The 72,089-nt window shown below is 45.2% G+C and overlaps 1 protein-coding gene across 1 annotated transcript; it reads left to right on the forward strand.

Annotated features, from left to right (window-relative positions):
* Positions 9,847 to 24,315, forward strand: LOC110432654. The gene is made up of 3 exons (XM_021453430.1): positions 9,847 to 9,972; positions 22,999 to 23,173; positions 23,408 to 24,315. Exons 1-3 carry the CDS (start codon positions 9,847 to 9,849, stop codon positions 24,313 to 24,315), a joined length of 1,209 nt encoding a protein of 402 aa, XP_021309105.1.

Consider the following 72,089-nt stretch of genomic DNA (forward strand, 5'->3'; position numbering starts at 1 on the left):
TCTCTGAATATTATTCCCTAGCTCCACACAAAATTTGATGGCATTTGGATAACGTTTGAATAAAATACTATTAAACCCCTATTTGGTAATTTAATATTATGTCTAGAATAATTAGATAATAATTAGTTAAATCCTCATGATTAGGGTTGAGTGATTTTGGGATTGTGTGATGACCTAAGGTCATTAACCTTAATGGCCTTTGGCATTTAATTATTGTTTGGTCTTAATGCTTAATTCCTATCATTAATAGTTAATTAATAATTAATTAAGATAAGAGGATTAATAATTAGTTAATTTAGGATAATTATGAATTAAGAAAAATACTAATTTACTAATGCAACCTCTTGGGTAAAGACACTAAGATGTTAAACAACTTTAATTATTTTTTATTCTGTGTTGCACCGAGGAGGCCAGTTGTACTTGACTTGGTCCCTTTTTGCATATTTGTCATACGCATATCATGAGCATTCATCATTTTGCGTATAGTGCACGTGACCGAAGGAGCGACCGTTGAACCGAACCCCGAGATCGGTGCTCCGTTCGAGGAAGTAGGATCCGAGACTTGGGAAGTCTCCGAGGGACCCTCTCTGCCCTGCAACCAAGGCAAGCCCCGGATGCATTAACCCCTCCTTGAATGTTTTAAATCTTTTGTCACTTATAAATTGAAAATGCTGCATTAGGTAGTCGAGAATTGGGTTAACCTACTTGCTGCATTTACTACCTTGATATTTGTTATCTTGTCCTTGGCACCTGTTTTATTTTAAAAACTGCGTAGTGATGCTTAGCCCTGCTACTAGATAGGTTTTCAAACAAGAAAGTTTGAAGGGTTGTTGTGGAATGAACTTATGATCAATGAGGTTTCAACTTGAGACCGGTCGGTGGACTTGCTTTAAGAATGGAGTCTTAAAGTAGTGTCTCCAACTGTGTCGGTTAAGGACCGGTCCGTTGATGGCCTGCTGGGTTGAGAATTTATAGTACTAGCCACTTGCCCTCGGTAAGCCCGATCTTTAATCCCTCGACGCCAACAGCTACTCGCACACTGGGCGTGGAGCGATGGCGAGAGTAGTGTGTACCCACCTTACGGATCTGAGATGACCGGGAAACATCTAGATCGGCTGTAGGATGGTGGAGTACTATGCTCTCGGGTGCCGCGAACCTGGTCAAATTTGGGGAGAGCTTGCTTTGGGTTGACATATGCAAGATTTGGATCTACATATGTCGGGTGGTTAGGAACTCCAGCTGGATTGCTAAGCGATTCGAATCGTCGTTGCTCCCCGATTGGGAGACTCAATTCCTTCGACCCTCATCGTAGTTAATTATGCAACTAAGTGATAAAATGAGAAAGGGGAAATGTCTCATGAGGTTCAAATCCCAATTCCCGGACTCAGAGTGACATGAAGCTATGGCCATTGGATGTATAATACTTTAATTTAGGACTAGGAACTCACAGACTTGTCTGTGGGAGGCAACTAGATGGACTGTCTTCGAACTCCTCGGCCTCTTCAGGAGAGGAATTCGCGGGTAAAACCTGAAAGTAAGGATGCACTATTAGTAAGCTTTTTGGCAAAACATTTTGGCTCCTTGCTCAGCCACCCCTTGTCTACCCCAAGCCTACATCCCTAATTTCTTCTCTTTTTCTGCCAGGTAAGTCTTGTTGAGTACTCCCGTACTCAGGGTTTTATAACCCCTGTTGCAGGTGAAGTCCAGGAGCCGACTTGTTTCGGACCCTGTTGTGTGACCGTCGTCGAGGTTGACGACGAAGAAGAGTGAGCGTGACCCATGGGCAGGGTCTGTAAATTTGTAATTTGTGTTCTGAAATTTAAGTTGTTCCGCTGGACCTAGCTTGTAATAACACTCTACTATTTCGATGAACTCCTTTTGTAAATTAAGTTATGTAATACTTCCGCTGTTTTACTCTGAGTTATTATTTTGGTCTTATATCGTCTGTGGTACTGCAATGTCTTCGCAACGAGTGATCCTGGTGCTAAGGTGGCCACGTGCTATCCTGTAAGGGCGAGGAGAAGAAGTTCTCGTTAATTGACCATCACCAGTGGTCAGGACGAGTCTGCTTGATACGCCACAGGTAGCAGTGGAATGAGCATCCAGCAATGCTCATCGGACTTCTAAAGTGGGAGGATCCCCGGCATCACCGTCAGAGGTCCTTAGGACAATGACAGGTGTCGGTGGGCCCAAACACTTAGGGGGTTCTGCCACACCTATGAGCTCCAGATATCAAGCCTTATTAGAGTAGGATGAGAGAGAAGGCAATGTCACTATGCCTCATACCAAAAACACCACATACTTTGAGAGAAGGCATATACCATCACTGCCTTGGTAAGGATCCAGAAATACCACAAAAGAGAGATTTGAGAGAGTCATACAAGGAATCTCTAAGTTTTATTTAAAAATCTGCAAAAACTCCAGAGCTATAGTTAATCAAAAAACAAGAGATATGGCGCTTGACTAGACTGTTCTATCTTTTAACCACTCAAGACATAAGTGATGGTTGCAAGCCCCATGGTGAAAGGTAAAATGAGTAAGTTGAAATCTTAACAGTTTACCCTAACCCAGAGATGAGATCTTGTTTGAACGCATGTGTACCTTTAAGACATAAACCACTGTAGAAACTCTTGAGTCCATCCTTGCTCAGGGACGAGCAAGAGGTAAGCTTGGGGGAGTTGTTGACGGTCCTTAAGAACCAAATATAATCATCAAATAAATAAAGAAAAGGATCCAAATGCAACCAACACCCAGACTTAGGGTTTTATTTGACAGAATTCCACGAGTTTTGGTGTTTGTCTATTTCTACAGGGGGGTATCAGGAAATGTGGAGGAAAGGCCCACATGTCGGGTTTACATAGAGATATTAACGTGCCGCACAATTTTCTATCATCTAGAAGACTCTAGAAGCCACGAGAATGAACGGGAAGCCGAGCGGGCTCGGGGACAGGTCGCCCGCCCTCCCCCCTTGGGCGCCTGCCCTGGTGTTTCGGCCAATCATGTTCTACTTCGCGGATCATGCTCCACCGACCTAAAGGATCAAGGAAAACCGTGCGATTAATGTCAGTTTGATACGACGGCCCAGATTCACTTGAGGGGACTATATAAGCAGGCCCCCTAGCCCCTGGAGGAGACAACCCCTTGATCCCTATTCATTATTCATATACAGTGCAAAAGCTAGGGTTTGGAGATGAGTGCTCTTCTCTCCTCTCTAAACTAGAGTAGATCTACATAGTAGCGAGATGGAGAGCGAGGGAGGATTGGAGGAGAGGCCGGCCTGTCGGTTCTTCCTCCGGTTGTACTTCGCCATGATCAAGCTCTAATCAAGCTTGCTCATGGGATGACTCTGGTAATCTACTTCTATTCCATTATGCAATTACTATCCATGTATGTTCTAGTTCACAACTCTTTTTAGTACTTTTAATCTAGAGGACCCTATAGGTTAGAGTTGTAGTATAGGTGTAAGCGTGGTGCTTAGACCTAGATTACTTGTGGATATCCCCTGTCTAGCTGGATCGTGTGGTAGGCCGCGTAGGTGACAGTTACGTTGGTCCCCTGTAGTCCACCTCCCGTTAGCAGGACTGGTAGGGTTTATCGACCTATGGATAAGCATCCTTTGTGGTGTATTCTTTTCACGTGGGTCGTCCTAGACATAGACATACCCCTTTGAAGTAGAGAAACCATAGTTATCCTCTCTATTCTCCTACCATCGCCCATATACTAGATTGCTCTACTCTCTATTATCACCCATGATTATCTTACCTTTAATATTATTCTTATTCAATTCTACCATCTTTCCTATTTACACCTACCTATCTATCTAGGTTAAGTTAGAACGTAGATCAGTTCTCCCATTTCCCTGTGGATACGATAAAACCTTTAACCGGGCAAAAGCTACAACGGTATCCGTGCACTTGCGGATTTATCTGTGTGCGTATAAATACCATAGTACACTCTAGTGCCATGCTAGGGATGACAACATAGTATTCAAGTGGTGATAGCAAGTGTCAACAGTCACCTCTGACCAAACTCTTCGCAGCCGAACATCACCACGACCCGGCGGACACCGTCGTAGCCGTTCGCCCATCAACGATCGCAGGAAGGACACCCATCGCGACAACCGTGGTCGGGACATTGGCAATTACCACGAACAAAGACGTGAACATGGTCAGGAGGTAAACCAAGACCGGGACCTACGACAAAACCTCCCTCCTAGGGATGCCCGCGAGCGCATCAACAGGCGCATTACTGACAGAGCAGTACATGAAAACGTCCAACGCATCGAGTACGATGCATCCCACGGGCCCCCAGGCCTATGACAGTTCTCCTCACACTTCGGCAAGTCGTATGGCCTCACAATTTCAAGCTCGAGAAGTTCAAAAAGTACGACGGCAAGGAGAACCCTGAGAACTGGATCACTCTCTATGAGATCGCAGTCCGATTAGCAGCAGGAGACTATTTCCCAGTCGTGCTTGACCAAGTCATGCTTGACCAAGCTGGCCACCAATGGTTCCTCGGTCTACCCGAGGACTCTTTTGATTCTTGGGAGGAATTGCGCCAGGCATTCATCGATAACTTCATTGCTATCTGCGAGCAGCCTAGAAACAAATACGACCTTGAGAGGATAAGGGACAGGAAGAATGAGCCCCTGCGCGACTACATCCGACGCTTCTCGGATATGTGCCTCAAGATTCCGAAAATTTCCCACGACGAGGCCATATCGGCTTTCATCAAAGGCTTACATTTCCACAAAGTGTTAAGAAGCAAGCTACTGCGCAAGAGGCCGACCACGGTTGACGAACTTCTCACCACAACCAAAAACTACGCCGATGCCGACGACTCAGAGAAGCTCATCCGAGAAGACGACAGCCGTGGATGCTTCGACATCCGGAATCCCCACCGCGGCGACAACCGCGACCACAGAGAAGGGTGGGATAGACGTTGTGACAATCGCGACGACTTCAGAGGCAAGCGACCTCGTGACAGCGATCACGAGGTAAACACAGTCAAGCGTCCCAATGGACGGTGGGATTACCAGGAAGACTACAACAAGATGCTGAAAGGAACATGCCAACTCCATCCCAAATCCAACCATACGATGGAAGAATGTCATGTCCTCAAAAGCATCTACACACAGCGGGCTGCCTAGGGGGATGCCGCCAAGAAAACTAGGAAACATGACAAGCGTAGTCAAGAAGACGAAGATGACGACCAGGATAGGGACCCACGGCACCAATACGTCAACCCGACCGATGTAGTACACTCCATTTTTTGAGGGAAGGTCTCAATCGAGTCGAAATGAGAAACAAAACTCTTAAGGAGGGCTTGCCTCAATGTAGATAGCACTGATGGTCCAATCGCCGATCCTAAATTCCCTCCCTGGTCGCACCGAGAGATCTCCTTCAACAGGCAGGATCAATGGGCTGCCATCCCAGAGCCCAGACGCTTCCCGTTGATCCTAGACCCATGCATCAACAGCGTCAGGTTCGAGCGCGTGCTTGTCGATGGGGGTAGTTCCATCGACATCCTGTTTCGCAACAGCCTACCTGCTCTCAAGCTAACTCTGGCGCAGTTGAAACCATATAACACTCAGTTCTGGGGTGTCCTGCCAGGACAAAGCTCATTACCCCTTGGCCAGGTAATGCTGCCCGTCCAGTTCGGAACACCAGACCACTTTCGCACAGAATTCGTAAACTTCGTTGTCGCCGAATTCAACGGGACCAATCCTGGGTCGTCCTTCTCTCACCAAGTTCATGGCGGTCCCGCACTATTCATACTTGGTCCTCAAAATGCCAACCGAGAAGGGCGTCCTGACCGTCAGAGGCAATTTCTACACTGCATATACCTGCGAAGAGAAAAGCTTCAAGATCACCGAGGCAATCGACCTCTCAATTCGCATGGCAGAAACGGTGACACAAGCAACACAAATTTCACCCGACCAGCTCAAGCTACCCGAGCAGGAGACTCCAAGAAAAAGCACCAAGTCCAAGGAGCACAAGGAAGTCCAACTCGTCGATGGCAACCCAGAGAAAACGGCTCTCATCAGAGCCAATCTGGATGCCAAATAGGAAGACACGCTCGTCAGGTTTCTAAGGGACAACATAAGCATTTTCGCACGGAATCCCGCTGACATGCCCGGCGTCCCACAAAGCCTGATCGAGCACTCCTTAAACTTCTCGAAGACCGCAAGACCTATCAAGTAGAAGCTACGACGGTTCGCTTGTGACAAAAAGGAGGCTATTAGGACAAGCTGGGGGAAAAAGGGCTTTCTTTAATAAACCCGGCTGGGAGAAAAAAGGCTTTCTTTCTTCGGGCTACTAAAAGCATCAAAAAAATTCTCCTGGGCAGAAGAAGCCAACGTTGCATTCGCCTAGCTCAAAACTTCCCTCACCTCACCACCCATTCTCACCGCGCCTCAACCTAACGAGGACCTGCTCCTCTATATAGCAGCAATTGATCGGGTCGTCTCTACGGTGCTCGTGGTAGAGCGGGATGAACCAGGCCACATCTACAAAGTCGAGAGACCAGTATATTTCATAAGCGAAGTCCTAAACGAATCTAAGACCAAGTATCCCCAGATACCAAAATTAATCTACGCCATCCTAATCACCTCAAGGAAGTTGAAGCACTACTTCGACGGTCATCGCGTTTTAGTTACTACGAGTTTTCTATTGGGGGACATCTTGCGCAACAAGGATGCCAACGGCAGAATTGTAAAGTGGGCCATGGAGTTATGCCCATTTCCGTTGGATTTCTAGAGCCGTACAACCATCAAGTCTCAAGCCCTGGTCGACTTCATCGCAGAATGGACGAATCTTAACACGCCACCCTCTCTAGATGTCTTCAATCACTAGTCAATGTTCTTCGACGGGTCCCTAAACATCAATGGCGCTGGTGCCGGAATCCTTTTCATTTCACCAAACAAGGACCAACTATGCTACATCCTTAGGATCCTCTTCCTGTCATCCAACAATGTCGCCGAGTATGAAGCATGCTTGCACGGCATCCGACTGGCCATCGAACTAGGAGTCATGTGCCTTTACGTCTACAGCGACTCTGCCCTGGTCATTAACCAGTTAAATAATGAGTGGGACATGACTCATGAGAAAATGTACCTTTATTGTAAAGAAATCCGGAGGTGGGAATCGAATTTTTATGGAATAGAATACATACACGTGGTGTGGGACAAGAATCAAGCAGCAGATGCGCTGTCAAAGATAGGATCATCCTCGGCCCAGATTCTACAAGGTGTTTTTGTCCAAGACATTGACACACCAAGCGTCGGAACGGACCTGGTCGACAAGCCACAGAACGAGGCACTGCTTGTCCGAAACACCACTCCAACAACCAACAGCAACGAGTGGCGCATACCTTTCATCAAGTACCTCTCGGACGGTTCAGGATTCCAAGACAAGATAGAGAATGAATGCCTCATCCGATGGTCCAAAAACTATATATTGGTTGACGGCAGGCTTATGCGCAAAAACACAAACTTAGAAGTTGTTGGCGGTTCTTAATAACATATTTACCCCGCCAACATAGTCCATGCAAAGGAAGAAAAGCATGTATTTTACTCACATATACTTATTAAATGCTTACCAAGTTCCACATGTAGTGCAAGTTGTGTTTTGCAGATCATATACAGGCATACAGGTGGAAAGCAAATAAAAAGGCGCAATCCGACACGTCAAAAATGCGCAAATAAATAAGTACCCAAAAGCCCAATATAGAAGTGCGTCAATTTGCAGGTGGATCTGGACTCGGAGGCCCGAGGGGAAGGCAACGGGCTTTTGGCCGGGGCCAGCGGGGCCCACCAGGGGGCGGCCGCCCCCTAGGGTCAGCCGACCCTAACCCAGCCCATCTCGGCACCGCCTTTCTCAGAGGCGGTGCTGAGCCTATCCTCCTGTAGTCCCCGCGTGCAAATTGTAGTTTACACCCTGGGGAACTGACCTTCCCTACCTATTTAAGGAGGGGGAGAGGGAGGCTCCATCCATCTCATCACATTCACAATCAACACTCCACCTTCAAGGCACTTGGGCACTACCTCTTCTTAGTTTTTCCTTTTAGCTTTTAGAGAGAGAGTTGGGTGAGCTATCAAGGAGGGCTTGGCTCCTTGGAGAGAAACTTGGGTATGAATAAAGAATATCTTTACTCCAAGTCCATGCCTTATCATGTCCGATATAGTTCTTCGTATGAACTAGAGTATAGTTCTGATGCTATGGTATATGACATAGATCATAGGCCCTGTTTTATGATGCTAGCATATGAACTAGAATATAGTCCTAGTGAAAATGATATGACATACATTTTTGTATATAGTTCTTATAGTATAATGCTACCCTAGGGCTAGTAGTGTATTATATGAACTACTGCTAGGTGTATGTTGTATTATTCTCACTTAGGACTTTAGACTAATTGCTTCATGTTAATTAATTGCCTACAAATAGCTTTGTGTGAAGATGGGGGTTTATCATGCTCTTTTCAGTAGGCTTGGGCTTCTTACCTGTCGATCCGTAGGGTCCGGGACCCGGGGGAGTCCGAGTAGGTTCTTTGCATGTAAGCATGGTGCTTGGGTGTAAAGGCCGGGTAAATGCATTGTCCTAGTCCATGGTAGAGGGGATGGCGGCAGGTGGTGACAGCCCTGTCCGTCCTTGGCATTCCCCCATGTTCGGCTAGGGTGTAGGAGTCTAAATAATTGCGGAGGTTGCTGGCAGACTAGTACTCGCGTAACCTCCCAAACCATCTAAACACAGGACTAGTTCTAAGTAGTATAATTACATGATTAACTTGTTCTATGACATGATCTGTATCTAGGACCACACCTGCTCCAATAGGTTGTTTGTTTATTCTTTGATTCAATTCATTCTTTTAGTCTCTTTTTATTCCTTAGCCCATGTGCCATGCCTAGATTGTGATGGATCACTATTCTACATATAAATGCTTATCACCTGTTTTGACCTTTGATTCCATTATTGCTATCATAATTACTTTGATCTATGCTTATCTTAGAATACTTAACATATTAAGCCTTCCTTAGAGTGAACCTATAAATACGACACTCGGTAAATCCCCGGGTTGAAATGCTACACGATAATTCCTGTCCGCTTGCGGTACTTAAACTCCAAACATAAGGAACCATCACCCCAGTATATACTTAACACTGTTGCTAGACATGCGCTGAGCTAGTGACTTGTTAAGGAATACCAACATGGCAATCCTAGTGCCACTACCATGATTAAGAACTGGAACCCTACCCTAACGGTAATAAGGCGCCGTTATCGGGAAGGTAGATCTAGCTTCCTATTCAAAGTGGTGATACTACGGATCTGCCAATATGACACTGCCAATGTCATTATCATGAGTAGAGCAGAACCCTATTCTAGGTAGTGATGCTAAGAAACGTTAACAAGCATTTCTGGCACTGTTGCTTAGGATAGATTTATACTCTAATCTTGGTGATTGCATTAGTAAGTGTTATCATGACATTTCCAACATCGTTGCTAAGGACAGATTAAACCCTGTTCTTAGTGATGACGTTAAGAAATGCCAACAAGCATTTCTGGCGCCGTTGCCGGGGAAGGCTAATATGAAAATGATTCTAGATAAATATAATCAAGTAATCTGATGTGCGTAATGAGTCAATTGTTATGCAGGCTAACTCTGCCTGTTTTCTCCCTGTTGTGGATGAAACAGGAGGAATAGTGTATGCCTGGTTTCTCTTTGCCGGAAAACTACATCTCCAATCCCGAGGCACTCCTAAGGACTAGACAGTCTCGAACTGTTTCGTCTTCTGCTACTCCACCGACAAGTGAACCAGCCGGTACCGCACCAACCCTGAATGAACTCATGGCCGCCGAGAAGACACTCCGCGAGTTCTCCATGCCCACTGTCACCAATGTGGCCACTGGCCCCGCTGTTGACACGGCCGGCAAGAACTTCAAGCTACGCACTGGCCTGATCACCATGGTGCAGGTGAGCCCATTTTGTGGCTTGCCAAGCGAGGATGCGAATGCACACCTTCAACACTTCCTGGAGCTATGTGACACGATTGTCATCAAGGACATCACTCCTGATGTCATTCGGCTCCGCCTCTTTCCTTTCTCCCTCGTGGGGAAGGCGAAGATTTGGTTCTATCAAGATAAGGAAGCTGTCACCACGTGGGCAAAATGCTCCACGGCATTACTCGCCAAGTTCTTCCCCATAAGCAAAACCAATGCTTTGAGGGGAAGGATTGCCAGTTTTCATCAAAATGCCAGCGAAACAATCCCTGAAGCATGGGAGTGGCTACAAGAGTACATCCTAAGCTGCCCCCATCACAGCATGGAGAACTGGATGGTGCTCCAGAACTTCTACAATGGGCTCACGCCCATGTCGAAGGGACACCTAGACGCCGCCGCTGGAGGCGCGTTCCTATCACTTACCACCTGTTGACATCATTTTTGGGCACGTGTCTGGGATGGCAGGATAAGGTGGCAGTACGATGTTTACAAAGTGGGTTGCCGATGAGGATGGTTGCCGGTGAGGGAGAGGTTGAACGTGATTAAGTCCACAGGCAGTAATATGGTGCCGATGGCTAGATAAGAAAGTCTGCCGATGACTATGGCAAAGGGTCTGCCGATGATGCAAAGAGGGAGTCCGGAAGCTGCCGGTCGTTATGTGGAGGAGTTTCGGTTTGTCACGAGGGATAGTTTTGTTATTTCCTTAATTATTTGCATCGTTTTGTATACGGATTCCGTGTAATTTGGAATTCGAATTCTAATCGTGTCTGGTTGTAGCTCTTTGAGCAGGGTATAAATGTAGACCCTAGGGCCTTGTAATAGATCATCAATCAAGAAACCAATCAAACACACGTTTTTACTCATATTCCAGCATTTACTTTTCGACGACTTCGTCATACTTTTTCCTTTTGTTACGAGTTCTTAGGAATTCGTCGACTTAAGCTCGACGTGTTCTCAAGTTCCGCGTGAGTACCTCTTAGCCGTGACATCCGGGCGCATCGCTGTTGTCAGGACTAAAGTATTCGAGTTATCACCTTTGCCGATAGCAAGGTCAAATCGGCTGGCACGCCTTAACGTTTGAGTCGGGTATTAGCCCTTTGTGTTTGCAGATCAGTTTTGCATCAACACATCTTTTGGCACGCCCGGTGGGACAAGATTCAAGATCAAGATTCACATGTCGATCTCTGACCTCGATCAAGAGAACGTCATCCCCGTGACGGAGGCCAACCTCAAGGATGAGCAGAAGCAAGCTATTGCCCAAGCCACGGAAGAGTTCAAGCAGCAATGCCTGAGGTCTTTCAGCATAAACAGGAGCGGCGAAGTGGTCCAGAAAGATGCACTGCCGGCACCACGGCAGGTCACCTTTGACGCCAATCCTGGCAAGCTTCAAGATATGGTTGACAATGCCATCAATCGAGCGTTGATTAACCAAGCTGGTGTACTGTCTAATACGGTTTTCAATGCCGTGGCAAGAACTTTCAAGGAAGGACAAATCCCACCAGATTATGTGGGCCCCTCCCATCATCATCCAACGGCACCAGAGGTCACGGCTCCATCGGCTGCCTTGACGAATGCAAGTGCACAATCTGCCGTCCCTCCAAGTACATCGGGGACTACTGGTGCACTATCTATGCCGATGGCAACCAACCCACAAATTTCAGTTGGGCAGCATAAACTGACAACAGATATGTTGGCATCGGCAATGTCAGGGTTGACTCTTCCTCCCAACTGGTGGGGTTACGGTATGCCTCTAGAGTTGACGCCGGGAACATCACAAATAACTGACATGAGGGGCAAAACTCCTATGACATCGGCACCTCCCAATGCGCCGGTGAACCAGAGTCCTCGGTATACCACAACTACTACTGCAAGGCCTCACACTGGAAATCCTCAAGATTCAATGTTCCAGATGCCCAACGCATCGGCAGAGTCAATGCTGATGCAACAGAGGCCTATGGCCCAGTCGGGGTATGTCAATTCAACGACGGTACCCAATTACCAATCATCGGCAGCACCTATGCCGATGAACGCTAATAATGGATGGCTTGGACAGCAAGCCTTTCCACAATCGCCCCAGCAGAGTTACCAGACTACAGGGTTCCAGCAAGGGCAGGTCTATCCCGGGTTCCAAGGTCAGGGGATTCCCAACCAGCCAATGAATTTTGGACAGCAACTCGGAGGACAGCCAATCGGTGGACAGCAGTTTGGTGGTCCGCAGATTGGAGGACAGGTGATCAATACAATGTTCCGTGCAGATCACGTCCCCAACAGACACGTGGAGGTTCGCCACCAAGTACCAGATCCGCAGCCGCCTCATCGGGAAGATGCCGATGCATATTGGGCCGATAAGATTGCTGAAGTAATGAGCGAACAATTTGGGATAAAACCCAAAGTCAACACTTACTCTTATCGGACACCGTATCCTCCCGCGTATGATTTGATCCCGCTTCCACATCGGTACAAGGTACCGGATTTTACAAAGTTTTCCGGACAGGACGACACGTCAACCATGGAGCATGTCAACAGGTTCATTATTCAATGTGGAGAGGCTGGTAACAGGGACGAATTGAGGGTTCGTCTATTTTCATCATCATTGTCTGGATCGGCCTTTACTTGGTTCATATCGTTACCTCCCAACTCAGTAATTACTTGGGCCGATCTAGAGAAGCAATTCCACAAATACTTCTTCTCGGGGGTTCATGAGAAGAAGATCACCGACTTGGTCAAGTTGAGACAACGTAATGATGAGTCGGTTGAGGGATTTGTGCAGAGGATACGAGAGGTCAAGAATAAATGCTATAGCCTGGTTCTGGATGATCGGCAGCTAGCCGATTTGGCTTTCCAGGGTTTGTTGCCACATATCAGGGATAAGTATGCCTCTCAGGAGTTCGAAAGTTTAAGTCATTTGGTGCAGAGGATTTCTGATCAAGACATCAAGCCTTTTGAGCCTAAGAGAGCATGGAATAAGAAAGTGTCATTTGTCGATGAAGCAACAAGCTCAGATTCTGATGAAGAACCAGTAATCGGTTTGGCAGAGTGGGTAAAAAACAAGAAGCCGATGTCTTGTCCTTTTGGGCAGAAGGAACCAGAGAAGTTTGCTTTTGACACCGCTAAGGCTGATAGGATATTTGACTTTCTACTTCAGGAAGGTCAGATCAAACTGTCACCTAACCATGTGATCCCATCGGCAGAAGAGTTGAAGAGGATGAGATATTGCAAGTGGCATAATGCAACTTCCCATGACACCAACGAGTGCAAAGTATTCAGACAGCAGCTGCAATCGGCTATAGAGTCAGGGAGAATCAAGTTTGACAGTTCCAAAGCCCAGAAGCCGATGAAGATAGACCAACATCCTTTCCCGACAAACATGTTGGATGCTAAGGGGAAGGCTAAGGTCTTAACATCGGAGACAGCTGAGAAGAGTGCATCGGTAGATCCTCAGCATCAAGTTACTACTGCCGATGCAAGAAGTAAGGGCTTGGTCCAGGAAGGAACTAGCTCAGGAAGGCTTCCTCGATCTGGTATCGTCATAACTCATAGAAGGCCTCGAGAAAAATGGCAACAACGGGAAGATCGGTATCGGCGCCAGCAGGAAGATTATCGACGGGAAGAAGAAAGACGCCGACAGGAGTGGAATCGGCACAGGGATCATTGGAATTGTCCATTCTTCATCCATTGTTGGGAGGAGAATATCAAGCTTCCTACTGTCAGAGACTGCCCTGAATGCAACGGTTATGATCGGTACGATAGGATCGATCGGCATTATCATAATGATGAACGGCGATTTAATGGGCCGATCAGAGGAAGGGTGTCAGTTCATGACCGGCTGGGGGGCAGATATAGCGGGCATGACAGACTTAGTGACCGTGTCCAGTATTTTCCCAGGAACCAAGAAGAGCTCGAGGGAATGGCTGATGCGCGGGTTCCCGATGAATTCATATTTTGCAGGGATGCTAACACGCATCGTATGGAGTCAAGGGAGAACCGACGCCCGACGGCAAGGCAAAGGCCACTTCCTCCATGGTGCCCTGGAGGATTAACCAAGACACAGAAAAGGAGATTGCAACGTGAAAGGCAAGAAGAGCTAAACAAGGGAGAGAACTCTGGAAGTCGGCAGCCGTCAGACACTAAGAGGGAAGGTCCATCGGCAGGCGTCAACATGGTCTTCATGTTGCCGATGGAGTTTCTTGCACCAGCCAGTGATGATGAGTTGGAATTTTATGATCAGATAGCTCAGTTGGCTCTGGATCCGATGACGGCTATCTTTGAGAAACCTGCCGATGACGAGAGGCAGCATCTTAAAGCTCTGTTCCTCAAAGGAAGGGTTGATGGGCAGCCAATGACCAAGATCCTAGTTGATGGTGGAGCTGCTATTAATATTATGCCGTATGCAGTATATCGGAAGCTTGGGAAAGGGGATCAAGATTTGACCAAGACCGATATGATGCTCAAAGACTTTGAAGGAAACGTGTCTCCAGTCAAGGGGGCGATATGTGCAGAGTTGACCATCGACAGCAAAACCTTGCCGACAACTTTTTTCGTGATCAGCGGAAAAGGTGCTTACAACTTATTGTTGGGAAGAGATTGGATTCATGCCAATTGTTGTATCCCATCTACAATGCATCAATGCTTGGTTCAGTGGGTAGGTGACAAGATTGAGATTGTCCCAGGAGATTCTTCTTATGTTATCGCATCGGCAGAAGCGGATACTTACGAAAGGACCAGGTGCATTTCAGGAGAAGTTTGGGAGAAAGATTTTCTCAAAGTTGCCGATTATGAGATTCCACCGATCCAAGCAGTCGGTTCTGACGACGGTTTTTAATGGATAGATTCGCCGATGATGGAAAATTAGGCCAGGGATTCACATCGGCCGATGATTTGGTAGAAGTAGATATAGGTAGTGGTGATAAGCCTAGGCCTACTTTTATTAGTGCTAAATTAGATCCTGAGAGTAAGCAACAATTGACTAGTTTGTTAAAGGAATATAAAGATTGCTTTGCTTGGGATTATACTGAGATGCCTGGTTTAGACCGATCAATTGTTGAACATCGGTTACCCATCAAGTCTGGATTTCGGCCACATCAGCAACCAGCCCGCCGATGTAATCCTAACATTCTACCTGATATTAAGGCCGAAATCACCAAACTTATTGAAGCTAAGTTTATTCGGCAGTGTCGGTATGCCGAGTGGATTTCCAATGTTGTTCCGGTTTACAAGAAGAACGGGAAGCTTCGGGTGTGCATCGATTTCAGGAATCTCAATAAAGCTACGCCGATGGATGGATACCCAATGCCTGTCGCCGATCTACTGGTTGATGCTGCGGCTGGTCATCAGGTCATCAGCTTCATGGATGGTAATGCAGGTTACAATCAAATATTCATGGCGGAGGAGGATATTCCAAAAACCGCATTCAGGTGTCCTGGTCATGTTGGGCTATTTGAGTGGATAGTCATGACTTTTGGGTTGAAGAATGCTGGTGCTACTTATCAAAGGGCTATGAATTTTATATTTCATGAGTTCATCGGCAAGCTCGTGGAGATTTATATTGATGATGTGGTGGTTAAGTCTGGAGATTTCTCAAAGCATCTTGCCGATTTACAAAAAGTGTTAGAGTGCACAAGGAAGCATGGATTGAAGATGAATCCCAACAAGTGTGCATTTGGTGTATCGGCAGGGCAGTTTCTTGGTTTCATGGAACATCAGAGGGGTATTGAAATTAGTCGAAGATCCATTGATGCCATCAATAAAATAGTGGCCCCTACCAACAAAACCGAGCTCCAATCCTTGATCGGCAAGGTAAATTTTATCAGGAGATTTATATCGAATTTATCTGGTAGGATTCGTGCTTTCAGTCCTCTTCTTAAATTGAAAGCCGATCAAGAGTTTATTTGGGGAGAAGAACAGCAGTTGGCTCTGGATGAAATCAAGAAGTATCTAGTAAATCCTCCAGTTCTAGTTCCACCTCAACAAGGGAAGCCCTTCAGATTGTATTTATCTACCGATGGATCGGTTATCGGTTCAGCTTTAGTTCAAGAATTTGAAGGGAAAGAAAGGGTAATTTATTATTTGAGTAGGAGGTTGATTGATGCTGAAACCAGGTATTCGGCCATTGAGAAACTATGCTTATGCTTATATTTTTCATGTATCAAGCTGAGACATTACCTGTTATCGGCCGAATGCACTGTTGTTTGCAAAGATGACGTGGTCCGATACATGCTATCTATGCCGATTATGAGTGGTAGGATCGGTAAATGGATTTTAGCGCTGTCGGAGTTCGATTTGCGTTACGAATCGGCTAAGGCAGTCAAAGGGCAGATTATGGCCGATTTTGTGACTCAGCATTGCGGTCTAGTGGAAACCTTGGAGATTGTACCCTGGACGCTCTTCTTTGATGGATCTACCTGTGACCGGGGGGCAGGAATCGGCATTGTATTAGTTTCCCCTAAGGGGAGGAAGTATGAGTTTTCCTTGCCGATTGTTGCCACATCAACAATAATCAGGCTGAGTATCAGGCTCTGATCAAGGGATTGGAGTTGTTAAGAGAAGTTCGTGCTGTGCTGTTGAAATATTCGAGGATTCTATGTTGGTTATAAATCAATTGGCCGGAAGCTATGAATGCCGAAGTGAAGTTCTCATAACTTATTTCGAGAGAAGTATGCAACTGTTAAAGGAATTCAAGGATTTCCGATTGGAGCATGTTCCCCGATTGCATAATGAAGACGCTAATCGGTTAGCTCAGCATGCCTCGGGATATCAGCCAATGATTAATGCGACATCGGCAGTCGGTGCCGGTGATTGGAGGAAAGAAATTATTGATTATCTAAAAGATCCATCCAAAAAAGTTGAAAGACGGGTTCGATTTCAAGCAACCAAGTATGTGTTCCTTGAAAATGAATTGTATTATCGAACTATCGACGGAATTCTTCTCCGATGCTTGGGCGATGATGAGGCTAGAAGTTTGATGGGGGAAATCCATGAAGGAGTGTATGGAGCGCATCAGTCAGCTTTTAAGATGAAGTGGATGATTCGAAGGAATGGATATTTTTGGCCAACCATACTTGAAGATTGTTTTAAATATTTCAAGGGATGTCAAAGTTGTCAAAAGTTTGGTAATATCCAGAGAGCACCCGCATCGGTTATGAATCCTATAATAAAGCCTTGGCCGTTCCGGGGATGGGCCATCGATCTGATCGGCCAGATTTATCCACCATCTAGCAAAGGGCATAAGTTCATTCTAGTTGCCACTGACTATTTCACTAAGTGGGTTGAAGCTATTCCTTTGAAGAAAGTCACATCGGCCAATATGATTGATTTTGTGAAGGAGCATATTATTTACCGATTCGGGATTCCCCAAACGATTACTACCGATCAGGGCACCATGTTCACATCGGGGGAGTTCGATGAATTCGCAATCGGTATGGGAATTAAAGTGTTGAATTCTTCTCCTTATTATGCTCAAGCAAATGGGCAGGCCGAAGCGTCTAACAAAGGAATTATCAAGCTTATTAAACGAAAGATTGAAGAAAATCCCAAGCGGTGGCACACATTATTGAGTGAAGCATTGTGGTCTTATCGGATGGCTTGTCATGGATCGACCAAAGTATCACCCTATCAATTGGTGTATGGACATGATGCAGTGTTGCCTTGGGAGATTAAGACTGGATCTAGGCGATTAACTTTTCAAGATCAATTAACTTCCGATGGTTATGCCACTTTGATGACCGATGAATTGGACGATCTAGCAGGGCATCGGTTAAAAGCTTTAATGAGTATAGAAGAAAATAAGAAGAGAGTTGCTAGATGGTATGATAAGAAAGTGAAGGCTAAAGAGTTTGCCGATGGGGATTTGGTATGGAAATTAATTTTACCAATTGGGACCAAAAGTTCGAAGTTTGGAAAGTGGTCTCCTAATTGGGAGGGTCCTTATCGGATAAGTCGATCGGCTCCTGGTAATGCCTACATTCTAGAAACCCTCGAAGGAATTGAATTTCCCAGAGCATTAAACGGCAAATATTTAAAGAAGTACTACCCCAGTATATGGGTCGATGCATAGAAGTTTAGGTGCCGATAACACTCCTATCGGCTGGATCCAAACGCTTGGGGACAAGACTTGGTGTTTCAAAAGCTTAGGTGCCGATAACAGTCCTATCGGCTAGACTAAAAGCTGAGGAAGAAGGAAAGCGCAGATATAATGCCGATGGAAACTCTATGTGTTAAGCAGCGTCTGGATTGCCGATATAGCGCATAGCCGAATTTGGTTGGCTGCTTCCATCTCCTTGATGTCGTCATCGGCAGAACCTTCTATCGGCTTCAGCTTCTTCTTCAGTTGAAGTGCCTTGCGACCATGAACATTTCGCTCGTGCTCAAGAAGCCTGATGGTCTCTGGCAATTGGCTCTCTTCCTGTTGGGCTTCGGACAAAGCGTTCTCTACTTCCTTGAGTTCCGCCAACAGGGATTCTTTTCTTGCCGATAGATCGGATATCTTCTGCTTCAGCGCGTCTCCAGAAGATCTCAGGATACCGATGTCCTTGTGCTTCTCATCGGTCAAAAGCTTCTCTTTCCTCATTTCATCGGAGAGTTGAGTCTGAGCGGCTCTATCGGCAAGACGCCGAGAAGCTCTCTGGTACTGCAGCTGGCGACTCTCCAGATGAGCGGCTTGGAACAGGATTTCTTCAACATCGGCTGGGATTTGGCCTCTGAGAGTTCTGAACAGGGTCTTGGTAGGGTCAGAATCATCAACCAATTGCGCTATGTCTTGGTGAAGGAGAGCTGACAATTCTTCCAGCCTGACCCTGATCTCTACCGATGTGATGCCGACCGTCTGAGAAGAGCTTGCTTCTTCACCTTCTTCTTCAGAGAGATCGATGGCAAAGGAGAACAGGCTATCGGGAGAATCTTGTTCCTGGGAGGGAAAGCAAAATTAGCTCATACTCAGAGAATCGGCAAATAATGCTAACGGTAAACGGTGACTTACTTGCTTCAAGGCGATCTCTTGTCTTTGACTGAGAAGTACTGACGGAGCTACAGGCTGATCGGCCAAAGATGCCGATGGAGCTACAGGTTGATCGGCTGAAATTGCCGATGGAACAATATCAACTGAAAGAAGACAAAAGGAGTTATGAGACTAAATAAGAATAAGTTCATCGGTAGCGATATTGTTAAAGTATGTTACCTGGAGGAGGGACAACGGTTGTCTGAACCGGGAGAACTGCCGATGGTATAACTGGACTCACCGGGCCAGTTGTTTGTTCACCCATGTCAACTGATGTATCTTCTGTTTGAGATCCTTCCTGTTGGGGTTCTTCTATCTGTGGTGCTTCCTGCATAGGTGGGGGAGATGGTGCTTGCTGTGGCTGGGCTTCTGGAGAAGAAGGAGAAGATTCCACCGGAATTGGAGATACCGGAGGAGGAGGGGGGATTGCTACCTTCTGGCGCTTTGTTCCAGTCTTAGCACCCGTGGTGCCCTTTCTCTTGGGTTGGCTAGACTGGGGGGCGTCGGTACTCTCACGCCTGGCTTTCGCCGATGCGCCGGTTTGCTGCAATAATGAACAAGAGTTTATAAGCATAAATATAGCCGATATAAAGATAGTCAGCATAAAGGAAAAGATTTGACAAATTGCCTTGAAAGCCCGCGCGAGAGTGGGAGCAGCTACCGTTGGTGATGTCTGGGTTCTTCTGGTGGTGACTTTCCTGAGGCGTACACCCCGATGCACGATGGAAGCTAGAGTGGGAGCATTGTGGCCGATTGAGGAAATTGGGCCTGATGGAAACAAGTCGATCGGCCTGCCACTCCTGCTAACCAACGGAGGAATATTATCAACCTGCAAAAGGAATACAAGGGTAAGCTGCCGATGGAGGTAATATTGAGAAAATGAAACGTTGGTTTGAATTACTTACAGTGTCATCAGGAACTTCGTATTCGGAGTAAATCATGCCGCGGAATGAAAGTGCCGATCTACAGAACAGATGCTCTTTCCATTCTGCCCACCATAACTTGTATGCCTGAGTGATAAAAGCAGCCGGGACCCATTCTGACAGATCTACATCTATATCGGCGTTTGGTGGTAGTTGGGCTGCTCGAGTCCACTCAAGAAGATTGTTGATAGTTTCTCTGGGTTTTATCACATCGGCATAAGGAAGTGCAATCGGCAACTGGCCGAAAGCTAGCTGGCGAGCTAATGCCGATGGATTGTAAAATTCGTAAGTTTGAGGGGAGGTTTTTGTGCTACCAAAGAAATTCACTGGAATGATTCTGGGAGTCACAATTGCCATCATCACCTCATTGTCCCTGTCGAGAGCTTCATCAAATGGATTGAAGGTCAGAGGGAGCATGCTATCCGGGTCATCATAAGCCAACCATGGTCGTTCGTCTCTGGTCAAACCCTCATACAGAGTCTGGAAGAATCGGCCGATCTGATCTGGATTACCCCCTGAACCAGGCAGAACTATGACAGCTTCGCCAAAGTTCAAGGGGGCGCGTGTTGCCGATTCCTCTTCACCCAATACATGGTTTTCAGCTATATCTCTTGGGAAACGCTGTGTGAACAGGTTGAAGTTGAGACGCTTGTGCAGATGCAGATTGAGCCACATGTTGACAAACCACCAGGGGCCTCCCAAGTTGCCAGTGGATTGGCCGAGCAGAAGTTTCTGGGCTACTTGATGGAGAAGGTGGTAAGCAGCGCCAAGCAAGTATCGGCCGAGAGGGAATCGGCCACCGTTAGCCAGTCTTTCTGCTGCCGATAGGTAGACAGAAGTCGGTCCTGCCGATCGACCACAGAATACAAACTTGTCCAGCCACATATTCAGAAAGGTGGTTTGTTCCTTTATGGTGACAGATCCTTTCCCACGGTACTTCTGAATGTACCCCGACCAACCGCCGATAGCGCGAGTCTCCACTTTGGCACTAGGGGCAGTATCAAAAAAGTGGGTGCTATCGGCAGAAGATATATCTAGACCAGTAAGCATGGCTACATCGGCAAGAGTAGGAGAAGCAGGGCCGTGGCCAAAGGCAAAAGCATTGAGGGTGTCTGACCAAAAGTAGGATGCAGCTATCAGCAGTGACTCGTTTCTATGCATATCGGCAATGGACAATCTGATGCATTGGGCTAGATTCCTTTCACCCCACTGAACTTCATTAGAGTTGCTGACCCTCAAGAACCAGTCTTTCCACCCTACAATTGGGCTGGGCCAAGAGCGGAAGGTGTCCTTCCACAGATCTGAGGAAAAATTTTCGGCTCTGAAGGGGATCCTGTTGGTTTCTGCGTTGATAAGGTCAGTTGGATCTGGGTCCCCTAGAGGGCCGAGGCATTGAAGGTGTGGTTGATCGGTGGGGATGACAATTTTGTTGGACAATTCCTAGTGATTTTGGGCGTAAAAAGAAATACAAAGAGGAAAGAAAAGGAAGATGTTCAGTAAAATGGATTGCGAGTGAACAGGGATATGAAGAAAAATACAGAAGACGGGGTGGAGATTTGACCTCAGGGACGACGAACCCGACGGCCATCTTGCTGCGAAGGAAGCGTTTGAAGGCGCCGGAGTTGGTGAAGAGGGGTACTTGTCAGAGACCTTGGGAGTTTTTGGTGGCGCCGCCGCTGGAAAAGTAAAGTTGGGTAGTAGAATGGTGTGATGGGGAAGGAGTACCCGAGAAGGAACTATTTATAGGACAAAATGGGCAAGGGCAAATCCGACTTATCTCTTTGCCGCATCCGAGAAATCCAAGGGTACTCAGGTGGATATGGTAACTATTCGCACGGTAATCCAGGGATTGTGCAGGTGATTTGACAGGAAGCGGTCATTATCTGAAGATATTTTACTGTGCGAGATCTCCTGGTCGGTCCATCGGCAATATTCTACAACGGTCATATTGCCGATGGGCGGATAGAGGGGAAATAACCGTTTGTGCGAATATCCTGGTCAGAACATCGGCAGATCTTTGTAACGGTATTGTTGCCGATGTACGGCTGAGAAAAAATGCCCGTTTAGAAAGTTGGGGATTTCGAGAAATCTGCGGAGGAATAGGATCAGAGTTGTTCAGATTGAGGTTGTCGGTTACCAGATTAGGAGCATTAATTGCGGGAAAAGGCATCATTACTGTAGAGAATTTCGGAGCATTAATAGTTTTATACTCCGAAACTGGGGGGCATGTGTTGACATCGTTTTTGGGCACGTGTCTGGGATGGCAGGATAAGGTGGCAGTACGATGTTTACAAAGTGGGTTGCCGATGAGGATGGTTGCCGGTGAGGGAGAGGTTGAACGTGATTAAGTCCACAGGCAGTAATATGGTGCCGATGGCTAGATAAGAAAGTCTGCCGATGACTATGGCAAAGGGTCTGCCGATGATGCAAAGAGGGAGTCCGGAAGCTGCCGGTCGTTATGTGGAGGAGTTTCGGTTTGTCACGAGGGATAGTTTTGTTATTTCCTTAATTATTTGCATCGTTTTGTATACGGATTCCGTGTAATTTGGAATTCGAATTCTAATCGTGTCTGGTTGTAGCTCTTTGAGCAGGGTATAAATGTAGACCCTAGGGCCTTGTAATAGATCATCAATCAAGAAACCAATCAAACACACGTTTTTACTCATATTCCAGCATTTACTTTTCGACGACTTCGTCATACTTTTTCCTTTTGTTACGAGTTCTTAGGAATTCGTCGACTTAAGCTCGACGTGTTCTCAAGTTCCGCGTGAGTACCTCTTAGCCGTGACATCCGGGCGCATCGCTGTTGTCAGGACTAAAGTATTCGAGTTATCACCTTTGCCGATAGCAAGGTCAAATCGGCTGGCACGCCTTAACGTTTGAGTCGGGTATTAGCCCTTTGTGTTTGCAGATCAGTTTTGCATCAACACCACCGCTGGGGCCAAGGCCCTGATCGAGAAGATGGTAGAACACCAGAGCTAGGGGCTAGGATAGAACTCAACCACCAGCTGCCAAAACACAAAAAGGCATGCATACCATGAAGGAGACGGATATGCTTGCCGCAAAAATAGATTTATTGATGAAGCAACTCACTGAGAGGAACCAAGAGAACCCGTCGAACTCGGTGAAGGCCATAGACTCGCACATGACATTCAAGGTCTGTGGAGAAGTTGGCCATTCGGGGAATGATTGCCCCGAAACCCGTGAAGACGCTGCCTACATCAACAACGGGTTCCGCCAACAAGGAGGCGCCAACCAAGGTAATGGTTGGAATAATCAGTCACGCTCTTCATTTCAAGGTAATTCGAGTTTTAATTCGAACCAACCTTCATTAAAAGACTTAGTTCTTGGACAGGCTAAAATAAATGAAAGCTTAACCAAAAAGATGCTGTCCAACGACAAAATTTTAGAAAACGTAAATACGAAATTAGAAAACTTGACTTCTTCTGTTCATAATCAACTGAGCTTTAATAAGATGCTTGAAACACAAATAGCTCAGATAGCTGCTGCCCTTCCTACTGAATATAAAAATAATTCTGAAAATGTAAAAGCGGTGACCACGAGGGGTGGTAATACCACTCGTGATCCACCGAACCCTAACGCTGATGCAGGGAAGGACAAAGAGCAACAGGAGATAACAAAGAAAACCCAAAAAGATGTCAGACCAGAAGAAGAGGAAATGGCACGAAAAGACCCATTGGGGTACACGGACACCACGTACCTGCCATTTCCCACAAGAAATAGAAAACAAGCTGTGGATCAACAATTCACTCGCTTTGTTGAGATGATCGAGATGATACATGTAAGCATTCCTTTGATGGACGTTCTACATGTACCTTCTTATGCCAAGTACATCAAGGATATCATCAACAACAAGCGCCCACTGCCATCCACTGAAACAATTAAGCTCACGGAAGAGTGTAGCGCTGCTATACTCAACTGTCTCCCGGAGAAGAGGAAGGACGCGGGGTGCCCTACAATCACATGCTCAATCGAAACTCAGCGCTTTGATCATGCGCTATGTGATTTAGGTGCAAGCATAAGTCTGATGCCTAAAGTTGTCTTTGACCAGCTCAACTTCACTCAACTCAAGCCAACCACGATGACTCTCCAACTGGCCGACTCATCGGTCAGGCATCCAACGGGAATAGCCGAAGATGTACCAGTACAAATTAGAGGACTGTTTGTTCCCGTGGACTTTGTGGTGCTTGATATGGAGTTAACCAAGGAATCACCATTGATCCTTGGGAGACCCTTCTTGAGCACCGCAGGAGCACAGATTGATGTGAAGGAAGGAAAGATCAGTTTACACATCAATGGGAAGGAGGAGAAGTTTGAGTTCAAACCAAGGCATCAAGAGCAATGCTCAATGATCCGGGTTAGATATGGACCAAATAAATAGATAAAAGAGGTGCAGATACAGCCTGAAATTATTTATAGCATCTCTAAATCACTAAAAAGACCTACACAAAAGCCGGAGCAAAAGAAAAAGGCAAGCTCCCAAAAAGAAACATGAGGAGCAAAATAAAGCTTGTAAGCAAAACAAGGCTCCGGAAGAAAAAGAGGGTCCCCTTCCACCAAAGAAGGTATGGAAGGAGATCCAAAAGGCCACCACACCACCAAAAACCAATCAGATGAAGTGGAGGCCAAAGAAGGAACAAACATTTCCGTCCACTTCTCCCGGACAAGGAGATCCATCACCAAGCACGGGAGAAAAAGGTCTTGCTGACCAGACCTAAAAAGGTAAGCCCTGAAAAAAAATAAAACAATAATAATAATAAACACCGGCCAGAAGCTAGCTTTGGGGAGGACCCCCAATCCCGAGGTTATCTGCATTGTATATTTATTTTCATGCATCCTTAATTTTAAATTAGCATGTTTACTTTATGAAATTTCCATGTTTTAATAATTATAAAAAAAGAAAAATGCTAAAAAGACAAAAATATAATTCCACACTTATATGTGATGTAAGATATAAGCTTCTTCCTTGTTGAAATGATGAATAGTTGCTCTATCGTAATTTCTTTCCGGTATCTAGTTTCAACCTTGAATTCTCTAAATTAATAAAATGATTAAATGCGTGGGTTGCAAAATGCTCTATCTAAAGTCTAAAGTAATTAATGGATATATTTGTGATGATCTGAGCTGCTAGTATCCTGTTCTAAACAACGCTAGAGTTCTGGAGTTTTTACAAAAAATAATCACATTGAGTTAGATTAAGCTTTGTTGACCCTTTGAGAGGTTGTCATACCATTGAAAACAAAAATATTTCATTATGTTATCATCTCAAAAGTTTGTTAGAAGGCATATGGCTATGAAAAAGAAAAAAAAGCATCCGAGGAAATAAAAAGGACATGTGTCCGAAACCTCAAAAAGAAAGATCATGAGGAAATAAAAAGGGACATGTGTCCGGAACCTCGAAAAAATTGGGCATGTGCCCAATAGTAGAATTAGCCACATAGCCATGTGTCGCTAATAGACAAAAAAGAGAATGATGGAAAAGAAAAGTTTTCAAAAATTAAATGGTATGATTAACTTTCTATTTGGATCCATGGTTTAATTTGACAAATAAATGTGCTAAGTTTTGGAAATCAAAAAAAAACTCCAGAACAAAGGGATATAGCACTCGATCTGATCAAATCCATCCTGCAAATGCTTAAGGACCCAAGGTATGAGCAATAAGCCCCATGACATATCTGTTCAAAATTCAAAGGAGAAATCTTGTTTGAAGGTATGTACTGGATAGAAGTAAAAATATTGTAGCAACTCCTGATCAACAACCAAGATCTTAGCTTCTTGCTCGAGGACGAGCAAGGGGTAAGCTTGGGGGAGTTTGTTGGCGGTTCTTAATAACATATTTACCGCGCCAACATAGTCCATGCAAAGGAAGAAAAGCATGTATTTTACTCACATATACTTATTAAATGCTTACCAAGTTCCACATGTAGTGCAAGTTGTGTTTTGCAGATCATATACAGGCATACAGGTGGAAAGCAAATAAAAAGGCGCAATCCGACACGTCAAAAATGCGCAAATAAATAAGTACCCAAAAGCCCAATATAGGAGTGCGTCAATTTGCAGGTGGATCTGGACTCGGAGGCCCGTGGGGAAGGCAACGGGCTTTGGGCCGGGGCCAGCGGGGCCCAACAGGGGGTGGCCGCCCCCTAGGGTCAGCCGACCCTGACCCAGCCAATCTCGGCACCGCCTTTCGCAGAGGCGGTGCTGAGCCTATCCTCCTGCAGTCCCCGCGTGCAAATTGTAGTTTACACCCTGGGGAACCGACCTTCCCCACCTATTTAAGGAGGGGGAGAGGGAGGCTCCATCCATCTCATCACATTCACAATCAACACTCCACCTTCAAGGCACTTGGGCACTACCTCTTCTTAGTTTTTCCTTTTAGCTTTTAGAGAGAGAGTTGGGTGAGCTATCAAGGAGGGCTTGGCTCCTTGGAGAGAAACTTGGGTATGAATAAAGAATATCTTTACTCCAAGTCCATGCCTTATCATGTCCGATATAGTTCTTCGTATGAACTAGAGTATAGTTCTGATGCTATGGTATATGACATAGATCATAGGCCCTGTTTTATGATGCTAGCATATGAACTAGAATATAGTCCTAGTGAAAATGATATGACATACATTTTAGTATATAGTTCTTATAGTATAATGCTACCCTAGGGCTAGTAGTGTATTATATGAACTAGTGCTGGGTGTATGTTGTATTATTCTCACTTAGGACTTTAGTCTAATTGCTTCATGTTAATTAATTGCCTACAAATAGCTTTGTGTGAAGATGGGGGTTTATCATGCTCTTTTGAGTAGGCTCGGGCTTCTTACCTGTCGATCCGTAGGGTCGGGGACCCGGGGAAGTCCGAGTAGGTTCTTTGCATGTATGCATGGTGCTTGGGTGTAAAGGCCGAGTAAATGCATTGTCCTAGTCCATGGTAGAGGGGATGGCGGCAGGTGGTGACAGCCCTGTCCGTCCTTGGCATTCCCCCATGTTCGGCTAGGGTGTAGGAGTCTAAATAATTGCGGAGGTTGCTGGCAGACCAGTACTCGCGTAACCTCCCAAACCATCTAAACACAGGACTAGATCTAAGTAGTATAACTACATGATTAACTTGTTCTATGACATGATCTGTATCTAGGACCACACCTGCTCCAATAGGTTGTTTGTTTATTCTTTGATTCAATTCATTCTTTTAGTCTCTTTTTATTCCTTAGCCCATATGCCATGCCTAGATTGTGATGGATCACTATTCTACATATAAATGTTTATCACCTGTTTTGACCTTTGATTCCATTATTGCTATCATAATTACTTTGATCTATGCTTATCTTAGAATCCTTAACATATTAAGCCTTCCTTAGAGCGAACCTATAAATACGACACTCGGTAAATCCCCGGGTTGAAATGCTACACGTCCGCTTGCGGTACTTAAACTCCAAACCTAAGGAACTATCACCCCGGTATATACTAAACACTGTTGCTAGACATGCGCCGAGCTAGTGACTTGTTAAGGAATACCAACATGGCAATCCTAGTGCCACTACCATGATTAAGAACTGGAACCCTACCCTAACGGTAATAAGGCGCCGTTAGCGGGAAGGTAGATCTAGCTTCCTATTCAAGGTGGTGATACTACGGATCTGCCAATATAACACTGCCATTGTCATTATCATGAGTAGAGCAGAACCCTATTCTAGGTAGTGACGCTAAGAAACACTAACAAGCATTTCTAGCACCGTTGCTTAGGATAGATTTATACTCTAATCTTGGTGATTGCATTAGTAAGTGTTATCACGACATTTCTGACATCGTTGCTGAGGATGGATTAAACCCTATTCTTAGTGATGACATTAAGAAATGCCAACAGAAGTCCTGTTGAAATTCATAACTCAAGACGATGGCATCACGCTGCTAGATGACATACACGTTGGATCCTGTGGCAACCACGCCGCTTCAAGAACACTAGTCGAAAAAGCCTACCCAGCAGGTTTTTTCTGGCCAACCGCAGTAGCTGACGCTGAGAAGCTAGTCCGGCATTGTGAAGGGTGCCAGTTCTTTGCCAAGAGGACCCACGTACCTACTCATGGGATCCAGACAATACTGTCATCATGGCAGTTCACCTGCTGGGGTCTTGATATGATTGGGCCTTTCAAACCAGCCCTCGGCAATTTCAAATTTGTGTTCGTGCTGATCGACAAGTTCCCCAAGTGGATCGAGTACATGCCACTAGTAAAAGCAACATTAGAGAAGGTTATAGAATTCCTAAATCAAATCATACATAGATTCAGAGTTCCCAACAGCATAATCACCGACTTGGGCACTAAGTTCACTGGCACTACATTCTGGGACTTCTGTGATGACAGAGGCATAGTCGTAAAGTACGTGTCGGTAGCCCATCCCCGAGCTAACGGTCAAGTGGAGCAAGCCAATGAGATGATTGTAGATCCACTAAAGAAAAAGGTTGTACACAGAAAATGATAGGGCACCAGGGCGGTGGATTAAAGAGTTGCCAGCGGTGGTCTGGGGTCTTCGAACATAGCCTAGTTGGAATACAGGTGTATCCCCCTACTTCATGGTTTATGGGGATGACGCAGTGCTTCCTTCTGACGTAGGTTTTGGATTGCCAATAGTCGAGCACTTCGACCAGTCCTCAGCAGACCATGCCAGAGAACTTGAAATCATCTGCACTAAAGAGAAACATTTGGTCTCTTGCTTTCGAGCAGCAAAGTATCTCGAGGCCATGAGACGATACTACAACAAAAACGTCAAGGATCGCACCTTCGTTGTCGGTGATCTGGTACTCAAGTGGAAAACAAACTAGGAAGGAATGCATAAGCTATCTATGCCATGAGAGGGACCTTTTGTGGTCACCGAGGTTACACGTCCTACCTCTTATAGGCTGGCTTACCCAGACAGAACAAGCCTACCCAATTCCTAGCACCTAGACAAATTGCGGCGTTTCTACTCTGAAGTTTTAGTGCATCTTAGTTGTACCTTTTTTCTGCTGGATAATAATAAAGTTTGTCTTTTTGCTGTATATTTCCAAATATGCAGAACACTCGACAAGTATGACAACATCATTCCTTGACAAGTCACGCAACGAAATCACTCAAGGGTACTCGACATGATTTAGTGATACATCACTCAGAAAACTTACAGCACTCAAAACCATGGTTCTTAAATTTAGACTTTATTACAAACTTTATAAACAAAGTTTATAGTAAAGACCCTTCTGGGCGGCTTCTAGTCTATCTCTATAGACTACTCTAAGAGCCTACTGCTCGGGTCACTCACCCGCACGGGCTTCTTGTGCCGCCGAAGGGGTCGGGGCCACCGACGCCTGGCTAGTCGAGACTGCAGGCGTCGACCGCCCATCTCCTGCAATCGACACCCCCGACAACTCCCTAGACGACCTGTATGACCCTAGCTGATCGGGGGTGAAAGGATCAAGATGCCCAAGAGGGGGGTGAATTGGGCTTCTCTAAAAATTTAAGCAACCTATAAGCACCAATTCAACCCCTTGTGCCTAGTGTGACTAGAGAGCTACCGGATAAAAGTTTTGCAACCTAGTTCCATTCCTATTCTAGCAAGGCAAATCTAAGAATGTAAAAACACAAAGTAATTGCACAAAGTAAATGCTAGAAAGTAAACGAGTAGTGGAAGAAAGTGCTCGGCAATGTTTTGCCGAGGTATCGGAGAGTTGCCACTCTCCACTAGTCCTCGTTGGAGCACCCGCGCAAGGGTCTTGCTCCCCCTTTGTCCGCACAAGGACCAAGTGCTCTCTACGGGCTGATTCTTGGACACTCCGTCGCGGCAAATCGCCCAAAAACGCTCACAAGCTTGACACGAGTCACCCATAAGAACTCTGGGCGGTCTTCGTGCCTCCAATCTCCACCGAACCATCTAGGTGATGGCGATCACCAAGAGTAACAAGTAAAGAACTCTCACTTGACCCAAACAAGGCACTAGAGAGTGGTAGATGCACACTTGACTCTTGGAATTCAACTAGAGAAGGATTCTCACAAGAAATCTCTCAAATCTCAATCCTCTCTAGGCTCTTGCTACTCTCTTGCTCCACAACAAGTTTCTCAGAAGTTCAAATGGGCAAGAGAGCTCTCATGGACGAGGTGGAATATAAATACACCCCACGAAGTCCATAGGTCAGCCAACCGTTTTCCACTGAAAACGGGGTCGCTGGACGCTGTTGATGTTGCATCAGACGCTCTGCACCGAGCGTTCGGTGACACTTCAATGGCTAACTGTACTGTCTCTAACAGGTCACCGGACGCTACTTTCCAGCGTCCGGTGGCACCGTCCGGTGCTCTGAGGAGTTTTACAAACTCCCTGAGTTTAAGACCGGACACTACCCGGTGCGTCCGGTGCTCGGGGAAGGTTTACAACCTCCCTGGGTATGGGACCGGATGCTACCCAGTGAGTCCGGTGTTAGCGTCCGGTGCCTAACCCTAGGCACCAAACCCTCCAACGGCTAAGGGACCTCACCGGACGCACTCACAGAGTATTTGGTGCCTACTTAGGCACCCTAACTTCGACGAAACGCGACCGTTCCAAAATGAAGTTGGTTCCTCTCGATCTAAGGACTATCTCTGAGCTGCCTAGTGCTAGGTTTACCAAGTGTGCACCACACCTAAACCTAAAGCCTTACCTAAGTCAAGCTACTAGATCAAAGCCCCTCTTAATAGTACGGTCAAAGGAAAAACAAAGTCCTAAACTACTCTAAGTGCCCTTCTTCACCATATGGCACTTAGACCTAGTCTAGTCTTCACGATGTCCATCCATCATTTGAAAACCGAAACGATTTCCACTATTAAGTAGGCATGTACGTCCCAGTTCATCGAGTACCTATTACCATGACCTCACTAATGACTTTGCCTCTGCAAAACACACGTTAGTCACAGTAATCAACATTGTCATTAATCACCAAAATAATTAGGGGCCTAGATGCTCTTTCAATCTCCCCCTTTTTGGTGATTGATGACAATAACCTCGAGTATGAAAGGAAATGAGGTTTTCAAATGACTTGGTTTCAATAAGCATGAGACAATTAGAATAAAGGGATTAGGCATGCTTATATCAACCAAGTCTACCATCCTGCATCCAAATATGTGAGATGTATACAACAAGATATAAACACATAAGGCTCATAGTATATCGGTGTTGGTGCAAAAGCTGATCTGCAAACACAAAGGGCTAATACCCGATTCAAACGTTAAGGCGTGTCAGCCGATTTGACCTTACAATAGACAAAGGTGGTAACTCGAACACTTTGGTCCCGACAACAGCGATGCGCCCGGATGTCACGACCAAGAGGTGCTCATGCGGAACTTGAGAACATGCCGAGTTTGACTCGACCAATTCCTAAGAACTCGTAGTAAAAGGAAAATATGACGAAGTCGTCGAAAAGTAGATGCTAGAATATGTGTAAAAACTTGTGTTTGATTGATTGATAGATATCTATTACATCACCACGGGGTCTACATTTATACCCTGCTTACAAGAGTTACGACCAGACACGTCTAGGATTCGAATTCTAAATTAAACAGAATCTGTATACAAAACAAACTCTAATAACTATGGAAAGCAATAAATTATATTCCACAACCGATTGGCACATCGCCATGAATCGGTTGACAAACCCTGCGCCCTTTTCCATGATCATCGGCAAACCACTTTCCATGGCCATCGGTAGCCATCAACACTGGTCATCGACATGAATCCATCACCACACCTGGACTTGGTCATATCCCGTCGTTTTCTCATCGGCACCAACCCTCATCGTCAACTCTTCTGTAGACTAGTCTCCACTCTTCCGCCTGCCGATCTATACTTCATTAACTCCAGATACGCACCTAGAGATACGTGTCCAAAAATAGTGTCAACACATGCCCCCCAATTTCGGAGTATAAATCATTAATGCTTCAAAATTCTCCCCAATAATGATGTCTTTCCGTAATTATCCCTTTCTGTCAGCAATTAATTACCAAATCCAAACAACCGCAGCCCGATCTTACAGCAGGTACCTCAAATTTCCCAACTTCTCGAACCGAATCTCCCCAGAATGCGCTGATCGGCAACATTACCGTTAGAGAAGACTGCCGATGAACCAACCAGACGATCTTGCACAGTAAGATATCTCCAAAATCATGACCACTTGCTGTCAAATCACGTGCGCAATCCCTTGATTACCGTGCGAACAGTTACCATATCTACCTGAATACTCTCGGATTTCACAGATATGGCGAAGAGATAAGTCACATTTACACCTGCCCTTTTTGACCTATAAATACTTCCTTCTTCGGTACTCCTCTTCCACCTTGTCATTCTACAACCTCAAACCCACCTTTCTGGCGGCGGCATCGTCCGAGGACTTCAAGCACTCCGGCAAAGACCTCCTCCTACAATCCTCCGAGCCTTCGATTCTTTCCCCTTCTCGGGAAGAAATGGCCATCAACTTCGTCATCCCTGAGGTCAACTCAATATCCCCTCTCTTCCTTTTACCGTACTCTTGTCATACTCATATTCCTTTGTGAACCTATTTATTGAGTACATTTTTTTTCTTTGTTTCTTTCCTGTTCTTTCAACCTTCAAACCCTTTAGGAATTGGCTGATAAGATTGTGATTCCTACCGATCAACCTCACTTCCAGTGCCTCGGTCCATTGGGAAACCCAGATCCTACCGATCTGATAAACACAGAGACAAATAGGATCCCTTTTAGAACCGAGAATTTCTCCTTCGATCCATTGAAAGACACTTTCCGTTCCTGGCCCAGTCCTACCAAGGGATGGAAAGATTGGTTCCTGAGAATCAGCAACTCAAATGAAGTCCAATGGGGTGAGCGGAAATTGGACCAGTGCATTAGGCTATCCATTGCCGATACGGAGAGGAACGAGTCGCTGCTGATAGCCGCTTCATACTTTTGGTCAGATACCCTCAATGGTTTTGTATTCGGCCATGGTTCTGCTTCTCCCTCTCTTGCCGATGTGCTTATGCTCACTGGCTTAGATATATCAACTGCCGATAACAGTCACCTATTTGATAATAAGCCTAGTTCTAAGGTAGAAACTCGCAGCATCGGTGGTTGGTCTGGGTACATTCAGAAGTACCAATAAACAAGACCTGTTGGGTAAAGGGAACACACCATTTTTTTTAAATATGTGGCTGGATAAATTCGTATTTTGCGGCCGATCGGCAGGACCAACTTCTGTTTACCTATCGGCAGCAGAGAAATTAGCCGGCGGTGGTCGTTTTCCCCGCGGCCGATATTTGTTAGGCTCTGTCTATCACCTTCTTCATCAAGTAGCTGAAAAGCTTTTGCTAGGCCAACCGATCGGCAACTTAGGGGGACCTTGGTGGTTCATCAATCTGTGGCTCAGCGTTCATATGGATAAGCGTCTTGGATTCAATCTCTTCGTACAGCGCTTTCCTAGAGACATAGCCGAAGATCATGAATTGGACGAGGAAGAATCGGAAACTCGCTCCCCTTTGAACTATGGTGAGGCCGCCATAGTCTTACCTGGTACCGGTGGCAATGAAGACTAGGTCAGCCAATTCTTCCAGACTCTCTATGTGGGTCTGGCCAAAGACCAGCGGGCATGGATGCCTTATGAGGATCCAGAAACCAGATTCCTCTGACTTTCCACCCCTTTGATGATGCCCTCAACAAGGACCATGATCTGATTGTTGACACTTACTAACACCACTTGGATACTAGGTTGTCATCCCCAGCATGGTGCCAGAGTGTACAAAGGTATTTATAAATATGGAGGCTCTCTAGAAAATAATATATTCTATCTGCAAGCGCACAGATAAAACACCTCATTGTAGCATTTCACTAGGTAAGTATTCCAGGTATCGTTATTTATAATTTTGCCTAAGAGAACAGTGGAGATGAATAAAATCTATCAAGGCATAGACTAGAGATAAACTTGCAAGAACATGATTACTAATGAGAAACTCATCACACAGTCACTTACTTTGACAGGGGGTAAGCCATAATAATATTGATAATGAATTATAATCTCATGGGTAAATAACACAGCGATTAGAAAATAGACTACTCCTCATATGTGTAAGGTGACGTCGGATTAGCTAGAGAATGGATTCTAAGTTATCTACTATCTACTAAGTCACAATCTACTCTAGTTATCTACAAGATCATATATAGCATAAAAGACTCATCATTCATGTGTAAGGAACATTGCTAAAGTAAATCAGAGCATCGCAAAACTTACTCCGCAATACAAATTCTGCCTGTCCTATCAACGGAGGGTGGACTATATAAGAATCAACAAAGCTGTCACTATCGGGAACTACCACACGACCCGGCCAATAGGATACATTTGCAGGTAAATAACATCTAAGCACCACGCCTACATGTGATCTACCACTTAACTCCCACGTGTCAAGTGCTAAGCGCTTTGCAAACTTATACATAACCTCAGTATCAATCATAACTATATCAAATATAGAACTAGAGCAAACTAAGAGCATAATAAATAGAGACATAATGCAATTAGAACAAAGTAGTAGAGAAAGATATGAAATAATACCAATCTTTATTCATGAAGATCTGAATCCAGAGCGCTAGGCTCTACTTCTCTAATTCTATCTAATCAATCCTCTAAACTTGAAGGATTAGGGAGTAGCTAATTCTAATTCTCTATGGGAGAGAAGTTCTAAACCCTAACTTTGATGGCTACCTCTGATAATGATTTCTCCTCCCCCCTGGGGTGGAGAGGCCTTGATTATATAGTCTTTTCAAATGAATTTGGGCCATCGGATCAAAACGACCTTGATTGCATGGTTTAGATTCATCCTCAAAGGCGGTGGAGCACGATCCAGGAGATTGGTTCTGATTGGCCCCAAGGCCAGGGCGGGCGCCCTGCCCCCGAGCCCGTCCGGTCTCCCATTCGTTATCGTGGCTTCTAGACTCTTCTAGATTAAGGAAAATTGTGCGGCACGTCATTATCTCGTTGTAAACATGACATGTGGGCCTTCTCTCCATATTTTCTGATAATCCCCTGCAGAAATAGACAAACACCAAAGCTTGTGGAATTCTGTCATATAAAACCCTAATTCTAGATGTTTGGTGCATATTGATCCTTTTCTATGTTTAGTTGATGGTTAAATTTAGTACTTAAGGACCGTCAACAAACTCCCCCAAGCTTACCTTTTGCTCGTCCCTGAGCAAACAACTAAACTCAGATGGATCAGGAGTTGCTTCGATGTTTTTTTTCCTGACAGGCACACATGCTTTCACATAAAAATTCTTCCAGATTAGAGTGAAGTGTCAAGGGGCTTAGTACATGCACTTGAGTCTTAAGTAATCGAAAGACAAAATAATTAAGTCAAGCACTATTCTGGGGTTTTGCATAAGTTTTCAAAAATAAAGCTCAGAGTTCCCAGCTATGATTCTCTCATACATATGTTGTCTAATCGAGCCATGGATCCAAAGGAACTCAGCATATAATTAAATCAAGATCTGCATGTGTGGTGGAGTAAATGATAGTGATGGTAAAAATGTATAAGTGATGATAAAACTTACTTCTCATTGCTCCTCATATTGCTATCTCTCCTCCACTCTTGATCTTTGCCTTGGGAGAACATGGGCTATTTTTTCAGGTAGGTAGTAAATACCCCCTAATTCCACTGTCGGACACTTGTCCATTTTTCCTCTCCGGTGGGCATCTTTGTACCCCTAATTATACTCTGGACACTTGTCTATTTTTACCTCTCGTCTCACTCTTTTTTTCTTTCTTTTTTGAGGTTCCGGGCACTTGCCCCTTTTTATTTCCTCGCATATTTTTGCATAACCGTGTCTCTTCTGCATTGAATCTTTTTAGAGAGAGAGAATAACAATACTTGGGACAGTGAGTGATAATATTTTTAGCAATTTTTATGAATGGTGGTGGATGGTGTAGTAGATGTGTGCAAGTGAATATCTTAATTTAACCACATGAAAAGCTCCTAAGGGTCTACATAGCTCGATCAAACTCAATGTGAATATAGTAAAAGATATTATAGCAAGCATGGCTATGGTAGGAATTTTGTCATGCTAGGAACTCATCATGTGATTTGCAAGTTTTCAAAATAAATCTCCAGAACTTAGTGTAGTAGGAACAAGAATAACAGTAGCTCAAACTTTATGTCATGCCTTTCTCTTACCTAGACTTTAGTTTTATGCTTCCCACGGATAGTAATTTTAGTTTTAGTAATTCCTGGAAGAACCCTCATATAAAAGCTAGGTACTCGAAAGTAAGCAAACAGAGCAACTGTTCATCATTTCCATCATGTATTTTTTGGTCTTTTTATTTTTCTAGAGATTAACACGTAGCAGATAAATGAACACACTTATCTACACACTCTTTTTTATTTTGTTTTCATGTTTATAGAATGCAGTAAATTAAAGCAAGAAAATATTTATTAGGTTCTCTAAGTTTTTCTTTTAAGATAAAATACTAAAAAAGAATAAATAAGAAAAATAAAAAATTACCTGATAAAACGGGGAGGAACTCCCCCAAGCTGGATGTGGTTGTCGGTCTTACCCAATGTTCCAGAATCGCATCATGGTGGTGATGTTGTCATTCATTGTCGTGGTATCTTGTCTTAGTTCTTGTACTGTAATGGCGTGGTCTTGGCTCCACTTTTGTTGCTGTTCCAGGAGTCTTCCATGTTCCGCTTGCGTATTCTGGATGTCGAGGAGGGTGTTGTCGGTACGGGTGAAGAAAGCGCTGACCTCTTGGTAGTAGTCGTTCGTGAAAGCATAAGAGGCGTCGGAGTACCATCCTGCATCGAATTGGGGCGGAGGTCTGGATCATGAAGCTCCATATGGATCAGTGGAGTACCTGCCCGTATGGAAAGGCGGGTTTGTCCACTGGTGATCTTGGCCCTCCAGCCATGTCTCCTCTGTTGGCTCTTGTGGTTGAGCTTGTCGAACCCATGGGTCCCGAAGGACTCGGGCGTTGTAGTCACAATAATGCAGGTGTGCTGCTTCTTCCGGCCCGGGATCAGCTCCAGACCAGGTGCGTTCTTGATGGGTGGTCATCCTTTCAGATGCCACTCATTGTGGAGCTCTCTGGTTTACCGGTGTCACTGCAATCTCAATCAAATAATTTTGGACAACATAGAGGCCAAGGTTCGGGTTAGGTAACCGAATCTTGCCTTTATTATTCTATAACATATACATTATGTTCCCCTCTTTTTCTCAACATCCGAGCTTGCCTAAATGTGTCATAGCCATGATAAATCCGTAACTCATCTATGATTTCCAATGACGAGTTTTCTAGCAAATGAAGACTAGAAGCTAGACAAGTAATGAGTGAAGTACACCCTATAGGTCCGTGAAGACAAGGTATACTAAACCAATGAGAAACCAAAAGTGTAATAGGTAAAGTGGGTACTTTATTTATAGCAGCATATAGAAGTTGTAAATCTCCTACTCTTACTTTTCTAATATCATCACGATGGAAAAGATTGTACCCGAGCCATTTGTGGAACATCCTAAGAGTGGGGTGTTCCATGTCACTGGTTCGGGCTTGGCTATAAAACTAATCTCTAGATGTCTCTCTCCAGAACTGGTGTCTCTCAAAATTGGGTAAGTCAGAGTCAATGTCCAAGATGCATCTTGAAGAGAAACCGAGATGGTCGCTCAGTTCTCTCCAAGACAACATAATATCCTATTTGAACATCTGAAAAGCAATTCCCCCCTCATAATATTGTGAAGTGCAAAGAAATTCAAGGGTGAGAAGAAGGGAACCTAGCTCAGTTATGTTCCAAAAATTTGTCCATTCCACCACCTGGAAAATTAAGTCAAATTCAGTATCCATACATATTTCTTGTAGCAAGATAGGATCAAGAGTGGGAGTGTGAATGAAGTCCTTATTCTTTAGCTGCTGGTAAACTTCCTTTTCCCTGTGGGTCTTTAGTCCAAGGTATCCTATCTTGAGAAGGACCTTGACTTGCGGATTAGATGAAGATGACGGAGCTTGCGGGGATGTCGGGTCGACGCTCATCTCCGAGGAGTGTCGGGATGAACTCCTTGTACCTATGTTCGTGATGACCTTCCCTGCGTTCTTTACCTTCTTGAACATCCTGTATACAAAAGTTGACACACACAACTAGTGGAAAATGTGAGAGAAAATGTTAGTGGTCAGCTGTCCGAAATGTCAGTAGTCTAGGGGTTAGTCGTTGAAGACAAGTTTTTATTTTGGCAGCACCTCCCCCTAAACAACTTTTACTTCCGCTTTGGACAGCGATATCACTACTTTATAGGTGAACCTCACTCTCTTACTTAGAGACTACCAACCTCTCTTCCACTCTTCTCTTCTACTCTTCTACACTACAAGAGCTCCTTCTCTGGAAACTGAAACTTGCGTGCTTTTCTGGAATGCTTGTGTGAAGAAGGTGGAGGCAGGAAGTGGCAATTTATAGGAGGAAGGGGGGACAGGGCGGGCGCCCTCTGTAGGTGGGCGGCCGCCCACCTTTGGTGGCCATCCTGGCTGTCCTTTCTCCAGTCCCTCCTTTGCTTGGTTCTTACGCAGAATAATAGTCATGGCTGGTGGTTTGTCGGTGGAAAAGGGCTGGTGAGTGGAATTGTGTTGGTTGATCAAATAATGTGATGGGGTGTGTGTGAGGTGTGGTGTATGACATGTGGGACCCAAGGAGTGTGGGTCATGCTTCTAGAAGGTTGCTATAATTAAATATAATGCAAGAAAATCTATGAGAATTGAAACTTATTGAAATGATCATGGGAAAATATTTTTGTGCCTCCACAATAATTAATAAATAAGGGTTGTCACACACCACAAATATTATTTATATGGGGCTTTTGATTATAATGTTATGAATAAATGTATGAATTAAATATGAGAGAATTAATGATGCAGAGAAATACCGATTTACCTCCCGGCGAGGGTTTGGGTTTTTTGGGTCCCCCAAGCTGGACCTCCAGATCTTTTTAATCTTCTGAATTACCTTCCTCCGAAGATGGTGTCTCTAGTGGTTCTTCTTCATGAACTTCCTTCACTGTAGAGTCTGTCTTTGGTCTGGGCTTGAATGTGAAGTGTTCTTCTCGTCCGTTTATGTTGAACTTGATTTCTCCCCTCCCGACATCAATGTGGGCATTGGCTGTAACACCCTAGGTGTTAAGCATGCATTTAGCCCTATCACAACATGTATAAGCATTTCCATCAAGCATAGTATCATGAGCATGTCATTCATCCCAAAACATGATTTGATGTGCTTTATTTCATGTGTTTTAATTATGTTAAAAATATGATGCTTACTTCTAAAAATGTGAAATATTCAAACTAGGTTGATTTATGTGTAAGAAGAATTTAGAATATTTTTGTGCAATTTTTGGAGCCATGGAAATTGAGAAATGGAATTTATACAAGATTTCCAAATTGAATTTATTTAAAAAAAAAACTAGAACTAAGTTTTAATTTGTAATTCAAATTCTATTTGGAATTTGGTTTTGCTTATTAAAACAAAGTTGTAGAGTTTTTGTTTTGGAACAACTTTGCTTTTGGAAGCAAGAGGTGAAAACGAATTTAAATTGGTCTAAATTAATTTAGAAAGAATTTGGGAAAAGAATTTCAAAAAAAAGAAAGGGGGGCTGTTCACTGGCGGGCCGGCGCCAACCAACCGGCCCAGCCAGCGAAGCCAGCCCAGGCCTGCCGCGCCGCGTCCACCCCCTCCCCCGCGCGCGCTCGGACACGGCCGCGCCGCGTGCGCCCGACTGCGTCAGGCCGACGGCGCCGCGTGGACGGCATGCGCTGCTCGCCGGCGCCACGAACCCCCCCTTCGCTGCGGACAGCGCCACCTCCCTCGCCATTCTCGCCTCCACCCGGTGCGCGCCCCCTCGCTCTCTCTCGTGCTCTCTTGCCTCCTCTCCGCACGCACCGCGCCGCCGCTCGCCATTGGAGCTCCCCGAGCTCCGCTCGCCATGTTCCCGGCACTCCGTCGCCTCTCAGCGCCTCCTTCCACCTCTCCGAGCTCCGCATTCGTCTTCGCGTGTTCGGACGAAGCTTCTTCGCGCAGGTAAGCGGTTCTAGGGGGCCGAATCGCTCGCCGGAGAGTCCGCGGCCTCGCCAGAGCTCTCCGCGGCGTCGGCATCGCTGGTTTTCCCCCTCTCGACCCTCTCTTGCCTCGCTAGCGCGTGCATTGTGGTCGCCGTGGCTCCCTGAGTCGCGAGAAGCCGCACTCGAGCACTCTATCGGGGCGTGGTGGCCGGCACCGCTGCGGCAGCGCCGCCGGTCCGCCATTGCCGGTGGCCAGCTCGCTGTGGGGGGTTTCAGGGCGAGTAAAGGGGTGGGATCGAGTCGCAAGAGGGAGGCGAACGCGTTGGTGCCATTGGTTCCGGCCGGGAGGCATCGCCGGCGGCGAGCCGTCGTCGGGGATCCTCTCCCCTCTCGGTGTCCTGGCAGGCGGGTCCGCTCGTCAGCGACTGCGGGTGCACTGCACCGGGTGCACCTAGCCGGTCCCGGGGTGGATTTGAATTGTTTTTAGAAAAATAATTTCCAGAAAAATGATTTAAGTGTTCTAAAATCCATATCTTGAGAATTATAGCTCAAAAAATTGTGAAATAAATTTTGGTGTGTTCTCTGTGTCCAGATCTATGGCCTAGATTGTTTGCATGTCATGTTTGAGTAACTTTTCTGAATGAAAATATTTAATCCATGTTTTTGCTAAACTTGGAAAATGCATAGTAAATAAAATATGGTTCAGAAAAATGTGGAACTTGATTTGTTGGCTCTGCATGTATGATTACTCACTGGGAAAATATTGCTACATATTATTTGGTGTATGAATGAATTTATGGTAATTTAAATGCTTGCATGGCAGTGATTTATGATTTTTAATAATTAATTGGATCATGCAATAAATCTGGAAAATTTTGTGGGTGTTTCTTATGATATTAGACAAATTGTAAAAATATGAAATCTATTGTTTGACACTTATATCACAGTAGAGTGATTATACTTACCTTATTAATTAATCTTGTGATTTTTGTGGCTCAAGATAAGTATCCAAAAATTATGAAAAATTTACAGTTAACTTTATGTTTAGCTGGTAGTCTCCTGTAATTTTTGTGGAATTTATTGAGGAACAGAATTGCATGTGATGTCTAATGGGCCTAGAAATGAATAAAGAAAATTATGAATTGTTGTGTATATAGGTTGAATAGGATAAGTTGGGTTTGGTGTATCTTTGAAGCATCATATGGGTTGCTGGTTGCATTTGAAAAATAATTGTAGAAGAGAATGCAATAGATGTTTGATTCAATTGTTGTTCTTGGATGATGTTGACTACCTTGTAATGAGCATGACCAAGTGTATCACCTATGCATCATGTCATGATCCTTTGGTACTTTCTCATACAAGCATCCACTCGGGCATCTCGCACTCCACTCATGAGCATACATGCATCATACAAGCTCGCAGGAGAACGAGGTGGGACCCGAGGAGCCCGAGGAGATTCAGGAGCAGGAACCTCCGGAAGCACAGGAGTCCGGAGAGGAACTATAGGAGTGTCCGGATCACAGACCCAGCACGTTTGAGAAAGGCAAGCCCCGGAGCATTCTAAGTATCCCTATTCTCGCTAACTTACATGATGCACTGTACTTGTTCTACTATATTGCATCTAAGTGATAGGAATTGCCTGATACCGTTGAAGCATATGTACTCCTTGTTATCCCTACTCATTCACCTACCTTGTCCTATGTAGATAGGCGCGGAGTCTATGCTTAGCTTGCTTAGTCCGGTAGAAGTCGGGTGATTTTCTGTCACCTGCGAAATATAGGTGGATACCTGCTTGATTAAGCATTGGTTGCTCAGGGAAAAGAATAACCAAGTGTGGAATGAATTTGGAGACCGGGCAGGGTCTTATGGTGGGTTGACAATAGTGCCCCTGCCTGTGTCGATTAAGGACCGATCGTTGACGGCCCTCTTGTCATGTTGAACGCATGCCCCACACTTAGCTGGAAGGATAAGTCGTTCCGACCGCGAAGCCTGAACACTATCCGGGCCGGGAATCGAGCTGCCATGCGCTGTATTGGTGATGGTTGAGGAGAACGATGAGGGTGCGGCGCGCAACCTTGGTATACCTTGGATACCTCGGTCGCTGGAACGGTCCTCGGGTACTGGCGGTGCCTGCCAAACCCGCGAATTGGTCCTGGATAGTGTAATACGGTGATCTGTAGCTCACTTGATCAGTGAGTGTGGTTTGTGTGGGGAATACCTCGCCAGCTGGTTAGAAATCGATTCGAATCGCCATCGCTCCTGGATAGTGAGCACTTGACATGAGCCCTGTCCTCGTAGTAAGGACTATGGAACACTTGGGCTATCACAAAAGGGTTTTTGAATGCTATGATGAGGTACTATCATATCCTTATACTGGCTTGTAATAGTGCAGGTGCAAACCTAGATGATAGGTAATGATACTTTCAACTTGAGCAAATTAAAAGAAGAAAGATTTATGTAGGTTATGATAGGAAAATCCTACGGTTTTGCAAAATGGTTGTCAGCTACCCCACCATATAGCCTTCATGATCCTTGATGAGTCTTTATTTTAAGTTTATGACGGGTAAGTCTAGCTGAGTACCTTCTCGTACTCAGGGTTCTACTCCAATGTTGTTTTGCAGATGGTCAAATGTACTTTGGTTATTGCATCCTCTGTCTGTACCCCGCCATGGGTGATGACTAGACCAAGGGCGATGGTCACTCCATCTCTTCTTTTGCTTTTGTGGGAATGACCGAACTATGGCACTGTATCAGACTAAGCGTGTGTGTTGTATTTTCGAACTACGAAGCTTCCGCTACTTGAAGAACTTGGTTTGTAATAACTTTAAGAACTCCGATGTATTTTATGAATGTTGTAATCTGGATGTATTTGTGAATGGCGACCGCTAAACTTATTACGATCTTGGCTGTTGTGCGATGTGTGGTTTGAAATCCTTAGAGATTTCACGGACTACCGGGATTATATGGGCTTAAGCGTGATGGTTTGACTATGCAAATGGTCACTGTTAGGCTTAATCTCTTATAATTTGGTCGGTTCTGTGACAGCTGGTATCGGAGCAAGGTTTAGCGAGTTACTGTTCATAAGTACGTTCTAAACAAAATCTAAACCGGTCTAATAATGGATTTTATTAATTAATAATAATCAAGGTGTTAAACTAAGTTTTGGAAAACTATCTAGTGTGCCATGGTCATATCCTGTATGCCTAGTTAAGGACTCTAAGGTGGCTAGTTAAGTACTGACTTGGGGGTTAATGCATCATATTTTTTATTTCGTCGCTCATACGGCATGCAATAGTATGAGTGCCATTCATTTGAGTGGTAATGTATGGATCCATTTTTCCTCTACGCCATGGTAAGTGGGAGCTGTGAGAGCATGATCGGATACACTGCCGGTCTAGGGGAGTGTTGTTAGGTACTGTGTCGTGCACACATGTTTGGTGTGTCTTGGGAACAGTACCGTATGTTGGGAATTCCGTCCTGAGAGGCGATGCCGTCATTAGGACGATGATGTGGGTAGAGACACATCACATGCATGGACGGGTGTCCGTGTATGTGAAGTGCATAGTTTTAAATTTTTGTTCTGCACGATCATACTATGGGTGGGCTGAAATGAGTTTTCTGCAGGTACACTAACCACGTTCTCGCTTAGAACGCTAGTTACGTTATGAGAGAACGTTGTGTGCCACCGCATATACCGCTTAGTGTTAACCTTTGTTTCTAGGTTTGTGAGGTCGTAAGTTCGTGCATGCATCATGTTCATGTCATATCATTGCTTACTTTCCGCCTTAATTTAATCTGTCCCAATTCTAAATAAAATAATTAAAGGTAATCCTCGCTCTTACCCACGGTATTCCATTGCAGCAGATGGCACGCACTAGGCTCACCGCTCGCAAGTCCATTGGTGGGCGGGCCCCTCGCCATCCGTTGGCAGCTAGGAGCTCTCGACATAAGAGCAAGTTCCTGGAGGAGTTTGGGATGCCCACTTTGCTTTGGAGGGTGCTCAGTTCGATGGGGTATCCTGAAGGAAGGGAGCCTCGCTACTATTGGGATAAGGAGCCGCTTGGTGACGAGACCCTGGTGGGGATCGAGGCAGTTGTCCCTACCAGTGGAGGAGATCTTGCTTGGGGCGGCTGGGTGTACGAGTCCCGAGGTGTCACGCCTTTCCACGGTGCCAGCAGGGCAGCTTTCGCAGTTCTGAGGGACCTCATGGAGAGGTTTCCACTGGAGCTGGCCCACGCCTTCGCTGGGGTGTTTCCCCGGGGTGACCCCTACACTTCGGTGTGGGATCAGTCCGAGGTGAACGCTCTAGAGAGGAGTGCGGATGAGGACCAGCACAGTGACAGTGCAGCTATGAGTGCCATGTACGCGTTGATGAAGACCTATGGAGGCCTAGAGCGTTGTTTGGGTCACTTGTCCGGGTCTCTTCTCACCGTCCAGGATGAGAAGCGTCAGTTGCAGCGTGAGTTTGACTCTGAGGTTGAGAGGCTGCAGGCAGAGTTGGCCCGTGTGACCAGAGAGAGAGATCAGGCAGTCCAGAAGAACAGTGAGCTGAGTCAGGACATGCTTGCAGTACGGGAGCAGAAGGATAGGGTGACCACTGCTCACAGGAACTGCGAGCGCATGCTAGTCCATGTTCTTGGACAGAGGAATGAAGCCTGGCACGAGGAGGACACTTTGAGGGCCCGACAGCTGGAGCTAGAGCAGCAGCTAGCTAATGCTGAGGAGTACAATGAGAACTTGCATGAGGAGATCCACCAGCTGCATAACCAGCTCCACCCTCACCACCTGCCTGGAGCAGCTGAGCTAGACTCTGAGGACGAGATGGACGCGGATCCCGAGATAGGAGCAGCCGCTAGTGTAGATGAGGATGAGGATGGCTCCGGCATGGACAGTGACCATAGCGAGTAGATGCTAGGGCTCTAGAGCTATTCCTTCTTCTTTTGTTGTTGTATGTTGCGTGGCATGTCGTGTACTTTTGGATCTGGGCTGTGTAAGACATTATGAGTTCATGCTGAAAGTCCAGTGTATGTATGCTGGCAAGTTGGATGTACGCGAACCTTGTTGCGTAAACGTTAAGGAAGCTGTTAGTGATGTTGTGCGTAGATGATGAATTGTTGTGCCTCTGTTTAATGTGTGAATTTATTCCCTCAGTAAATTCAGTACGGCACGATTCTACACATTTCTACCGTTGATGGCAACTCCTAACAATTGCTTATCATTGACGTATGCAGATGGTGCAAACACGTGGCGGGGGTAACAGCAATCCGGGTCTTGGAGCTGGTACATCCGGAGGTGGGGCTCAACGGAATGAAGACAGAGCACCAACACCGCCACCACCACCGCATCCTCCGTACACTGCGGATGTGTTTTTCGCGCAGTTTCTAGGGAGCCAACGCAACATGGAACAGATGCAGCGCAACATGGAAGAGGCTCCGCGCAACATAGCCGACAACACCTGTCGTGGGGATAACCAGGGTGGCCGTGAAGTAAATCAATACAGTTCGTTCAAGGACTTCATGGATACCAAGCCACCAATCTTCAAGGAGGCTTTGGAACCGCTTGAGGCAGATGAGTGGATCAACACCATGGAGCAGAAGTTTCGTCTTCTCTGAATGACAGAAGAACTTAAGGCTGAGTATGCGGCACATCAGTTGAAAGGACCCGCTGGGATTTGGTGGTCCCATCACCGTACCACCTACCCAGAGGGGACCCCAATTACCTGGAACCGTTTCACCACAGCTTTCCAGGGAAATTACATTCCTCCGGGTGTGGTTGAAATGAAGGTTGGGGAGTTCATGAGGCTGTCCCAGGGAACGAAATCTGTAAAGGAGTATCTACACGCTTTCAACAATCCCGCTCGTTATGCCCCTGAGATTGTAAACACGGAGGCTAAGAAGATTGCTAGTTTCCAGAGGGGCTTAAATCCAAAGATGCTGAAGACCATGGGTACAGGGGCCAGGGCTACCTTCAATGCCTACATCAGTGACTGTCTGACCCAAGAGAACAATAACAACAACTACAGTGCATCCAAGTCACGTAAGAGGGCTTTTGAAGCCGGATCATCCCAGTCCAGGGCACCAATGACAGGGCGACAGCAGTATCGTCCGTCTGCCCCAGGTGCTAGGTTCCGACCGCCGCAGAGAAGGAACACCAGGCATCCAACGCAGCAGAAACCGTACAAGGTGGCGATAGCCCCTGCCAAGCCAAAGGCAATTCAAGCTGCAGAACCTGCCGCCAACAATGCGCCCAAGGGTCCGTGCTATAACTGCCACAAGATGGGGCACTTTGCTAAGGAATGTCCCTACCCCAAGAGGCAGCAGCCAACCTATCCAACTCGTGTGCATCATACCTCGATTGAGGAAATCCCAGAAGGAGAACCGGTAACACCTGGTATGTTTCCTGTCAACCAACATCTTGCAGTTGTTTTGTTTGATTCTGGATCATCGCATTCATTTATGAGCCAAGCATTTGCACAAAAGCATAGTCAACCAGTTACAAATTTGGGTTATGGCTACCGCATCAGCTCAGCAGGGGCAGATGTGTTGACCAATAGAGTGGTCCGAGGGGCAACCCTGGATATAAGTGGCCGAGTTTTTCGGGTAAATCTAGTGGTCATGCCTGGGTTAGTTTTGGATGTTATCATGGGCATGAACTAGATGAGAGAATGGGATGCCGTCATAGATACTGGGAAGAGAATGTTATCTCTCAGAGAACCGCAGGGCAATAGCTCTTTTCAAGTACCTCTGCCCTGTCGTCTTGACTTTGCTAGCATCTCTTGTGCTACGCACGTGGTTCCATTACCACAGATCCTAGTAGTCTGTGAGTTCCCTGATGTTTTTCCTGAGGAATTACCAGGACTTCCCCAAGATAGGGAAGTAGAGTTTGCAATCGAGTTGATACCAGGTACAGCACCAATATCTAGAAGGCCGTACCGGATGCCACCAAACGAACTCGCTGAGTTGAAGAATCAACTAAAAGAGTTATTGGATAAAGGGTTCATCCGGCCAAGCTCGTCGGAATGGGGTTGTCCAGCATTGTTTGTGAAAAAGAAGGATCAGTCATTGCGCATGTGCGTGGACTATCGTCCACTCAATGCAGTGACAATCAAGAATAAGTATCCTTTGCCAAGGATTGATATCCTGTTTGATCAGTTGTCCAAGGCAAAAGTGTTTTCTAAGATAGATTTGAGGTCTGGGTATCACCAAATCAAGATTCGTCCGCAAGATATCCCGAAGACTGCTTTTTCCACCAGATATGGGTTGTATGAGTATCTTGTCATGTCCTTTGGATTGACGAATGCTCCTGCATACTTTATGTATCTGATGAATTCAGTCTTTATGCCAGAATTGGATAAGTTTGTTGTGGTGTTTATTGATGATATTCTGGTTTACTCAAAAAATGAGCAAGATCACGCCGAGCATCTGAGAATCGTGCTGACACGATTACGAGAGCATCAGTTATATGCCAAGTTCAGCAAGTGCGAGTTCTGGTTGAAAAAGGTTCCTTTCCTAGGGCACATTCTGTCGGAAGAAGGGATTGCTGTGGATCCGTCAAAAGTGCAGGAAGGCATGGACTGGAAGGCACCAACTTCTGTCTCGGAAGTTAGAAGTTTTCTTGGTCTGGCCGGGTATTATCGCCGATTCATTCCTGACTTCTCCAAGATTGCTAAGCCAATGACAAGTTTGCTACAAAAGGATCACAAGTTTGTCTGGACGGAAGGGTGTGAGTTAGCCTTCCGCACCTTGCGAAAGTTGCTAACCACTGCTCCCGTTCTGGCACAACCTAATATAGAGAAGCCTTTTGATGTGTTTTGTGACGCATCGAAGAGTGGCCTGGGGTGTGTGTTGATGCAAGATGGCAGGGTGATAGCTTATGTTTCCCGACAGTTGAGAAAGCACGAAGTCAACTACCCAACGCACGACCTCGAGTTAGCTGCAGTAGTGCACGCTTTGAAGATTTGGAGACATTATCTGCTGGGAAATAAGTGTCACATTTATACCGATCATAAGAGTTTGAAGTACATCTTCACTCAGTCCGAGCTAAATATGAGGCAACGACGGTGGTTAGACTTAATCAAGGACTATGATCTGGAAGTTCATTATCATCCAGGCAAGGCTAATGTAGTAGCAGATGCGTTGAGTCGTAAACCGCACTATCAAGTGGTTCAACCGTTGTTTGAAGATGGGTTCAATCTCATGCATCCGGAGGTCTTATGTCACATACAACTCAGTTGTTCACTCGAGAGTCAAGTCATTGAAGGACAGAAAACAGACAAGGGTATTTTCCACATCAAAGAGAAGATCAAAGGTGACCCAAAAACTCAATTTCGAGTTGATGAGAAAGGGGTACTGTGGTTTCAACATCGGTTAGTAGTCCCGAAGGATAGGGAATTGAAGAATTGCATCATGGATGAAGCCCATCTCTCTAAGCTTTCTATTCATCCTGGCAGTAGCAAAATGTATCAAGATCTAAGACCCCACTTTTGGTGGACCAAGATGAAGAAAGAAATAGCCGCATATGTAGCTCGTTGCGACACGTGTTGCAGAGTTAAGGCTATCCATATGAAACCTGCAAGTCTGTTGCAACCGTTATCAGTTCCAGCGTGGAAATGGGAAGAGGTCAGTATGGACTTTATCACGGGTTTACCGACGACCAGGAAGGGGAATGACTCGATTTGGGTAATCATAGATCGATTGACCAAATCGGCCCATTTCATTCCTGTGAAGACTCGTTACCGACCTCCTGAGTATGGCGATATATATATGGCTGAGATTGTCAAGTTGCATGGTATTCCCAAGACCATCATATCAGATAGAGGACCGCAGTTCACCGCTCACTTCTGGGAGCGCATGCATAAGAGCTTGGGGACCAGTCTGATAAGAAGCACGGCGTATCATCCCCAGACTTCAGGTCAAACCGAGAGGCTAAATCAAGTGTTAGAAGATATGCTGAGGGCCTGTGTGCTATCATCAAAGGGATCATGGGAATCATGGTTACCTTTGGCTGAATTCTCATACAATAATAGTTATCAAGAGAGCATCAAGATGGCCCCGTTCGAAGCTTTGTATGGTCGGAGATGTAGAACTCCGTTGAACTGGGTTGAACCTGGTGAGAGAAGATAATATGGTATCGACTTTGTGAATGAAGCCGAGAAAAAGGTGCAGATCATATAGCAGCATATGCAAGCGGCACAATCACGGCAAAAGAGTTACGCTGATAAGAGAAGAAGGCCACTTGAATTCAGTGTAGGTGACTATGTGTACCTCAAGGTTACGCCAATGAAAAAAGTTCAACGTTTTCGAGTTCGAAGCAAGCTTGCACCCAGATATGTGGGACCGTACCAAGTACTGGAAAGGAAAGGCCCCGTGGCCTACAAGATTCAGTTACCTGAAGAATTGAGCTCGATCTTTCCAGTCTTCCATGTGTCGCAACTGCGGAAATGTTTGAAAGTACCTGAGCAAAGAATTGAACCTCGAGGGATCAAAATAAAAGCAGACTTAGAGTATAAGGAGCAACCAGTGGGAATTGTGGATACCAAGGAGCGAGTAACCCGAAACAGAATTGTCAGAACATATAAGGTGGTGTGGAGTCATCATGACGATCGGGATGCCACCTGGGAAACAGAGGATTACTTGAAAACAGTTTATCCAAAATTTCATAAGAAATGGTTAGTAACCCAAAATCTCGGGACGAGATTTCCCTAAGGGGGGAAGGGCTGTAACACCCTAGGTGTTAAGCATGCATTTAGCCCTATCACAACATGTATAAGCATTTCCATCAAGCATAGCATCATGAGCATGTCATTCATCCCCAAAACATGATTTGATGTGCTTTATTTCATGTGTTTTAATTATGTTAAAAATATGATGCTTACTTCTAAAAATGTGAAATATTCAAACTAGGTTGATTTATGTGTAAGAAGAATTTAGAATATTTTTGTGCAATTTTTGGAGCCATGGAAATTGAGAAATGGAATATATACAAGATTTCCAAATTGAATTTATTTAAAAAAACCTAGAACTAAGTTTTAATTTGTAATTCAAATTCTATTTGGTATTTGGTTTTGCTTATTAAAACAAAGTTGTAGAGTTTATGTTTTGGAACAACTTTACTTTTGGAAGCAAGAGGTGAAAACAAATTTAAATTGGTCTAAATGTATTTAGAAAGAATTTGGGAAAAGAATTTCAAAAAAAAAGAAAGGGGGGCTGTTCACTGGCGCGCCGGCGCCAACCAACCGGCCCAGCCAGCGAAGCCAGCCCAGGCCTGCCGCGCCGCGTCCACCCCCTCCCCCGCGCGCGCTCGGACACGGCCGCGCCGCGCGTGCCCGACCGCGTCAGGCCGACAGCGCCGCGTGGACGGCATGCGCTGCTCGCCGGCGCCACGAACCCCCCCTTCGCTGCGGACAGCGCCACCTCCCTCGCCATTCTCGCCTCCACCCGGTGCGCGCCCCCTCGCTCTCTCGTGCTCTCTTGCCTCCTCTCCGCGCGCACCGCGCCGCCGCTCACCATTGGAGCTCCCCGAGCTCTGCTCGCCTTGTTCCCGGCACTCCGTCGCCTCTCAGCGCCTCCTTCCACCTCTCTGAGCTCCGCATTCGTCTTCGCGTGTTCGGACGAAGCTTCTCCGCGCAGGTAAGCGGTTCTAGGGGGCCGAATCGCTCGCCGGAGAGTCCGCGGCCTCGCCGGAGCTCTCCGCGGCGTCGGCATCGCTGGTTTTCCCCCTCTCGACCCTCTCTTGCCTCGCTAGCGCGCGCATTGTGGTCGCCGTGGCTCCCTGAGTCGCGAGAAGCCGCACTCGAGCGCTCTACCGAGGCGTGGTGGCCGGCACTGCTGCGGCAGCGCCGCCGGTCCGCCATTGCCGGTGGCCAGCTCGCTGTGCGGGGTTTCAGGGCGAGTAAAGGGGTGGGATCGAGTCGCAAGAGGGAGGCGAACGCGTTGGTGCCGTTGGTTCCGGCCGGGAGGCATCGCCGGCGGCGAGCCGTCGTCGGGGATCCTCTCCCCTCTCGGTGTCCTGGCCAGCGGGCCCCGCTGGCAAGTGGGTCCGCTCGTCAGCGACCGCGGGTGCACTGCACCGGGTGCACCTAGCCGGTCCCGGGGTGGATTTGAATTGTTTTCAGAAAAATAATTTCCAGGAAAATGATTTAAGTGTTCTAAAATCCATATCTTGAGAATTATAGCTCCAAAAATTGTGAAATAAATTTTGGTGTGTTCTCTGTGTCTAGATCTATGGCCTAGTATGTTTGCATGTCATGTTTGAGTAACTTTTCTGAATGAAAATATTTAATCCATGTTTTTACTAAACTTGGAAAATGCATAGTAAATAAAATATGGTTCAGAAAAATGTGGAACTTGATTTGTTGGCTCTGCATGTATGATTACTCACTGGGAAAATATTGCTACATATTATTTGGTGTATGAATGAATTTATGGTAATTTAAATGCTTGCATGGCAGTGATTTATGATTTTTAATAATTAATTGGATCATGCAATAAATCTGGAAAATTTTGTGGGTCTTTCTTATGATATTAGACAAATTGTAAAAATATAAAATCTGTTGTTTGACACTTATATCACAGTAGAGTGATTATACTTACCTTATTAATTAATCTTGTGATTTTTGTGGCCCAAGATAAGTATCCAAAAATTATGAAAAATTTACAGTAAACTTTATGTTTAGCTGGCAGTCTCCTGTAATTTTTGTGGAATTTATTGAGGAACAGAATTGCATGTGATGTCTAATGGGCCTAGAAATGAATAAAGAAAATTATGAATTGTTGTGTATATAGGTTGAATAGGATAAGTTGGGTTTGGTGTATCTTTGAAGCATCATATGGGTTGCTGGTTGCATTTGAAAAATAATTGTAGAAGAGAATGCAATAGATGTTTGATTCAATTGTTGTTCTTGGATGATGTTGACTACCTTGTAATGAGCATGACCAAGTGTATCACCTATGCATCATGTCATGATCCTTTGGTACTTTCTCATACAAGCATCCACTCGGGCATCTCGCACTCCACTCATGAGCATACATGCATCATACAGGCTCACAGGAGAACGAGGTGGGACCCGAGGAGCCCGAGGAGATTCAGGAGCAGGAACCTCCGCAAGCACAGGAGTCCGGAGAGGAACTACAGGAGTGTCCGGATCACCGACCCAGCACGTTTGAGAAAGGCAAGCCCCGGAGCATTCTAAGTCTCCCTATTCTCGCTAACTTACATGATGCACTGTACTTGTTCTACTATATTGCATCTAAGTGATAGGAATTGCCTGATACCGTTGATGCATATGTACTCCTTGTTATCCCTACTCGTTCACCTACCTTGTCCTATGTAGATAGGCGCGGAGTCTATGCTTAGCTTGCTTAGTCCGGTAGAAGTCGGGTGATTTCCTGTCACCTGCGAGATATAGGTGGATACCTGCTTGATTAAGCATTGGTTGCTCGGGGAAAAGAATAACCAAGTGTGGAATGAATTTGGAGACCGGGCAGGGTCTTATGGTGGGTTGACTATAGTGCCCCTGCCTGTGTCGATTAAGGACCGATCGTTGACGGCCCTCTTGTCATGTTGAACGCATGCCCCACACTTAGTTGGAAGGATAAGTCGTTCCGACCGCGAAGCCTGAACACTATCCGGGCCGGGAATCGAGCCACCATGCGCTGTATTGGTGATGGTTGAGGAGAACGACGAGGGCGCGGCGCGCAACCTTGGTATACCTTGGATACCTCAGATACCTCGGTCGCCGGAACGGTCCTCGGGTACTGGCGGTGCCTGCCGAACCCGCGAATTGGTCCTGGATAGTGTAATACGGTGATCTATAGCTCACTTGATCAGTGAGTGTGGTTTGTGTGGGGAATACCTCGCCAGCTAGTTAGAAATCGATTCAAATCGCCATCGCTCCTGGATAGTGAGCACTTAACATGAGCCCTGTCCTCGTAGTAAGGACTATGGAACACTTGGGCTATCACAAAAGGGTTTTTGAATGCTATGATGAGGTACTATCATATCCTTATACTGGCTTGTAATAGTGCAGGTGCAAACCTAGATGATAGGTAATGATACTTTCAACTTGAGCAAATTAAAAGAAGAAAGATTTATGTAGGTTATGATAGGAAAATCCTGCGGTTTTGCAAAATGGTTGTCAGCTACCCCACCATATAGCCTTCATGATCCTTGATGAGTCTTTATTTTAAGTTTATGACGGGTAAGTCTAGCTGAGTACCTTCTCGTACTCAGGGTTCTACTCCCATGTTGTTTTGCAGATGGTCAAATGTACTTTGGTTATTGCATCCTCTGTCTGTACCCCGCCATGGGTGATGACTAGACCAAGGGCGATGGTCACTCCGTCTCTTCTTTTGCTTTTGTGGGAATGACCGAACTATGGCACTGTATCAGACTAAGCGTGTGTGTTGTATTTTCAAACTACGAAGCTTCCGCTACTTGAAGAACTTGGTTTGTAATAACTTTAAGAACTCCGATGTATTTTATGAATGTTGTAATCTGGATGTATTTGTGAATGGCGACCGCTAAACTTATTACGATCTTGGCTGTTGTGCGATGTGTGGTTTGAAATCCTTAGAGATTTCACGGACTACCGGGATTATATGGGCTTAAGCGTGATGGTTTGACTATGCAAATGGTCACTGTTAGGCTTAATCTCTTATAATTTGGTCGGTTCTGTTACATTGGCAGTGCTCAGAAATGGCCTTCCAAGGATGATGGATACTTTTGAGTCAGGACTCATGTCCAGTACCACGAAGTCTACTGGCACAAGGAAATCTCTTATCTTGACTGGAATGTATTCAGCGATGCCCAACGGGTGTCGAACTGATTGATCTGCTAGTTGTAGGCACATTGATGTTGGTTCTAGGGTCGTATGCTCAAGCTTCTCGTAGACTGATGCTGGCATCACACTGACACTTGCTCCGAGATCACAAAGTGCATTGTTGAAGTGTTGGTTTCCGATCGAGCAATCAATGGTGGGACATCCGGGATCCTTCTTCTTCCCTGGTGGTTTGTTGAGGATGGCTACACTACATTCTTCTGTCAGCTTGATAACCTCAGTGGCGGGCAGTCGTCTCTTCTTGTTAAGAATATCTCTGATGTACTTTGCATATGTAGGTACCTGTATGGCATCAAGCAAAGGTATGTTGACATATAATTTTTGAATGACCTCTACAAACTTACCAAACTGCTCATCCGACTAAAGTCCTTTGTTTCTTCTGGAAAATGCCAAATAGTTGGTGTCGTAAAAATCTTTCCTCATTTCTCCAGTTCTTGGTGGTTGTAGTAGATCTTCTGCTTCAATTGGGCTTTCTTCTATCACTGCTGGTTGCACTGGTGCTACTGTTCTTTGTTTCTCTTTTGGGTATAGGGGATCCCTGGTAGCTTTGCCTCCTCTAGTAGTTATGTTTTTTACATGCTCAATGTTAGTCGCAACAGGTAGTGCAGCAGCTAGCTTTATTAATTTAAGCTCTACCCTTTTATTAAGAATGTTTTGCTCATCAAAGGTAGTTAATAGAAAATCCATTTTATTGTGTATATCTTTTAAAGATGATTCATTTGTGTCTAGCCTTTGTTTAACTTTATCATTAGTTTTTGTTTGTTGAGCAATTATCCCTTTAATGAAAGTTGCTTGAAAGTATTACCTGAATTCATACCTTTGCTATTGGGTTGACTCGAGGTAGGTTGATATTTGTATGCTGTCTCAATGGCCCTTTGATCTTCTTTGAACTTGGCCCTCTGGTCAATCCAATGGAGCAAATTTTCCATCTTGGTTGATAATGCATTTACTTCTTCTGGTATTTCTTCAGTTTGATGACATTTTTGAGCTTTGCCTTGGAACTAGCTTTGGTTTTCTACTATCTTATCCAAAAGTATCTTTGCTTTTCCAATTGTAAGCTCTAAGAATGATCCCTTAGCAGATGCATCTAGGCACTCACGAGCCTTCTGGGTTAATCCATGGTAGAAGGTCTGCATAAGTAACCATCTGGCCGTTCCATGGTGAGGACAATCTGATATGTATCCTTGAAAACGCTCCCATGCTTCTGAAATGGTTTCTGTCTTCTGCTGTTGAAAAATGACAATATTTCCTCTTAAGGCAGCCGTCTTGCCCATTGGAAAAAACTTTGATAGAAAGGCATCTGACATGTTCGTCCAGTTGTTGATGTTATCTTGATGAGTGTAAAACCACTTCCTCGCTTTCCCTTCTAGTGAGAATGAAAAAAGATGAAGCAGTATGACGTCTTTGTCTACTCCGTTGATGTGAATTGTGCTTCCAATCTCTAAGAAATTCTGCAAGTGTGCACTAGCATCTTCATGTGCCTTTCCACTGAATTGTGTAGCTTGTACTAAATTGATGAGGCTTGACTTGAGCTCGAACATGGGTGCTCCTTCTTCTACTGCAAATCATGGACCAGTTGGAATGTTCTCAAGGCTTGGAGCAGAGAATTCTCGTAGGGTCTTTGTCACAGAACCGACCAAATTATAAGAGTTCAAGTGTAGAAACGATCGACTAGCAATCAAGTTTCCAAACTTGAGCCCATATAATCCCGGTAGTCAACTAAAATCACGAAGGACTTCAAACCAACTTGCAACAAACCAAGATCATAATAGTTCAACACAACACAGCGAATGTTACATAGTCATTCATTGCCGTCGAAGCGGCACCACATCGGAGTTACTTAGTTATTACAACACAAGTTTGCAGTAGCGGAAGCAAAATAGTTACACATACTTTCCAAAGTTCATTTCATAAGTTCTTGTTCAGCCAGGGTCTCATGCCATCCTTCCAAAAGCAACAGTTACGAAGTAGTTAGAGAACCGTGCCCAACAGTTTAGTCCTCATCCCCAGCGGGATGGAGACAGGTCTTGCAGAAGCCATCATAAAAGATATCATCTGCAACAGGTGGGAATAAACCCTGAGTACGAGGATGTACTCAGCTAGACTTACCTGTCTAGTAAAATATAAAAGACACCAAGGATCATGCAAGGCTAAGTATAAAGTGGAGCTGGCTTGACTCAACAGTTGCCAAAAGCTTAATTGAGCTATATTATTGTAAAAGCATCATATTAATCTTCATTAGCCTACCACTAGATTAGCACCTGTACTAAACACATCACTTGATTATTACAAGCATTAATAACCATATCAAGTTCATCATATGCTCTTTCTTGCTATCATCATTATCACGAACCAAAGTTCCTTAGTGAATGCTACGTTTGCCGCTGCTCTGTCAAGTTCTCACTAACCGGGAGAGACGGCGATTCAAATCGAATTCCTATCCAGCTGGAGGGGTATTCCTAGCACTCACCCAAGCATCCCCCGTCGGAGAGCCAACGGGTCACCTTTGGTACGACTCAGGAATCGTGGCTCCGATCAGCGCTGCACTCCCAGGGCTACCACTCTGCCAGGGAGGTCAGGAATTTTAACTCACCTGCCTTTGGAATTACGCCAATGGTCCCCCGCACACCGCACTTCCTCCGGTAGTGCGCACTTTATACTTGCCGGTCTTCGCGGTCGGAACGAGTTATCCGGCCAACTAAGTGTTAGGCATGCGTTCAACATGACAAGAGGACGTACAACGGTCGGTCCTTAGCTGCCACAGATGGAGTTACTACAACCTTGCAAAACTCCACCCGGCTTAAGTCAAATTAATTTGGTTCCATCCACGATAGCACATATAGTCCATCGTGATCCGACATGACCCTATATCGCGCAGGTGACAGGATATCACCCGACTTCTACAGGTTAAAGCATGGCTAAGCTGCTACTCGATCCTAACTCTATAACCAGGGAGTGGTAAGATATCTGGACAAGGATTGAATAAAATGCAGCAAAGGCTTCATCACAACTCCTATACTTAATGCATCAGTAGATATAACATATTCAAGTAAACTTTCGAAAATAAGGAGAGACATAGGATGCTCCGGGGCTTGCCTTTCACGAACGATGCTGGCTCGTGGTTAGGGCACTCAACCTCTTCTTCGGGCTCCTCGAGTCCGGCTTGCTGGACCTCCACCTCCGGGTTGCCCTCCTGGCCTTCGGGGTTCACCTGGAGCTCGAACGATGTGGTTGCGTCCGGTGCACCTATTGCATGCATGATAAGTAAGAATGGGTGCATAGTAGAAGGGAAAGAATACTTGACAATGCAATTAGGACTTCACTGGACACTCATTTACTGAGTAAACTTTTAAGATTAACTCACAATGGATGACTAACTAACTTAGCAGGACTTAGCAAGTCAAACTATAACCAGCAAACATCCCATAACAGAACAGCTCAGTAAACAGGTCATAACTAATACTAGACAGATCCAACAAACAAGAGTGACGATATTCTGGAAAGCTTATGAAATTGTCTACAAATCATCTTTAAACCTCACAGCAAGATTCATACAGTAAACAAGTCATTTAAACAAAGTTCCAGGTTCTGTCCCAGAAAAACAGAGAGCACCTATTTCTGGAACCTAACTTGGAAGAGCTAGAACTTTTAAACTACTGGGCCAAATGACCCCAAATTTAAACCACAGCTAGTTCATAAAGTTGACAACATATTTGATTTAGATAAGTCTTCCAGAAAACCAAGTTATCAACAAGTAAGGATTGAATTACTCCCTTGTTGTCCAGAACAGCTTTTAACCCTTTAATTAATTATTTAATGACATAGCCAAAACATAATCAGTATCAACCACATGGCTTCTAAGAACAAACATATCATAAGACCACCAGAACATCACATGTTGACCACAAAACCTTTACTAACAAAGCATTTATTTATTTAATTCTATAAAGAGACATAATTACAAGATACTAACAAAAGTGCTCAAAAAAATCTACAAAAATTACACAAGCATAAGCCTAGCTGATGGACATCACCATAAAATTTTCAAAGCAATTGCACAGGCCAAATTCAAGATAGGCATTTAACATGTGGCAAGGTGCTTATTTCACAAATTAGGAAACATGGTTTATATAGTGTCAAACAACAGATTTCAGATTATTTACATGCTACAAATACCATAAACAAGTTTGACACTAAAGTAGAGCACCAGCATAGACACCAATTATTTACTATGATTTAAATAAGGAAACAAGCCATAGAATCAACATAAATTTCATATCACAGATATAGTACTCCAAAAACCATGAAATATTTATCATAGCATTCTCATGCCACTTAGAGCCTAGCATACAAATTTCATAGCCAGATGAGCAGTATAACAAGGGATATGAGTTTATTCATAAATAACAAGATTAAATCCTAATAATTATTTTCCTAGAAAACATGGTTCATTTTATATTTTTACAAAATAATAGCCATCCTAAGGAATCTCACAAAATTGGTTTCACAATTTTTGGATCTCAGAAACAGAAGATATGATTTTTGCAAGAAAGCCAAAAATCTGGATTTGAATAAAAGAAAAGGAGGGAAGCGAGGTGACACTGACAGCGGGCCCTGCATGTTAGGGTCATCTTCCCCACAGCCGACGCGACTCTCGCCGGCGATTTCTCCGCGACGGCGAGGTCTCCGGCCAAACCAAGGGCACCATCGTGATCCCTAGACCTTTGCGAACCGGTTGACCCCTTTTTTCCCACGGCGGAGCCACCGGAAGGGGCTCGCCGTCGATCACAGCGGCTCGGCGGAGGTGCTCGGCGTTACGCCGGAGCCCTCAGGCCGGTAGAGCGCGACCTTGGGTTTCCTACAGCATCAGCGGACTACGGCGAAACTTCCTACGTAGGCGGCTTGGCCTGAGACGGGGTAGAAGGAGCTGGCCACGAGAGAGCCTAACTCCGGCGGAAACACGGCGGCGCTGAGCGTCGTGTCCGGTGACGGTGAGCGCGGTAGAGCGTCCACCAAGTGACGCAAATGCTTGCTAAGGACTTAAGCTACCTATAGGACCTAACCAGAGAAGACGAGAGGCTCCGAGAAGCTCGGCATTGAGATCGCCGGAGAAGAAGATCGCGACGACCCGATTTGGGGGAAGTTGGGAATGTCGGCTCACCGGAGGGTTTCACGGCGAGTTAGCGGGTGGAGAGTGGAGAGCGGTTCACGGCGGAGCTGTGGGCGCAGTTTGGTGGACAGCAGCGCAGCGAGGAGCGCGTACGAGCTCGCCGGAGTGAGCTCGCGACGGTGAGCTCGCTGCGGCCGTGTTTCTGGCGAGAGAGTGAGTGGAAGGAGAGAGTGGACACGTCCACTGCGTCCGGGGCGTCGCCGTGGAGGTCATGCCCACGCTGGGAGCTAACGAGTGGGGCCAGGAGCGACGTACGGGCGCCAAATGTCGCCGTTGCTCTGTCGCCGGTCGGCCACGTCGGCGAGCTCGCGTCCGATTCAGAGAAAACGATGCACGACTGACAGAGCCACTTCGACGCAGATTATCTCCCAAACCAGAGCGAGTTAGGAGATGATGTAGTTGACAAAGTTGGAGTACTAACTGAGTTCTACAACATTGTCATCTAGAGCAAGAGCCAGATCGGCGTGGATTGAAAGATATGAAGTTCCCAAAATCGATCGAGCAAACTGCTAAAGTCAGGACTTAGCCAAATTTGGTTAAGTGCCAAAACAGCACCCAAATCTGCCTTGAAAGCACTTTTTGAGCAAGATGTGATCATTTTCATGAGATGGCCATAAAACAACTTTTGTTCCTTATTAAATTTGCTACAACTTTGCTATAGAAAGTTTTGACATGCAAACAATTTATGAAACACTTTTTAAAAGCCTAATCAAAAGAGGTTTCTAGGGCCTATTTGTGTAAGTATGACTTAAGTGCTTATTTTGGAGAAGTGATCAACATGAACATTGTTCCTAATGTTGAGTTAAGCATAGATCAACTAATTACCCAGGCATAGAGCACAAACAAAAACATGGTATACACCAACACAAGCCTAGGAAGCCTATTTAGACAACTTAAATCACATTTTTGCATAGAATGACATGGCTCAAGGTAGATGATGATCATGATATGCTTGAGTAGATGATGATGCTCATGTTATGCATGTGATTTATGCAACCATAACACTGGGGTGTTACAGCCCTCCCCCCTTACAAAAATCTCGTCCCGAGATTTGGAAGCTTACTGATTTTTGAAGAATATTTTGTAAACTTCTTTTAAATAATCCTCCGTTTCCCAAGTGGCATCTTCCTCCCCGTGGTTACTCCACAACACCTTGTAGAACTTAACCACACGATTACGAGTCACCCTTTCCTTGCGGTCAAGAACCGCTACAAGTTTCTCTTTGTACCCCAAGTCAGATTTCAACTTGATATCCCGAAATTCCACTCGTTCTTCTGGAACACGAAGGCACTTCTTCAATTGTGATACATGGAAGACGGGAAAAATAGCTCGAAGCTCAACCGGTAGTTGAACTTTGTATGCTACCTCCCCTTTCCTTTCGAGAATCCGATAAGGTCCTACATAACGAGGTGCAAGCTTTCGCTTGACTCCGAATCTTTGTACGCCTTTCATCGGAGACACCTTGATATACACATGGTCACCGACTGCAAACTCAATCGGTTTCCTTTTCTTGTCAGCATAACTTTTCTGACGAGCTTGAGCAGCTTCCAGATGTTGCTAGATGGTACAAACTTGCTGCTCCGCTTTGTTCATGAAATCGATGCCATAATACCTTCGTTCCCTGGATTCCACGCAATTCAACGGGGTTCGACATTTTCGACCATACAGGGCTTCAAATGGAGCCATCTTGATACTCTCTTAATAACTGTTGTTATAAGAGAACTCAGCTAACGGCAACCACTTTACCCAAGAAAACTTTGAAGAGAGAGCACATGCCCTCAACATGTCTTCTAGGATTTGGTTGACCCGTTTTGTCTGGCCTGCCGTTTGGGGATGATATGCCGAACTACGGACCAAATGAGTGCCAATCTGCTCATGTAGACACTCCCAAAAACGGGCAGTGAACTGTGGTCCACAATCTGATATGATAGTTCGAGGCACACCATACTGACGAACAATGTGCTCGAAATACAATTCCGCATATTGATGTGGACGATAGTCAGTTCGAACTGGAATAAAACGAGCAACCTTGGTCAAACGGTCTACAATCACCCAGATAGAGTCGTAACCCTTGACAGAAGTTGGGAGTCCAACGATGAAATCCATGCTGACTTCTTCCCATGTCCAACTAGGAATTGATAAGGGTTGAAGTAAGCCTGCTTTCATGTGAACGGCCTCCACACGACAACAGTTGTCACAACGAGCGACAAAAGGAGCAATCTCCTTTTTCATCTTTGTCCACCAAAACAGAGGTTTCAGATCCTGATACATCTTGCTACTACCAGGATGAATAGACAATTTGGATGAATGAGCTTCAGATATGATCTGATTTCATAGCTCACGGTCTTTTGGGACCACGAGTTGATCTTTGAACCAAAGAATTCCGTTTTCATCGACCTTGAAATGCTTGGTTTCTTCTTCTTTCATTTTCCTCTTTATATGGTGCATGCCTACATCTGTTTGCTGCAATTCGATGACTCGATTGTGAAGAGTACTCTCCAGAGAAATCTGGTTGAGCACGAGTGGGTGCATAAGATGTGACAACAACAGATCTTCCACTTGAACTGAGTGACAGTGCGCTTTCCGACTCAAGGCATCCGCAACCACGTTTGCCTTGCCCGGATGGTAGTGCACTTACAGATTATAATCTTTAATCAACTCAAGCCACCTTCGCTACCGCATGTTCAATTCAGGTTGAGTGAAGATATATTTGAGGCTCTTATGATCAGTGTAGATATTACATAGATTCTCCAACAAATAGTGCCTCCAGACTTTTAAAGCATGAACCACTGCAGCTAATTCCAAGTCATGAGTAGGATAAATAACCTCATGCTTTCGAAGTTGGCGTGAGGCGTACGTGATAACGCGACCTTCTTGCATCAACACACAGCCTAAACCAATGCCCGATGCGTCACAAAAGACATCGAAGGGCTTCTCGATATCAGGTTGAGCTAGGACAGTAGCTGATGTTAGCAATGTCCTCAACTTGTGGAATGCCTCTTCACTTTCAGGCATCCACACAAACTTCTCATCTTTCGGGAGTAAACGAGTCATAGGCTTGGATATTTTTGAGAATTCCAGAATGAATCGACGATAATACCCTGCCAAACCGAGAAAACTCCGAACCTTGTGCACTGAAGTTGGAACTTTCCAATCCAACACTTCTTGCACCTTAGCCGGATCCACTGATATGCCTTCTTCAGATAAGACATGGCCTAAGAAAGGTACTTTCTTTAGCCAAAACTCGCATTTGCTGAACTTAGCATAAAGCTGATGCTCACGCAAGCGCGACAACACCACACGCAGATGCTCTGCATGCTCCTCTTCATTGCAAGAATATACCAAGATATCATCAATAAAGACCACCACAAACTTGTCCAACTCGGGCATGAACACCGAGTTCATGAGATACATGAAGTGAGCAGGTGCATTCGTAAGACCGAAGGACATGACGAGATACTCATACAACCCATATCTCGTCGATAAAGCTGCCTTAGGTACATCTTCAGGACGGATCTTGATCTGATGGTACCCAGATCGCAAATCAATCTTGGAGAATACCTTAACTTTAGACAACTGATCAAACAAGATATCAATGCGAGGAAGAGGATATTTATTCTTGATGGTCACCGCATTTAGGGGACGATAGTCCACACACATGCGCAAAGACTGATCCTTCTTCTTCACAAAGATGGCCGGACAACCCCAAGGAGAAGAACTAGGACGGATAAGACCCTTCTTCAACAACTCATTCAACTGGGTCTTAAGCTCAGCTAGCTCATTTGGTGGCATTCTATATGGTCTTCTAGAGATAGGAGCAGTACCTGGGATTAATTCAATTTTGAACTCCACATCCCGATCTGGAGGAAGCCCGGGTAAATCATCAGGAAATACATCTGGGAACTCACACACCATCGGAATCTCCTAGATGGCCTTAGCTGTAACTGCATTCACAGTGCTACGGATATGGATATCTTGAGGAAGTTGCACTAAGAACGCCTCCTTGGTATTTGGGTCTCTCAACATCACTACACGAGTGGTGTTGTCGATAAGAACTCCGTTACAACTCATCCATTGCATACCCAGAATTACATCTATACCCACACCGGGTAAAACAACCAGATCAGCAAGAAACTGACGGTCCCCTATTTCCAGAGTTGCCCCTAATACCACCTGATTGGTAGAAATATCATTTCCAGCAGCACTAATGCAATAACTGCCCTTTTCAAGTGTAATTGCCTTGAGATTATGCTTAGACACAAAGTCTGAACTCACAAAAGAATGCGATGCTCTTGAATCAAAAAGCACAAGTGCATCACATTGGTTAACCCGAAACTTACCAGCTATAACTACCTCACCAGCAGGGATTGCCTCCACAGTGGTGTAGTGAACACGCCCCTGGCAGACGTTCCCTTGATTGCCCTTCTTCGGAGGGTAAGGACAATTGCTCTGCCAGTGCCCGGTCTAATTGCAGTTCCAGCATGGACGGTTGGCAGGTGGAGTCTTGGCATAGCTGGGACCTGTGTTGCCCCTAGGAAGAGCAATAGAGTACCCCTTGCGGAAACCCGTCTTCGCCTGATTCTTCTTCACCGGAGGGCGATATCGCTGATTAGGAGTGGGAGCACGGTACGGGGGCCTAGCTGCCACTGGAGCCTTGGACTGAGATGCCCCGGCCCCAGCCTCAAAAGCCCTCTTGCGAGTCTTGGTCGCAGTGTACACAGTGTTATAGTTCTCTTGAGTGAGAGCATCACTGACAAACTCATTGAAAGTTGCACACTTAGAGCGGCCCATAGTCTTCAGCAACTTGGGGCCAAGACCCCGCTTGAAACTAGCGATCTTCTTTGCCTCCGTGTTCACAAACTCAAGAGCATACTTAGACAGATGATTGAAAGCATGTAGGTACTCCTTCAGAGTTTTGTTGCCCTGAGTCAACTGCATAAACTCCGTATGCTTCATTTCCATAACACCTGGGGGTATGAAATGCCCTTTGAAAGCCTCACGGAAGAGGTTCCAGTCAATCACAGTGTCGGCTCGAAGGGCTTCCCGATACTGATTCCACCAGATACCTACGGGACCTTGCAGTTGGTGAGCTGCATACTCTGCCTTCAAACCCTCAGTCAGCCGTAGCAAGTGGAACTTTTGTTCCACCGTGTTCAGCCATTCCTCAGCTTGAAGGGGTTCTTCAGCCACTCTGAAAGGTGGGGGCTTCGTATCCATAAAATCCTTGAAGTTACTGTACTGATTAGGTGCTGGCCCTTCTTGTGCATGACGACCACCTTGATTTGCCATCCGATTGATGGTCTCAGTGAGCATCCTCTGGTTTTCCACCATCATTTGCATCAGCTCAGCTGGATTTGGTGGTGGAGGAGGAGGGGGTGGGTTCATGTTCGCACGCTGTTCTGCACCTCGAGTGCCACGAGATATCTGTAAAGACACAGTCAGTGAGCATTGATGATGACAAGATTTGCCGTAGAAGAACTAATATTCATGCCTGAAAGTATTCGAGAGAATAACTTTACAGAAAAGGCACAATAATTCAATTCCACAAAACAACATCACCAATCCAACACATGACAAAGATATCCGTAATTTGCACAACGCGGAAAACATCGTCATAACAGATCGAACATGTTAAGGTTACACATTGGGTCCACAAAGTTATTACACCATCCTAGTACATGACAGAAGTCAAAGATCAAGGTTTCGGATTATATCATGATTACAAAAGCACCACTGCTGATTTTCAAACTACAAAAGATCCTCACATAGAAACTACCCACTACTCACTACACTTTAGGCTCATCATCCGAGTCAGCGTCGAAGATCGCCTCTCCGTCCTTATCGCTAACTGGCTCAAGCTCCTCGTCCTCCACGTCCTCGTGCAAGGGTGGTGCAGCCGCTGCTGGTCCATCTACCTCCATACCATCATCATCGGCCACAATCACCTGAGGTCCCACCTCTGGGTACACAGGTACAGGGCGAGGAATAGGGTGTAGCAAGTTGTTGAGACGGTGAATCTCCACAAGGCCAGCCTCAATCTGATCCTGCTGATAGTTCTCCCGCTCAAGCGACTGAATCCGGTGCATCTCCCATGACCGGTGCCTGTTCTCCGATACACGGAGTGCAGTGTCCCTCTCACGAGTAACCTACACCAAGCGCTCCTGCACCGTCTCCCTCTCTCTAGCCAACTGACTCATCTGATCCTGCTTATGATCTCTCTCCCTAATGGCCTTCACCCACTGCTGTCTACGGTACTCCGCAATGTCTTGCCAGTCATTGCGGTCCTTCTAAGCTTGCTCCAGGAGTCTAGCTTGCTTGCGAAACTTGCGAGCATGCTTTTCAGCCTTCTGTTGCATCTCCTGAGCCTGGCGGACAGCCACCAGCACCTGTGCATAGGTGTCCTCTTGCTGACTGAACAGCTTGAGCACAGCCATCATAGCACTCATAGCAGGACTAGAACTCTCAGCTCGCTCTCCTCCACCTCGGACCAACGCACAACCATCAGCCTACTTCCACTCCGCTGCAACTAGGTCAGCACGGGGAATGGAGGCTGCTGGTCCTCTTGTCAGCTCATCGCCAAACCTCTGACAGATATTGAGCTGCCTCCCAAGGAGTCTGCCCATCTGAGTTATAGGTCCACCCTGTCCATGCAGGCCTACCCCCATGTGGTGGGACAACTCCCTACACAGCAAACCACTGCAACTCTCCTGTCATATCCACCTCCCACCAAGAATACTGAGGTGGCTCAGTATACCCCACAGACTGTAGCACTCTCCAAAGCAAGGTAGGAGTGCCAAACTCACTCTAGAAAGTGTCACTGGGGCGAGGTGAAGCGGGCACGTCCATCTGTGGAAAGGAATAGGAATACCATGGGTAAGAGGAGATTAATTTTAAGCAACATTTATTTAATAGACAGAATGTATGCATGAATGCGACATGATGCATGCACGAACCGTACGTCCTCACAAACTTAGAAGAGTAACATTCTAACGGATATACGGTGGCATACATTCGTCTCTCGATACGATAATTAACGAATTACATGTGCGCTGTTAGAGTACCTGCAGAAAACTTCATTGCAGCCCAACAGTTCCCAATATATCACTCAAGAAAGCAGTAAACTAAGTGCACATTGCTTGGCCATGCCCAACATGCACAAACAATGACACCACAGCTACCCGAGTCATGGTTCCAAGGTTTTGACATGTAATCACTCTAGAAAACCACCACGAACACTCCCCTAGACCTCCGTTTGGATGATCATGCTCTCACAACTCACACTTACCAGAGCGTAGATGCGACGTTGCATAATTTAAATCTAGCGACATATGTGGCTAATTCACATATGAAGGCTACCTCTACTATTAGACCACAGGGTAGCATAGTTCGGTCATCACACATCCATACCTGAGTATTGCCGGAGATGCATAAATAAAACCCCCCAAGTCAGTACTTAAATAGCCACCTATAGTCCTTATATGGGCAAGGAGGATTCGACCACTGACACAACTTAAGTATTGATTTACATCATTTTATTTAAAAATTCTTTTGTTTTTTTTAAATACACAAATGCTGCATTTATAATGCTGAACTTGCTCTGATACCAGCTGTAACAGAACCGACCAAATTATAAGAGTTCAAGTGTAGAAACGATCGACTAGCAATCAAGTTTCCAAACTTGAGCCCATATAATCCCGGTAGTCAACTGAAATCACGAAGGACTTCAAACCAACTTGCAACAAACCAAGATCGTAATAGTTCAACACAACACAGCGAATGTTACATAGTCATTCATTGCCGTCGAAGCGGCACCACATCGGAGTTACTTAGTTATTACAACACAAGTTTGCAGTAGCGGAAGCAAAATAGTTACACATACTTTCCAAAGTTCATTTCATAAGTTCTTGTTCAGCCAGGGTCTCATGCCATCCATCCTAAAGCAACAGGTACGAAGTAGTTAGAGAACCGTGCCCAACGGTTTAGTCCTCATCCCCAGCGGGATGGAGACAAGTCTTGCAGAAGCCATCATAAAAGATATCATCTGCAACAGATGGGAATAAACCCTGAGTACGAGGATGTACTCAGCTAGACTTACCCGTCTAGTAAAACATAAAAGACACCAAGGATCATGCAAGGCTAAGTATAAAGTGGAGCTGGCTTGACTCAAGAGTTGCCAAAAGCTTAATTGAGCTATATTATTGTAAAAGCATCATATTAATCTTCATTAGCCTACCACTAGATTAGCACTTGTACTAAACACAACACTTGATTATTACAAGCATTAATAACCATATCAAGTTCATCATATGCTCTTTCTTGCTATCATCATTATCACGAACCAAAGTTCCTTAGTGAATGCTACGTTTGTTGCTGCTCTGTCAAGTTCTCACTAACCGGGAGAGATGGCGATTCGAATCGAATTCCTATCCAGCTGGAGGGGTATTCCTAGCACTCACCCAAGCATCCCCCGTCGGAGAGCCAACGGGTCACCTTTGGTACGACTCAGGAATCGTGGCTCCGATCAGCGCCGCACTCCCAGGGCTACCACTCTGCCAGGGAGGTCAGGAATTTTAACTCACCTGCCTTTGGACTTACGCCAATGGTCCCCCTCACACCGCACTTCCTCCGGTAGTGCGCACTTTATACTTGCCAGTCTTCCGGCCTGAGTCATACTACTCGGCTTCGCGGTGAAACGAGTTATCCGGCCAACTAAGTGTTAGGCATGCGTTCAACATGACAAGAGGACGTACAACGGTCGGTCCTTAGCTGCCATAGACGGAGTTACTACAACCTTGCAAAACTCCGCCCAGCTTAAGTCAAATTAATCTGGTTCCATCCATGATAGCACATATAGTCCATCGTGATCCGACATGACCCGATATCGCGCAGGTGACAGGATATCACCCGACTTCTACCGGTTAAAGCATGCCTAAGCTGCTACTCGATCCTAACTCTATAACCAGGGAGTGGTAAGTGTTGATATTTGGTAACGCAATTAGAAAATGATCCGCAAGCGCACGGATATCGGTGAGCATTTCACCCGGGAGGTTATCCAGAGTTATCGTATTTATATTTTTACCACTGGGAGAAAGGGTGCATCTGACTAACCAAATCTATTGCTACTACCCCTTTAGGCTACAAAGAATGTCTCTCGATGTGAGTGATGTATAGAGAAGACTGCAACCGTAGTCTCGTTCTAACCTTGGTAAGGATGATCTACTGTTCTATTGGGGAGGCTCACGGAATCTAGACAACACAAAGGATGTTCGACCCGCACCTATAAACCTACCCGTCGTGTTAACGAGATGTGATCTGCAAAGGTAACTCGGAAATGTCACGTTCCTCGCTACTACCACGGTCCAGCTAGTCAGGGGATATCTATGAGTACCCTAGCCTAAACACCACGTTTACGCTAACAAGTGATTACTCTAATACTCAACCGGAAGAGGATTAAAGTAAACTCATAAACCAAAGAACAATAAAACAAGAACTTACTAGTATTAGAAGTTGAATTACTGAAGAATCTTAGAAGCAAGCCTCGGGTTAGGAGACTTGATTCCGCAGGTACAACTCGGAGTAGACACCGACAGGCCGGCCTTCCTCCGATCCACACCTCCACTCTATCTCTCTCAATCTAGTAGAAACTAGAAGATCTATTTCTACCTTACATTGGTTGCTAAGCCTAAAAAGAAATATTATTTAGAGAAGAGGTTTTCCTTCGAGGGCACCCCTCAATCTCTATGATAATTTCTTGTCTCCTCCAGGGGCCAGGGGGGTCTCCTTATATAGTCCTCCTCTATGCATTTTTGGTTCAGCAGGCGATGTGGTACTAAACTTTCCACCATATCTCATTAAAATACACATAGACCTTCATGGACCAAAATCTGATTTGGGCCCAATTAATCCCGCAGCTCTTTTATGTGGAGTCCTTCTTTTATTAATATCTCTTGATTCCGAACTCCAAATATAGCAAATAATATATGCATTTCGATCAGCTCGACGAGATCTTTGTAACGGTGTACTCCATTCTGTGATTGGTGGAAACACCTGGGCGGGCGCCCAAGGGGAGTGGGCGGGCGCCCTGCCCCCGGGCCCGTTTGCCTTCTCGTTCGTTCCCGTGGCTTCTGGAGTCTTCTAGATGATAGAAAATTGTGCGGCACATTAATATCTCTATGTAATCCCGACGTGTGGGCCTTTCTTCCATATTTCCTGATAACCCCCTGCAGAAATAGACAAACACCAAAACTCATGGAATTCTGTCAGATAAAACCCTAAGTCTGGGTGTTGGTTGCATTTGGATCCTTTTATTTATTGATTTGATAATTAAATTTGATACTTAAGGACCGTCAACAAACTCCCCCAAACTTACCTCTTGCTCGTCCCTGAGCAAGGATGAACTCCAGAGTTTCTGCAGTGGTTTCATGCCTTAAAAGTACACACGCATTCAAGCAAGATCTCATCTGTGAGTTAGAATAAACTGTTAAGACTTAAAACTTACTTACTTTACCTACATCATAGGACTTGTAACCGTCACTTTTGTCTTGAGTGGTTAAAAGATAGAACAGTCTAGCCAAGCGCCATGTCTCTTATTCTTGATCAGCTATAGCTCTGGAGTTTTTGCAGATTTTTAAATAAAACTCAGAGATTCCTTGTATGATTCTCTCAGGTCTCTCTTTTGTAGTATTTTTGGATCCTTACCAAGGCAGTGATGGTATATGCCTTCTCTCAAGATATATAGTATTTGTGGTATGAAGCATAGTGTCATTGTCTTCTCTCTCACCCTACTCTAATAAGGCTTTAATATCTGGAGCTCATAGGTGGGAGATAAAGTATACATACTTACAAGACATTTATTGCATAGTCAAACCATGGATCCAAAGAAACAAATCAATAAGCCAAATCAAGATGTGCTTGTGTGGCGAATGAATGGTGTATGTGGAAGCCTAATTCTACTTTGCTCTTTGAGGGGATACATACCTTCCTTGCTTTTGAAACTTTATGAGGAGAATGAGATGCTCTTCTTTTTCTTTTCTTTCGAGGTTCCGAGCACTTGCTCCTTTTTATTTCCTCGTATCTTTTATTTTCTTTTTCTCTCTTTTTTTTCATAGCATTCATCTCTTGAGATAATATAGCAAGTGGTAGTAACAAGATAACTTGAGCATTTATTTCACAAGGGGAAACAGAAATATTTTTGGTTATTCTCTTCCGGATTAGGAGTAGAATATTTTTGGGTGGTTTTGGAGATGGAAATGAGTGGATATATGTGGATGGTACTTCCGGAGTAGAAGTAGCATGTATGAGTGAACGTGCAAGTGAATCTTGATTTAACCACATGACAAGCTCCTAAGGGTGTACACAGCTTGACCACACTCAATGCTCATAAGTAGTAAATAGTAAATGTGTGGCTTAAGGTCTAGCAAGCATGTATATATGGCTGTGGTAGGAATTTAAACTCTCATCATACAGGAACTCATCATGTGTTATTTTAAAGATTTTTTCAAAGATAAAATTCTTCAGAATTCTAGCATCTCTAGGAACAGATGAACAACAGCTCAACCTTCCCATATCGTATCCGTTAACAACTTAGACTTCAGATCAAGTTTTCATCCCACAAGTTTAGGTCTAGAGCAAGCCTTAAATTATAACAGTTATATCTAAACTTGAGAGAGAACTTCAAATTTGCAAATTAGGCAGAGCAACTATTCATCATATCCATGCTTGAGTTAGATACAGATTAGCATAGCCACTTTATTTATTTATTAAACACACTAAGCAAAATATATATAAGCATAAAATCTTTATTTGGTTTTTTATAGCTATGTGTATTTATATTTTAATATAGTATAAGTATAAAGATAGATAGAAATACTTATCGAGATAAATGGGGGTGCTCTCCCCCAAGCTGGATTTTGACGTAATTTCTCTTGATGTAGCTAGCAGGTGGCAGAGGTGTGTTTGAATGTTAGCAGCATTCTGACAACAATTAGAATGTCCTCCGTCTGCTAGTCTTCTTGATTCTTAAATTTTGTGGAGCTCAAATAGACAACAAAGCTTGTGGAACTGGTCAAGTGTTAGCATAAATATCTAGCCTTTATCATGTTGAGACTCCTTAATAATTATTACTCCCTGTTTTTATACTTTTGTTTTTATAAAGCAGAAAAATATTTATTTTATTTTTATCCCACCACAGTGAATGTACTTATGGGTTTTATGCCACTCGTCTACTCACATGGGGCTTACAGTTTTTTTTTCACATTTTTATTTTCTTTCTAGGATAATACGAACATGATTAACTAAGTAAACTATTTGAAATATTTAAAAGGGAAAGGATAACTACCAAGTTTACCTCTTGGCAAGGCGTTCGGTGTTTTTAAGTCCTCCGAGCGGGACTCTCCATTTTCTTAATCGTCCTGAGGTTCGTTGGGTGGCGTAGTCGGTACTTCCGGCAGCGCCTCCTCTTCATTTATAACTATCTTCTCTCTCCACACCTAACTCGGTGCTATGGTCTCCTCAGGAGAGTTCTGTTCAAGCTGTATGTCTTCAGTCCTTATCACTTCTCCTTCGTAGTCTACCCGTCCGTCCTTGATGATTTGCCTCCTCTGGTTGCGGTTGCGTTGTCTTCTTCTTGTCCTGACCTGCTTAGAGTCTTCAACTATATAGTTAGGGTCAGTAAAACAGCGGCATACCTTCTCAGAGGAGAAGTGTATGTGGACTTCTCCGGTTCCAATATAGATGATGGCTTTGATAGTGCTGAAGAACTGTCTTCCAAGGATGGTGGGTGGATCATATTCATCTTCTCCCATGTCAATAACTTGAAAGTCATCTATAGCTGAATGTATATTGGTTGTAGGGGCATGGTTTCATGCAGGAGCTGATAAGTGACTACGGCCATTATGTTGACATCAGATCCGGTGTCGTAGAGTGTCTTCTGAAAAGAGTATCTGTTGATTGTGCACTCAATGCTTAGAACACCAGGGTCGTCCTTCTTGATCAAGAAAGGTGACTTGAGTCGACGATCTTGACCTCCTTGAACTGCAGTGACCATCTTAGCTGACTCGGTCCACATTTGCTTGTTCCTGTTCCTCCTGTTAGTCCTCTTTCTTGGTTCGTGTCGGGATTG

Source organism: Sorghum bicolor, chromosome 2 (genome assembly GCF_000003195.3).
Source record: "Sorghum bicolor cultivar BTx623 chromosome 2, Sorghum_bicolor_NCBIv3, whole genome shotgun sequence".
In the NCBI taxonomy this organism is placed as follows: domain Eukaryota; kingdom Viridiplantae; phylum Streptophyta; class Magnoliopsida; order Poales; family Poaceae; genus Sorghum; species Sorghum bicolor.

Coding starts and splice junctions, on each gene's coding strand:
- LOC110432654 (XM_021453430.1), top strand. CDS start 9,847: ATGGCCGCCGAGAAGACACTCCGCGAGTTCTCCATGCCCACTGTCACC. Junction 9,973..22,998: donor GCCTGATCACCATGGTGCAG/GTGAGCCCATTT, acceptor TTATTGATGAAG/CAACTCACTGAGAGGAACCA. Junction 23,174..23,407: donor ACAAGGAGGCGCCAACCAAG/GTAATGGTTGGA, acceptor AAACACAAATAG/CTCAGATAGCTGCTGCCCTT.